The 72,089-nt window shown below is 36.0% G+C and overlaps 3 protein-coding genes across 3 annotated transcripts; 1 reads left to right on the top strand and 2 right to left on the bottom strand.

Annotated features, from left to right (window-relative positions):
• Positions 1-12,877: 12,877 nt before the first annotated feature.
• On the top strand, positions 12,878-14,295 carry LOC104248829 (DNA damage-repair/toleration protein DRT100-like). The gene has a single exon (XM_009805153.2). The coding sequence runs from the start codon at positions 13,009-13,011 to the stop codon at positions 14,107-14,109; it is 1,101 nt and encodes a 366-aa protein (XP_009803455.1). The 5' UTR covers positions 12,878-13,008; the 3' UTR covers positions 14,110-14,295.
• A 13,499-nt stretch (positions 14,296-27,794) lies between these two features.
• Positions 27,795-31,744, bottom strand: LOC104223506 (probable anion transporter 5). The gene is made up of 2 exons (XM_009774962.2): positions 31,505-31,744; positions 27,795-29,384 (listed from the first exon to the last, which is right to left on the bottom strand). Exon 2 carries the CDS (start codon positions 29,296-29,298, stop codon positions 27,970-27,972), a length of 1,329 nt encoding a protein of 442 aa, XP_009773264.1. The 5' UTR covers positions 29,299-29,384; positions 31,505-31,744; the 3' UTR covers positions 27,795-27,969.
• Positions 31,745-41,213: 9,469 nt separating this feature from the next.
• LOC104223507 (uncharacterized) lies at positions 41,214-47,393 on the bottom strand. Its single transcript, XM_070162630.1, has 12 exons — positions 46,532-47,393; positions 45,555-45,757; positions 45,266-45,463; positions 44,525-44,596; positions 43,958-44,053; positions 43,697-43,776; positions 43,460-43,535; positions 43,154-43,364; positions 42,758-42,879; positions 42,346-42,445; positions 42,184-42,273; positions 41,214-42,072 (listed from the first exon to the last, which is right to left on the bottom strand). Exons 1-12 carry the CDS (start codon positions 47,049-47,051, stop codon positions 41,327-41,329), a joined length of 2,514 nt encoding a protein of 837 aa, XP_070018731.1. The 5' UTR covers positions 47,052-47,393; the 3' UTR covers positions 41,214-41,326.
• Between the last annotated feature and the right edge of the window lie 24,696 nt (positions 47,394-72,089).

The following is a 72,089-nucleotide window of genomic DNA, read 5'->3' as shown; positions in this document are numbered from 1 at the left end:
GTAGTTGTTTTTTTGTAGTTTTGAATTTGCTCGCATGTTTGTTCGAATTGGTTATAGCTGAACATGATTTTGTCACAGCATAGAAACTGGGTGTTATTCATCAATTGAACTATGTCAATTAGATTAAAAGGGCTTGGGTGTACATTTCACGTGACCCTGCCATGATTTTATAATGAAATAAGCATGTTAAAAATCGGAGTATGCGTTCGCGCAACTTTGGCCAAACTTTTCTTAATAAAGCGTTATTAATTGTGGATACATACGCGTGACATGATTTTTGACGTGTCAAACAAATGGGTACACGTACGTGTGACCCGTTTCAAGATAATTTTCTTAATTAAAAAGCGGTAAATGGGGTACATGCACATAGGTTCTAAAATCAGTAATTAAACGATTTTAATAAGCCAAGTATGATCAAAGCGACCGTGCTAGAACCACGGAACTCGGGAATGCCTAACACCTTCTCCCGGGTTAACCGAATTCCTTACCCGGATTTCTGTGTTCGTAGACCGTAAATAGAGTCAGTTTTCCTCGATTCGGGATTTTGAACCGGTGACTTGGGACACCATAAATTATCCCAAGTGGCGACTCTGAATTGTAAATAATTAATCACGTTTTAATTGTCCTTTAATTGGAAAAAACTACCTTGTATTTATACCCTTTACAGGGTGTAGGTAAAAAGGAGGTGTGACCGGTGAAAATAGTTATTTCAAAATCAAGATGGAAAGTGAGGTGCATAAGATTTGACAAAATCGACTAAGTTTGCAGAAGGTTCGTATTCCAACAGATTTTAGTGAATATTAGTAAGGAATTTGGGAAAACTCAAAGCATGAAAGTTATAGGCCTTTGAAATAGATTTCCAACTATGTATTATGGAGCCCAAACGGATCTCTGTGCAAAATGTTATGTACATTTTACAAAACAGCATGTGATATGCGCGCCGGTAGCGCGGCCGCACTAATTTTGAGGAAGTGTTGCTGCCGTTTAGCATGGTCAGTAGTGTGGGCAGGCCTCCAAATGCGCGGGCGCGCTAGTAGGGGGTCGTTTTAAAGCTATATTTCGTCCCCCACAGCCCCAAAACATAAAAACTTGCTCTAGAAAGAGGAACTCTCAAAAACCTAATTCCTTAAGGGTCTTTCCACCATCCAAGGTAAGTTCTAATGGTGATTCTAAGTTAATTTCAATATCCCAACATTCTTATTAACATGGGTAAACCCTCCATATCATTAGATATTCATTTGGGGCATCATTGTTGAGAGAAGAAACCCTAGAACTCGAATTCAAGAAGATTGAACGTCAAAAAGGTAATGTCTTCACCCTCTAATTGATTCTAGCATTGGATTAATGTTTATTGACTCAAGTTCATGAGATATGAGTTGATGGTTTTGATAGCAAAGCATGAACAATTATAGGTTTGGCTTGTTGATTGTTGATTATTGGTTAAGGGTGTTGTTTACCTTATGGGTGATAAAGAATAATGTTGATTATAACCATTTGAGATTTTAGAATTTATCTAGGAGCAAGAGAATGGGTTATTGGGTGTAGAGACACCATTAGTAAGGACTATGAATCTTTATACCACCAAGTGTTTGAGAAAATGCCTAAGTGACCAAAACATGAGTATTATTGCTAATACGAAATCCATTTGACTTGTATTGATATAGATTGAAGTTGAAGGGGTTGGCGAATGTTGTATTAGGCTCAAGAGCAGGAAGTTAAAGTATGTGAGGCTAACCCTCTATGTTTGGAAATATTAATGATTCTCCCTACACTACGATCTTTTACGACGTATCAATTGCCTCAAAAATATAGTTAAGCCTAGTTCCTTGAATAGTTGTAGAGCTTCTATTCTCTAGCTTCATAACTCATTCATGACTTTCATTCTGAACGTTGTGAGCTCAGTGCGTATTCAATATAGACTTGGGTTTGATGCCCCCGAGTATTAGTATAGATTACTCAGTATGCCATAAACAGTTGCATTTTCAGTGTTCATAATCAGTTCAAGAATACATGTCTCAGTCTAGTTCTATTTAGTATTCCAGTATTATGTAACTCAGTGTGATCTAGTATTCCAGTATTATGTAACTCAATATGATTCAGTATTTCACTGTCATATATTGCAGTATGATTCTCAGTTCCTGATTTTAAATTCCTGAATGTTGAACACTTGTATTTGGGCCTGAGGCCGCAGTTTATGCTTTATGCATCTTTGGGCCTGAGGCCGCAGTTTATGCTCTATGCATTTTGGACCTGAGGTCGCAGTTATGTATACGTATACTTGGGCCCGAGGCTGCAGCTTATGCATATATATATATATATATATATATATATATATATATGTATATTGGACCTGAGGCCGCAGTTTAATATTCAGATAAACAGGTTATTCATCATTCAGAAGAGGGAATATTCATATCCTTACTTCCTTTCAGTTCAATTATTAGTTACCGTTCAGTTATCATATCAGTTACCAGTTATCAGTTACCAGTTATCAATTACCAGTTACCAGTTATCATTTCAATTTCAATTTCAATTTCAATAGTTATCATTTTAGTTATCAATTATCAATTCTCAATTATTAGCTTAGTTTCAGTTTCAGCATTTATAATTCTTTCTTTCAGTTGCCTTACATACCAGTACAATTCAAATGTACTGATGTCCCTTTTTTCCCGGGGCCTACATCTCACAATGCAGGTAATGATTTACAGGTCGATGACGCAGAGCACTAGGATTCCCGTACCAGCTATTTGGTGATCCCCAGTTCTTTCGGGGCATTATCATTACTTTACAGGCTTTCAGTATTTACAGATAGTCAGTGTTTTCAGTACTTCAATAGAGGCTTCATAGACTAGAGTAACAGTTGGACAGAGTCTCAGACTTTTTATGTTAAGCCATGTTGGCTGCAAATATGTTTCAGAATTGTATTAGCATTTTCGCACTTTGATTTATATCATCCAGACTTTCAGTATATCAGCATATGTTAGTTTATCTTCCGCATTTAGTATGTTATGATATCACATGTTGATTCAGCCAGCCAGTTGATTCGATCGGTCACATGTAGTCAGGCACCGAGTGCCGTGTTACGTCCAGGCCCAGGTCCGGGGCATGACATTATGCCACCAAGAAGACTACTGTTAACAGAATTCATGATACAAGATAGCACTGTAGCATTTACTCTTTCCCAGTGATTCCACAGAGTTTCAAAAAAACTTTCCTTCTTACAAGATCCATCTATCATCCCTAATTTGTTCTTTCCTAACACGACAACACACATAGATCAATACCAAATTGAATAATTCTCAATACCTGTTAGTTGGAAGGAAATGATCTGAATTCTGCTCACATCTGAAGGATGAAGAAACATCGGTTGATTGTAATATATGCTAGTAGGTTGAGTTAAAGTCCCAGTTGTCCGAGTCACATTGACAACATCTTGTTCATTGTTCGAACTCATTTTTCTAGAATTAGATGTAATCCGTACAACCAAGAAATTGTAGAAACAGAATTAAAAATGTGAAAGAAGAATTGGATCAACTCAAAGCTAGAATATCTTGCTTTGATTGCTCTGATACCATGCTCAAATTAGAATTATAGAAGAAGAAATCAAGACCCAGAAGATGAAGAAGAGAAGAGAAGCAATAGCAGATTGATATAGAGAAAATTGAGAGAGAAAATTATGATCTTCCTTATTCAAAGTTAGTCTTCATAAGGTGTACGCGTATGTACATATAGGTGAGTTTATTCTTCTAATTGAGCTCAACTAACTAACTTAAAAACTAATAACTAACATATTAACTAACTTAATGTAAAAAAAGTCTAGACTACCCTAATCGTTAAAGTAATATTTTTTTCAAAATGATGCAATTTCTGGTTTATCTCGTCCTCTTTTAACATTCATTGACTCAATATAATTTTACACCTATAAACCGGTGCATCGGCGTAGGATATATAACCAAACCATCTCAAGCGATCTTCTCTCATTCTATGTGTATTACTTGCACTTAATATGGTCATCTCTCACTTTATCTAATCTTTTATACATATCCATTTTAAGATACACATCTCAACATAGGTGAATGTAGCTCACGAGCAATGGGTTCAACTAAACTCATAATTTTAATATGTGACTTATATATATATATCAAAGATCACCAAATATCACTAAATATTACATTATGAGCCCTTAGTTTTTAACATGCAGTAGGTTTAGTGTTAAAAGCATAAAAATTAAACTCATCAAATTAAAATTCTGATCCTCAACGGCACTCATATGAATGCCAAAAATCTAATCGATTGCGTTATGACACGAAAGGAATCAGATTCTACATCATTCAACGGGAACGACAAATCTATCTAACTTTTTCGAAATATTAATTATACAGTATTTCCTAATAAGTAAGAAATGATAGCAGAAGAATATGATTCAGCACTGTAACTTAAGTACTGCATAAATTGATGTTATGTGCATGTTATTGTCTTCAGAGTCGGCTGCAGCACTAAGTGGGCGTTTGGACATAAGAATTGTAAAATTTCGGGGAAAAAAATTAAAGTGAAAATGATATTTAAAAATTAGAGTTGTATTTGGACATGAATATAATTTTGGGTTATTTTTGAATTTTTGTGAGTAATCTAAAAGAAAATTTTAAAAAACAATTTTTTGGAATTTTTCAAATTTTTCCGAAATTCATTTTCGAGTGAAAATTTGAAAAATTATGGTCAAATACTAATTTTGAAAAAAAAAAAGTAAAATTTTTTTTATGGCCAAACGGGCTCTAAATCTCTTCCCACGGAGATTTTGAAAATATCCAGTAAAACTCCATATAACATATAAAAGAATGAATATCATAAGTTTATAATTGCAGTACCCTGTCAATTTCAGAGACGCATTAATTTATTTATGGAAAACACGAACTTTGAACTGAGAAAACAAACCAAAACAGTAATCACCTGAATTTTCCGCAATTTCTTGAAGTGGTCTATTAAAAACTATTAAGAAATATCATCCCAAAATGAATGATCACATGATTCAGAATAACAAGGATAAATACGTCATTTTCATCATATAAAAATTTATCGGGCAAATCATGAGGTGGGGATAATTTATCGATTCGATATACTCTTAATTTTCCTTTTTCACATATAATCAGATTCGTGTTGCGATATGATTCCGAAGGATGAACTGTATACATGGACAATTCTTTTATGATTTTACTTCATAAACCATAACTGAAATTTTAATGATTGATCTTGATTCACTATTTTTAAATTTTTTTCTTGACTCTGAATGATTGCCTTTTTTTAAAAAAAAAATTATGACAAGTTTTAAATCTTAATGCAGGCAAGAAACGTCATTTTTTAATTATTACTTGTTGGCTCAGAGCGAGCAGAGCCAAGAAAAGCCCGACTAGCAGAACACGTCATGCTCAATTAAATAATGGACACCGACTATGATTTGGATCGTCTCCCCGGCTCCATGGAAAGATTGACACTTCATACCCTCCTTGGCATTTTTGCTAATTTGGCATGCCTATTTAATTTTCGGTGTCGATTGATAGTTTTGCAAGGATTTAAATTTTGATAAATAAAAGGAAAGTTCAGCTATTTTTAAGTGACAAGCATTAGTTCCATGACTATGGTAAAAATAACGTAAAATTTGATCACTATCCATGATTTTAAGTACGTATCACCAAATTTTCTTTCTTTTTTCCAGTTAATTTTCCTCACCCCAAACTTAGTAAAAGAAAACAACAACAGTGCCACTGTGAAAAAAGTTAGTTATATATTGAATAATAAGGTCTTGTTAGGTATGAGGGATAAAAAATAATTAATTTCGGGACTAAATTTAAGAAGAGTTTATCTCATGTTAGGTTGATAGCTAGAAAGCTGCGGTATAGTATTCCGAGATTGTAGCGTTTTTTCATCCCTATAGAAAGGTGGAATAATTAATTCCGGAATAATTAATCCTGGGATAACTACCAAACGACCCTTAAAAGGACTAAAAGATTGCGAATATATGTAGTATGGTAATTAGATCCATGTTTGATGGCATGTTTTTCTCCAAGAAGTAACACATGCAGTTATTTTGCAGTCTGTCTAAGTCTAAACCATGTGAGGATTTTCTGGAAATACTTTGAATATATACTTTCCTTTCTCTGTTGTCAACTAGAAAATCTTAGTCAAGAATCCCACAAATTAGGGGATAAGAACTTCACTAGATAATACCTAGGAACGGGAATCTATATTTCAAATTTCAATAACTTGTTTTATGCCGAAATTCATGCGATCTATATTTTTTTAATATAAGCTAACAAATAGCTTGTTTGGATGGTTGTTACATGTCGTTTCATAACGTATCGTATAATATAATATTGTATTGTATCGTTTTAATGTATACAAATATTTGGTTAGACTAGTTTTAGAATACGCACGTTGCGCGTGTACCTTGTCTCAATGAGTATTAATTTTTTAAAACTTACATAAATATTATATTAAAAATATATTTAAGTTAATTATAAATACAAGTTAAAAGAAACGGTATAAGTTCCTAAAAATGATGATTATTGATCTTATTTAGCTAACTCAATAAAGATATAAATGTCCTCAATCAATATATTCGACTTTAATTTTGCTCAAGTTTTATAATTTTATTACTTCAACTTCAAAAATTATCATGCTTTCTTTTTTGTCATGCTCTGATTTTAGTTTTAGCAAGAACGAGCAACTCTGGAAGATTTAAGAGTTTTCATGTTGAAAAACTGATGTCCGTAAGTTCATCGTAGAAAATACAAACATGATCAACTAACTGACATAGGGTTTAGAGCTTGACTACAAAAATTTCTACGAAAATGATAACATGTTAGAGTTTCATGCTTTTAATAATGATGTAGATAGGTACAATTTTGAAAATAAATTTTGCACATGTATTTCTTTTCACTCGTTACGTATCTTGTAGCTAATAAATAATTATTATAGCTTATTAATTAATTGCATACAAATTTAAAATGTTTTGAGGTTAAAAACAAAACTCGTAGTGTGCAAAATAAATTTGTGATTATCTTTTTATTATTATTTTAATAAATACATAAATGTTACTGGTTGAATCTCATGTAATTATTTTTATAAATATTATTACTAATGTATTTAAAATATAAAATCTAATCGCATTTACAATTAAAATATTAAATTAATATTTGTTGCAATTTGGAAGTATAAAATTATGGCCTTTCGTTTGTAAATGAACAAAAGGATTAGAAACAATTGAAAAGGTCTTAAACCTTAAAGAAAAAGTAGGTTGTCACTTTAAAAATTTTGGGACTTTTATGATTATTTTTGGTTGATATCAAGTCACCTTTTTCTTATTAAAACCCGTCTATGATTGCTAGATAGATTTTTAATCTTCTTGAATTAGCTATTTGTTCAAATGTATTTAATTAACTCTAAAATCCTAAATATTAGGACTTCCTACATAATAGTTCAAATAAAGAAAAATTTGATAAGCAAAATTTAGTTATAATTTAAAACGCCTAAATAATTAAATAACTATTTTATCTAGTATGAACTTTATTTTTAAAGGGTAAAAAAGGCGAACGACATTTCGCTAAGGGCCTTCGTACTTTTAATATAGTATAGAATAGATTGTATTGTTTGCCGTCATTTCATGATGTCATGTACCAATAATATGAACAATAAACTTGTAATGTTATAAAGAAAAAAGTAACGTACGAGGTAGAATTATTATATAAATAGGGTAAAAGATAAAATAAGATTACTTAATAATAAGAAAGAGCAAGATGAAAGAAAAAAATACGATAACGACGCCACCACACCGATTGGTCGTTCCATAAAATGCCACTGTTAATTCGTCGTTACGTAACAATGAGTTTAACGATACGATACAATTTAAATAATAATCAAAACAAATATTATATTTAAATTAATATCTAAACAAGTTGTAAAGTACAGCTCAGTGCATAAAGCATCCCGTATTTTTAATAGAAGCTAACGTAGAGTCCAGTGAAGGGCCGCACCTCAAATGGTGCAATGTGACAGTCTACCCTAATACAAGCAAGTGACTGCTTATATGGCTCAAACCCAAGATAACTTTATCGTTTTTCCAACATTCGCCTTCTTTAATAGAAGCTAACTAGGAAATAATATGATTTTTGTTGAAGAAAATGGAAATAATATGATTTTTGTATTGTGTCTGTCTATACATATACGCAACTGATCACAGAAATCATGGGTGATAATTGATCTGCTACTTCAGCCTTTAGATGAAACCAATTCTCAAGATGTGACGAGTGATGCATGCAGAACCCGAATACATATTTATCTTTAGGCGGAGCCCAGATTTAAAAGTTATTGTGTTCGGTATTTTAATTCTTTTAAATTACTAGATTCTAAATTAAAAATTTGTAAGTATTCAATAGATTTCTTAAGACAAGTTCATGATTTGGATTAAAGTTATTGAGTTCGGCTGAACCCGTAACATGTACACCAGCTCCGCTACTGTATTTATCACGGTATACGTATTAATTCAATATTAGTAGCAAATACTTATATTCTTTTAAGAGCATCAAAATTTTGGTCACAAAAGAAAAAGTTGGAATTGAATTAAGACCATGACTAATCAAGATGATATCAGTAAAATTGCACATGTTTATACTCATGTAATCTTGCTAATTGCATAATCATTACTTAGTTATGACAGACAAAATTGCTGGTGCTAATTAAATGATTGTCTTTCAATTATTCAAAGGCTTTTTCTATCTTTTCATTGCCTACCTAGGATAATACCGACTTCTAGAGGATAAAACACTACCCAACTTAGCTTTATTGTTTCTTTTTTTTTTTTTTCTTTAACGAGAAAATGCAAATCTATTAGATTGGTTTTTTTTAAGGTAATAATGGTGCTCGAATCAGCCTACGCACTTCAACTATTAGACGATCTATTTATTGTTATCCATCAATCGTAGTACCAGGTAATCACTTGTATCTCTATAGCTTTTGCATTCTATTTTATTAACCATTAGGCCAGATTTATGATTTTAGAACTCATAGAAATGTAACCTACACTAAATTTAGATTGGAACATGAAAAGGAAGATAAGTAACATATTAACAATTGAAGTATATTATTATAAATGTTTTATATATATAAATGTTATATTAAGCTTCTTCTTTTTTTTTTGAGTTAAATTTAACTTTTACTCTTGAATGAATAGTACAAATAGCAATACTATTTTTTTTTTCTTGGAAAATTTTCAGGGAAATCCACAGCCGTTACTTTTCAGGTGCGCACTGGATAACTTATTCTCTATGCAATAGTTCGCAAACCACACAGGAGAGCTACTATTTTATTCTTCACTAACATTATACCATTTGAGAAAAATTTATTACAATAAGATTTAATTCTCATTTATTAGTGGAGAGAATCCTTATTCCATGTTCTTTCATATCTTCCATGCATGGACAAATAATTCCTTTGTCCTTCACTTAGATTTTCACATCTTCAATAAATCTTTATAACATTATTGACCTTCTATTATTGTGGGCCAATAATAGTCAGAAGATAAGTAGGGTTCTTTCATAATTTCACCCTTGCCTTTTGGGACCCCTCCTGAATATTAGAGGACAGAAATTTTCTTACGTGTCCCTAGGAAAATAATTAAATTTTAAAAATTGGACTGCTTCCTAACTCTGCCAAATTTGTAAATTTTTCTTTTTTATGAGGCAATGGTTCAGACTCCAGATTACTGTCTGAAACAATATATTTGGTGGACCCAAAATTACAATATGTTTGACATCAGCTTATTTTGATAATTGTTTTTTCTTAAAAGAGTTTTTTTAAAAACTATTTTTGGTGAGAAGCAATTTGTGTTTGGCTAATTAATTTGAAAAACACTTTTGAGTAGTAATTAGTGTTTGGCCAAGTTTTTAAAAATTACTTCGTGTATTTTTCTCAAAAGTGATTTTCAAAAAAGTGTTTTTGGAGAGAAGTTATTTTTTCCTGCTTATCCTCAAAAACACTTTTTTTCTTCCAAAAAGCTCGGTCAAACACTTCAACTTTGAAAAAAAAGTATACTTTTTTTTTTGGAAAAAATATGCTTCTAGGATTGGAGAAGCTTGGCCAAACAGGCTAATATAGGGGTGTGCATTCGAATCGGTTTATCGATAAATCGAATCGATTATTTGCTATCGGTTTATCGATTTATCGATTTCGATTTCGAAATTTTCCTTATCGATTTCGATTTCGATTTTATCCTCTTCGGTTATCGGTTTATCGATAAACCGATAAGATATACTAAATTTTTTTTTTACCCTTATTCTATAATACTCTTTCCTTTACCCTAAATCCCTAACCCTATTATTTCATCTACCATATATAAGAAATGATCATATTTAAAGCTCAAGGGAATGAAGTTCAAATTAATGAAAAATAGAATTAGCCGTGATGATGTATTTTTATTTTTTTTATACCGTTGGAGTGTTGGTGGCATACATTTGATCCCTTACTTTAGTTTCGTTGCATGTGCTTGTTGACACAATTTTTATGTTATAAACGGTGTTTGTCTTATTTTAGCTTATTTTTGTCCATATTAGTTAGGCGTGTTTATAGCAATATACTTTCCGTGGAATCCCGCAAATTTTCTTATTGGTGTAATCGATAAGCCCCAAAAATCGATAAATCGAAATCGAAAAAATCGAAACCTTATTGAAACGATAACGATAAGCATATGTACAAATCGATAATCGATAAGTAATTATCGATAAGGGTCAAAATCGAATCGATAAATCAAATGTACATCCCTAAGCTAATATATGTCTTGGATATTAACAAGAACCGTGATGGATTTGCAAGTACTCCTTATCTTTAATTGAAGGTCTCGAATTTAAACGTCTAATATAAAGTTGTATTTGTTAAATAACGATATCTTCCCATAAGTAAAATTTTCCTGCGCAAATCAAAATTTATTCGGATCTCAATGCGAAACTCAAAAAAGAAAATGACCATGTCTTGGATTTGTCAACGCTTTCTTCCAAAATTCATTAAACTGGATATAGAAACCTTGCCTACCGAAAAAGACAAGTCATTATATCAACATTGGATATTTCATTCTTTTAAGTAGGCTAATTTTATCAATTTATAGGAGTTAAGAGAGGTTGAGATGCAATTTGTTGGACTTCTTTAAGGGTCGTTCGGTTTGAATACGACTTATGCTGGAATAAGTTATGCTGAGATTATTAGTTATGTTGGTATTAGTTATCCTGGTATTGGTTTTTATCCATTGTTTGATATGTTGTATTAAAAATGACAATTGCATAATTTCTGAGAAGAAGATATAAGTTATTCCGGCACTAATTACCCCACCTCCTACAAGGTATAAGTTATCCCGATACTAATTTTAATCCAGAAATAACTTATACCAGATTTACTAACCAAACAAAGTATTAAGGTAGTATTAAATTTTAATATTAGCACTATATCTACTTGTACCTCATACCAAGCGACCCCTAAAAGTTTTAGAAATTGTGTACTATAACTTTTATAAGTTTCAACATTACTATGTAATTTTTTCCCATATATATAATTCTTCGTGCGCAAAATTACTCGATACTTGCTTTGATGAGACTAACAAGTACCTAGTGAAATAATTAAGGTAGGAACAAGCAAACTCGAACACTATTATTATTAAAAATTTAAAAAAACTAATGAGTATGGTAAAAACGTTAATGAGTATGCAACTATATTTTGTGTGAGCAGCTTTATCTTTATTTCATTAATTATCGCTGACCGTCATCAAGGGTGATGAGATGCCCAAATACTTACTATTTCAAAAATATTTGTCATTCTTTATTTTACACCTCGATTAAATTTTGAACGAATAATTTGTTCAAGTCCACTTTCGCTCTCAAAAAGTACCATTAATTAAGGAGCTGTCTTTTTCATTTTCCAAGTAACTACAAGAAATTCGTTCAGAAATGCTTAAAGAAGTCCTATATGTAAAGTGGAATTTACTCTTTCTCCTTTTGTATACTTGTGAAAATCATTATATTTTTATGCCTACGCTCCTCCCATAACTCCCACCTCCAAAAATTAATGCAAGAAAATATTACAATTAGATCGTTCTATAATAACCATTTTTTATAATAACATTTCATTATAACTGTTAGTTTTTTTTAATACTATATTATAGTATATATTTTCTATAATAATAATTAGGAGTACCTCCGAAAATTAATACAAAATAAAATATTTTTTGTGTTCAAGGCTCTAATATTTTTGTTCATTAATTGGTTCATTTCAAGAACTTGGATGACTACTTGCCACGTGGTCCAACACCTAGCCATTTCTCATCACCTTCATTTAATTCTTTTTCCCTATTTCTTACTCCAGTCTCATGGCCTATTTGGTCAAGCTTTTTTTTTGCCAAAAGTATTTTTTTGGGCAAAAAATTAAGGTGTTTGGCCAAGTTTTAAGGAAAAAAAGTGTTTTTGAGGAGAAGCAGAAGCAGTTTTGGAGAAGCAGAAAAAAGCAGTTTCTCTCCAAAAATACTTTTTTGAAAAGCATTTTTGAGAAAAATACACTTAGAAGCAGTTTTTTAAAGCTTGGCCAAACACTAATTGTTACTCTGAAGCTTTTCAAACTAATTAGCCAAACACAAACTGCTTCTCACCAAATGTACTTTTGAGAAAAGCATTTTTGAAAAAACACTTCTCAAAATAAGCTGATTTTTGCAGATTGGCCAAACGGGCTATCATCTTATCCCTACGCATGTTAGACTTGTTAACTCAAATCGTTACACAACATGTGAAGGGCAAAATCGTCAAAACAGAAAACCCCCTCACAGTACTATATAAAACCCTACATGGTCTCACTCTTTTCAACGTGCATGAAGTTAAGAATCCACATGCAGAGTTGTACTCTTCAAGAGAAAGAGAGAGTGTAACTGAGTTCTAGAGAGAGAAACTAACTCACTGAGTTATAGAGAGAGAAACAAAAACCCTCATGATGGGCAGCTTCTTGTACGTCACCGTCCTACTTCTCGGCGTAATCTCGGCCGTTCATTCCTGCCCGCCGTCTGATCGGGCAGCATTGTTAGCTTTTCGAGCTGCCCTAAATGAGTCATCCTTGGGCATTTTCAACACGTGGCAAGGTTACGATTGTTGCCACGGATGGTACGGGGTGAGTTGTGACCAGTTAACTCACCGAGTCGCTGACATTAACCTTCGAGGCGAATCAGAGGATCCTGTCTTCCAAAAAGCTCACAAAACCGGTTACATGACCGGTACGATCTCTCCGGCGATATGTAAGCTAGAAAGGCTGTCTAGCCTTACTATCGCCGATTGGAAGGGCATTACCGGCCCTATTCCATCATGTGTTACGTCCTTACCATTCCTCCGAATCATTGACCTAATCGGAAACAAGCTCACCGGGCCAATCCCTTCCGAGATAGGTCGATTGAGTCGACTGACCGTGTTAAATGTAGCCGATAACAGTCTTTCTGGTAGGATTCCTCGTTCCTTAACCAACTTATCATCTTTAATGCATTTAGATCTCCGTAACAACCGAATTTTCGGAACCCTACCAACAAATTTCGGAAAATTAAGGATGTTAAGTCGAGCTTTATTGAGTGGAAACCGTTTAATTGGAAAAATTCCATATTCTATTTCCTATATTTATAGACTTTCCGATTTGGATCTTTCTTTAAATAAACTCTCTGGTACAATTCCACCATCTCTAGGTAAAATGCACGTTCTTGCTACATTAAATCTTGATGGTAACAATATTTCTGGTACTATACCACCAACGTTAATTAATTCTCGTATCAATATTTTGAACTTGAGCAAGAATTCAATTGAAGGATATATTCCTGATTCATTTGATGAAAGATCGTATTTTATGGTTATGGATTTATCGTACAATAAATTAAGAGGAAAAATTCCGAAATCGATTTCGTCGGCGACATTTGTCGGTCACTTTGACGTTAGTCACAACCACCTCTGCGGCCAGATTCCGGCAGGTTCTCCGTTCGACCACCTTGAAGCTTCGAGTTTTACTTATAATGATTGTCTTTGTGGGAAGCCTCTTAAACCTTGTCAAATGTAATTCCTAGTATTAGGTACATTTTTAAAAATAATTTTTTATTTTGTTTTTTGAGATTTTTAACACTTTATATATGGTGAATATGCTTGTATTGTGTAACAGTAAAGAGTAAAAGAGTGTTTGGTAGGTATGTAAGTTTAAATATATTATTATTGTGCTTTGGGATATGGAAATTTTATTTTAAGAGTACTATTTATTATTCAAAAGTCAATAAAGTGAACTTTTACATGAAAAAAAAGTAGCCTAGTGCATAAAGTATCTTGCATTCACACAAGGTTCGGGAAAGAGTTGCACCCCTAGGGATATGATGTAGACGGCTTATCATAATGTAAGTATTAGTGGCTACTTCTGTTTACCCTCAAAATCAGGTAACAATTGAATTTGTAAGTAATTTTAAGGATGCGTGGATTAAATTGACACAAAGTAATAAATTGAAGATACAATTAAAATAAGCAATGAAAAAGTGGATCCAAACCGCACAACTTGAGCCGTTATAGCCTTGGCAAGTCAGTCGCACTTGAACTAAATGCAATTCAAACGATATCAAGATACAGAGGAACGGTAGCTTACAGAAAGAAAATAACATTATATTGCTTAGGGATGCGTGTTACAATGATCTTTACAAGGAATCAGACCCCCTTTATATAGTAGAGAAATCCTAGATTAGGTACAACCCTATAAAAGGTAAAAGATCTCATGATTTGCTGATTTACCGGTTCCTTGTTGATACGTGCTAAGATTCCCGTTGTAATATCCGACCGGTCCCGGATACCTCGGCCTTCTGTTATTTCAGTCTTCTGTTGGTTATACTGACAATGTTTCCTCAAACTCGTTCGGGGTTAGGGTCGATTCATGGATCATGGACTCGATGTTCTCGAGGACGGACATTCTGACCTTGTGTTCTGGTTCGATGGGACTCGGGGTCGATATTCAATTCCTTACTTTCCGAGCTATATGTCATGTAGTGGATAAGTCCGATTTCGACGGTATATAACTTCTACGACTCAAACCCGTGATTTATAAATTACACGAAGATAATTAGCTAAATAAAAATTACAATTAATGATCCATAATATATAAGTGAAACTAGCTGAAAAAGAACGTACAAATATAATAGAGTGAAAAACTTTATGGGGAAAAGAGGAGGTTAAATCCCTACCGACATCAATTTAATTTGGATGTGAAAAATCCTCCTTACCAACCTTAGTGTTTTCGTTTGAAAATATTCTTTACATTTTGATTAATATCAATCAAAATATTTGGTTTTAGATTTTTGGATTGTCCATCAATTTGTGAAATCCTAAATTTACGTACGAACGATTTAGTAGCATGTACTCTACAAAATATGCTAACCATAAACTACTACTTTAGTTATGATTTTTCATTTCTTTAAAAAAAAAAAAACATAGATTCTATCCACTTGAAATTTAAAAGAAGGAAAAATAAAAGAAAAGATTATATATATCCACAATAAGGTAAAGATGGACAAACCAGATGAGAAGAATTTACCCAATTAAGTGGTTTGGTTCAATAATATTTAAGGTTTGGTTGTTTCATTTTAAATCATTATCTCAAATTTTATTGCTTAGTTTTATTTGGAAATCACATGTCGCACATTGAAGATCATGGGGTGATCTCTTCGTAAATAGAAACAATAAATTCTAACAGGTTGGTTTCAAATTCAATTCCTCTCATTAATTGTGTTCACGCATCAGCAGTTCCTCTCATTAATTCTTTCTTTTCAATAAATGGTGGTATCTTAGATCACTTTCCATGCTCTTGAGTTTTTAAGTTACTATTATTTAATATATTTTACTAATACATAAATTGATAATTCTGTGCATCAACACTTAGGCGAAAAAATATTATCGTCTATTTCCTCTCTATTGTGATTTGAACTGTTATTTTTAGTGTTTTATCTATAGTGTTCGAATCAGCTTGCGTTGACATTAACTATTTCACGGTGACTAGTATAAATACGGGATAACTAAGTCCATCAAGATTTAAACAATAATCTTGATAGAGCCCTAGTGTGCACAGGGTGCTCACCCGAAGGACAGAGGCTGTAACGGTTGCAGATTTTCTGGGTTCACAAAAAAAAAAAATTTAAACAATAAAAAGATATCACTATGTTTTTTTTATTCTATTGTGATTTAGACCCTTGTTATTCGTAATTTTTATCTCATTTTATTATCACAGTCAAGCCCCCTTCATTGATCGGTAGGTAGGGGCAAATGTTGTCTTCCCGCTATGGGTTCAACTGAATTCATAATTTTCGTTATGAAATATAGATTTATATGCAAAAACTTAACTAAAATCTCAACAAGGATTAAATTTGGACCCATAATCTTAACAGTACAATAAAATTAATACTAAAAGTTATAAAAGCTGAATTTATTAAATTTAAATTTTGAATCCGTCCTCATTGCGAGACACGTGCAATTCCTCCCATTAATTCTATTCACGTATTATCACTGCTTCAACAGCAATAGCTGCTGCTGCGGTAAGGTGCCGACGATGAATGCTTTTCAAGACAACACATGTGATGCCTCGTTAGTGGACCACAGTCCACAGTCTTTATTCAATTTAAAGAGAACAGTTTGGCATATATTCATATGAAAGATTTCTCTTTTATTTTTTAGTTTCTTTTCTGATATTCGTATTGGAATCCCGACTAATTTAGACTCACGTTATATATGGTTCATTAAAGGAAGAAATATTTTTATTAAGATTTTTCTCATACCCCAAATTAAAACCTGAAATCTTTAATTAAGCTTGAAAAAGTTCCTATTTATCCTAGGACAATCCTTGATAATGACTGCTTTATTTTTAAAAGTTAGTACTGTAGTTAGTTACTTCACCCACCCTCTCTAGCTCTCTTTTCTCTTCCCTTCACTTTTCTCACAATTATTGGGAATTTGGAAATGACTAGTTTCTCTAGACCTCATAGCTTTCACTTTTTAGCTATAGTTTTGGAGGAGATGTAAGAACACCGTCCAAGGACGTGGTGTAGTGAATGAGGCTATTCCTTTCTTAACCAGAAGTCTCAAGTTCGAGTCCTGGGTATGGAAAAATCTTTGGTAGGGAGCGCTACCCCTCAAATAGGGCTCTACCCGGTGCGAATCCGGATATAGTCGGGTTTCAATACAGGTACCGAATACCGAGCGAGAAACCAAAAAAAAGGAGATCTAACAACATATTGGCCTATATGTTATGGAGTATTTCTTTTTGGGTTATATGAGAATCATGTAAATTGTTTGTGGGACTTTTTAATGATATCTAACTGTCTGCTCATTGAGACAACATAAGGGCTTAGGCTGCATTATAATATCGTTGTAAGGAAATGTTTGAGTTAGAATCATCTCTGGGTGTGACTCCCTAGGAAGTTTTCGTATTGCATCCTCTTTTTCTTTCGCAAAAAAAAAAATAAAAAAACTAATCTTATAGAAAGACTATAGAAAATAATATATGTCGTCCCTAGGAAAAAATCATTTTTTTATAAGAAAAAAGAGACGAAAAAGTGAGTATTGAGAAAACAATAGGTAGACTACGCAAAAAATAGCCTAAAGATTCAACTTTCAACCCACCCTTTTTTTTTATAGACGAATAATCATAAATTTTTTTAATAAAGTTTATATTTTATAAATTCAGGTGACATGCTCTGAATCGCCAAAATTTTTATGGAGCCATCAGAAACTACCTAATGATAGTCATTGCTTCGTCACGTTCGTTCCTCATTTTTTTGTGATTTTAGGGCTGTAAATTAAAATAGGAATTCAGGATGATTTTATAATTTTTCGTTTGCTAATGTCCACCCCTTCTTCATGAATTCGAGCAATGGACTTCGAATTGCCTAAAATTTTATGGGCCCATAAGAAACGACCTAATGAACAATAGTCATCGCTTCGCCATGATCGTTCCTCATTTTTGGCTTTTTAGGGCCATAAAACAAGAATTTAAGACGATTCCTAGATTTTCGAGTGCTATAGTCCATGTCATCTGTATAAATTTGGGCGACCCATCACAAATCTCCTAAATTTTGTAGGCCTGCCTAAAATGACCTAATGAACAATAATCATCGCTTCGCCATGACCGTTCCTCATTTTTTGGCGTTTTAGGGGCATAAAACAGGAATTCAAAACGATTTCAAGATTTTCATGTGCTATAGTCCACGTCATATGCATAAATTCTGCTTATCGGCCCCGAATCTCCTAAAATTTTGTTCGCCCATAAAAAACAACCAAATGAATAATAATCATCACTTTGCCATGATCGTTCCTCGTTTTTTGGCTTTTTAGGGCCATAAAACAGGAATTCATGATGATTCCTAGATTTTTGTGTAATATAATCCACATCATCGATCGGATGATTCAGGTCACCCGGATGCATGCAAATGAGCGTGGTCTATAGTACACGAAAACTTGAGAATTGGGCAGAATTCTCGTTATTTATGGGCCGACAAAATTTTAAGTGATTTAGGTCGTTGTCTTGATAAATACAGATGGCATGGGCTATATCATATGAAAATCTTAGAATCAAGCAGATTTTCAGTTTTATTACCATAAAATGCCAAAAAATGAGAAACGATCACGGCGAGACGATGACTAATTATTCCTTAGGCTAGTTTTTATTGGCCGGCAAAATTTTAGGCGATTCGGGTCTGGTGTGGTGTGATGACCCAAAAGACCATCACTTGTTTTAAAAGAAAATTTTACGTTCTGAGGCTTTAAAAATTCCTTTCAGCATCACCTCGTTTTGCGTGCACAGTCCAGGCGCGAAGCCGAAAAGCCATTATGTGAAAATTTGTGAAAAATGATAAAATTTGACTATAAAATAAATTAATTTGACTTCGGTCAATATTTTGGGTAAACGGACCCAGACTCGTGATTTGACGGTCCCGGAGGGTCCGTAGAAAAATATAGGACTTGGGCGTATGCCCGGAATCAAATTCCGAAGGCCCAAGCCCGAGAAATGAATTTTTTAAAAAAAATGCTTTCTGAAATTGTTTATGAGTTTTGGAAATGAATTGTGATTAAAATTTGATGGTATCGGACCCGTATTTTAGTTTCGGCGCTCGGTACAGGTCTTATATGTGATTTAAGATAAGTATGTGGAATTTGGTAAGAAACGGACTTGAATCGGATTGTTTTTGAGAAAATTGGAAATTTGAAGTTCTTGAGAAAATTTCATGATTTTGATGCAAAATTTCTAGTTGTTGATGTTATTTTAGCGATTTGAATGCACGAACGAGTCTGTATGATGTTTTTAGGTTGATGTGCATGTTTGGTTTGGAGCCCCGAGGCTCGGGTAAATTTTGGATAGGCCACGGGGTGAATTTTTGGACTTGATGAATTGCAGGTTTTATAGCTGGTGTGTTCAGGCCTGCAGGCTTCGCATTTGCGAAGCCTAGCTCGAAAATGCGATATCGCAAATGCGAGGGCCTTGTCGCAATTGCGAAAGCAGCCAGGCCAGCTCCATCTCGCACATGCGAGATTTCCTTCGCAAATGTGATGCACCCCTTCTGGGCCTGCTATCGCAAATGCGATCCCTTGTTCGCATTTCCAAATCGCAAATGCGAACATAACATGGGTCGGGGTTCGCAACGCAATTCCTATACCTGCAACCTGCAATTTTTATACTTAGCCGAAATTCAACCATTTTTCACATCCTTTCAAAACATAAACTCCCTAGGGCAATTTTTCAGGAACAACTCTTCTTCCAAATTGATTTTGTCAATTTTAACTCGTTTTCTTCAATCATTAACATCTTTTCATATGATTTCGACTCAAAATCAATGATTTTCATGGGGGAAATTGGGTGTTTTGGGTAGAACCTAGTTTTTTCAAAAAATTGGGGATTTGGACCTTGATTTGAGGTCCGATTTCAAAACAAATTATATATTTGGGTTCGTGGGGGAATGGGTAATCGGGTTTTGGTTCGAACCTCGGGTTTTGACCATGTGGTCCCGGGGGCGATTTTTGACTTTTTGGGTAAAACTTTGGAAAACCCATTTTTATGCATTAGAATCGATTCATTTAGCGTTTATTGATGTAATTAAGTAACTTATGGCTAGATACGAGCGAATTGATGGTGGAATCAAGAGGTAAAGCGATAGTAGAGGCTTGAATTGTGTTCGTGGCATCGAGGTAAGTGTTTGGTCTAACATTAGCTTGAGGGATTAGGAGTCGTGTCTTATTTGCTACGTGTTAATTGAGGTGTACGATGTATAGGCATGGTGACGAGTATCTATACGTTGGTGTCAAGCATGCCCGTGAGTCTTGTATTGTAATTGTTATGGCTCCGTTGTGGTTTATTGCGCTTCACATGCTATATTGTTCCCTTGCCGCGATGTTATTATCATTATTGTACCCTTGCCGGGATATTATTATCATTATTGTTCCCTTACCGGGATATTATTATCATATTATTTTTCTCTTGCCGAGATGTTTGTTTTGATATTATTGTTCCCTTGTCGGGACCCTTTTGCGATTGGTGTTGATAAAAGAAATAGGAGAGGGTTGCACGCCTGCAACAAGATATGTGAAATGAGAGCGGGTTGCACGCCTGCAACGAGATATGTGAAATGAGAGCGGGTTGCACGCCTGAAACGAGATATGTGAAATGGGAGCTGGTTGCACGCCTGCAACAAGATATGTGAAATGGGAGCGGGTTGCACGCCTATAACGAGATATGTGAAATGGGAGCGGGTTGCACGCCTGCAACGAGATACAAGAAATGGGATCGGGTTGCACGCCTGCAATGAGATGTGAAATGAAAGTGAACTTTGCATTTATTTTCCATATCTGTGTTAGTAATTGGATTTTGGTTTCTTTATATCCTCTTGATATTCTGTTGTTATCTGTTATTCCCCGAAACATGTTTCCCCTGCCCAATTTTAATTGCAATTATCTGCTTCTATTTTCGTTGTTTATGATATAATTGCACAGGTTTATTTGGTAGTCTGGTCCTAGCCTAGTCACTACTTCGCCGAGGTTAGGCTAGACACTTACTAGCACATGGGGTCAGTTGTGCTGATACTATACTCTGCACTCTTTTGTGCAGATCCCAGTGTTATAGACTTCGGACCGTAGTGAGGTTGTTGCCTTCAGTCCAACAGGCGACCTGAGGTAGTCCTGCAGGCGTCCGCGGGCCTTGGTGTCACCTCCTATCTTTCCTTTATCCTGTTTCCTTTACTCATTTCAGAAACAATGTGTATTTTATCTTTCAGACTTTGTATGTAGTCTGTGAAACTGTGACACCAAATTCTGGGTAGAGTTGTATTTAGACTTCCGCAGTTGTATTACGATTAATTATCAGATTTTGTCCTCCGTTTAATTATTTTCGCTATTTGCATGATATCTATTCATCACTGACAATGGTTTAAAAGTGGAAAAGGTTAAGTAATTAGAATAATTTGGCTTGCCTAGCTTTCACCAGTAGGCGTCATCACGGCTCTCGAGGGTGGAAAATTCGGGCCGTGACATCTGGTCACCCTGATGAATGAAGATGGCGTGGGCTATAACATATGAAAATCTGAGAATCGGGCAGAATTCCAGTTTTATGGCCCTAAAACACAAAAAATGAGGAACAAACATGGCGAAGCAATGCAAATTGTTATGTCCATGACATCTCCATGAATTCAGACGACGAGCTCCGAATCATCTAAAATTTTGTGGGTCCATCATAAACAATCTAAAGAATAATAGTCATTATTTCGCCATGATCTTTTTCTGTTTTTTGGTATTTTAGGGTCATAAAACAGGAATTCAGGAAGATTTTCGATTTTTCGTGTGCTAATGTCCACGCCATCTTCATGAATTAGGGAGACGGGATCCGAATCACCTAAAATTTCATGGGCTTATCAAAAAGGACCCAATGACTTAATCACTCCTTCACCATGACCGTTCCTCGTTTTTTGGCGTTTTAGAACCATAAAATTAAAATTCATTATGATTTTTGATTTTTCGTGTGCTAATGTCCACGCCATATTCATAAATTCTTCTGACGGGCTCTGAATCGCCTAAAAAATTTTGGGGCCATCAAAAACACGAATCGAATGAACAATACCCATAGCTTCACCATGACTTTTTCTATTTTTTTAGTGTTTTAGGTCATAAAATATAAATTCAAGATGATTTCTAATTTTTCGAGCGATAATGTCCATGTCATCTTCATGAATTCGGGCGAAGGCTATGAATCACCTAAAATTTTGTAGTCATATAAAAAAAAGACCTAATGAATAATGGGCATAGCTTCACCATGACCGTTCCTTATTTATGGTGCTTTAGGATCGTAAAACAGGAATTCATGACGATTTCCAATTTTTCGTGTGCTAATGCCCACGTCATCTTCATGAATTCGGGCGACAGGCTCCGAATCGCCAAAAAACTTGTGGGCCCAAAAGAAATGTCCTAATGAACAGTAGTCACTGCTTTGCCATAAATGTTCCTTATTTTATAGAGGTTTAGGGCCATCAAACTGGAATTTAAAACGATTTTTAATTTTGTGTGTGCTAATGTTCGTATCATCTTCATGAATTCGGGCGACAGGCTCTGAATCGTCTAAATTTTTGTGGGCACATTAGAAATGACTTAATGAATAATAATCATTGTTTTGCCACGACTATTTCTCATTTTCTAGTGTTTTATGGCCATAAAACAGGAATTCAGGATGATTTCCAATTTTTCATGTGCATTAGTCCACGCTATCTTCACGAATTCAGGTGACAGGCTTCAAATCGCATAAAATTTTGTGGGCCCATCACAAATGACCTAATGAACAATAGTCAAAACTTCACCATGACATTTCCTTATTTTTTGATATTTTAGGACTATAAAACAACAATTCAGCACAATTTTTTGATTTTTCGTGTGCTAATGTCCACGACATCTTCATGAATTTGAGCGAGGGGCTCCGAATCGCCTAAAAAATTTTGGGCGCATCAGAAATAACCTAATGAATAATAGTCATTGCTTCGCCATGATTGCTCCTCGTTTTTTTTGCTTTATAGGGTCATAAAACTAGAATCAGGATAATTTCAAATTTTTCTTGTGCTAATGTTCACACCATCTTCATGAATTGGGGCGATAGGCTCCGAAACGCCTAAAATTTTGTTCGCCTATCAGAAATAATCTAATGAATAATAATCATTGTTTCACCATGACTGTACCTCGTTTTTTAGCGTTTTAGGGTCATAAAACGAGAATTCATGACGATTTTAAATTTTTCGTGTGCTAATGTCCATACCATCTTCATGAATTCAGGTGACGGGCTCAGAATCGTCTAAAATTTTATAGGCCCATCAGAAATGACCTAATGAACAATAAACATTGATCCACCATAATTATCCCTCGTTTTTTGACGTTTTAGGGCCATAAAATAGGAGTTCGGGACGATTTCCAATTTTTTGTGTGTTAATGTCCACACCATCTTCATGAATTCGAGTGACAAGTTCTGAAATCACCTAAAATATTGTGGGCACATTGAAAAGAGCTAATGAACAATAATTATTGTTTTGCCATGATTGTTCCTCATTTTTTGGCATTTTAGGGCTATAAAATTACAATTTCACTAAAATCACAGAAACCAAGATTTGGTACGACGTTTGGTTGAACGAGTGGAAAAGAAAAGCAAGAAAGAATAAGTTAGCGTTTGACCATAGATTTTCAAATTTGTTTTGAAAAATCTGATTTGGGTAAAGTTTGGTTTGAAGATAGAAAATATGTTTGGACATCAGTTTTCAAAACATATTTTACTTTTTTTTTTAGAAAAAAAAAACATGAAACATGATTTATTCCTACAAGTTCTAAAAAGTATCACAAATACCCAACAATAGATTCATCAATAACATTCATTATCATTATCACAAACTATAGTCCTGAATTTGGTACAAAATTATTATTTTTACAATGAACTACATAATACACTATCAGATGGCCGAGAAGATGAAGCAGCATTGTTACAAAATAACAAATGGTGGACTCTTTTACAAAATACAAAAGTTTGAGGTAATTTTTAAAAAATATAATAGTAATATTTTGGATCAAAACCAGCTCTTTAGCTGGTTTTGGGATTTGCATTTTGGGAATTTGCCAAAATATGAATAAAATTATGAACAAACATGTATTTGCCAAAAAAAAAATTAAAAAAAAATTGGCAAAATCTTTAGCCAATCGGGTCCTAAATTTATACTTTAGTTTCCAAAGGTAAAGCATTCTTCATAAGAATGAGCGTTGCACTGTACTGAAAGGAATTAATTTGATTTAATTTTTGGGAAAAGTATTACGAATGAGATAAAAGATATATGGACTTTGATTACAGAATTGGAGCAACGTACTATATTCCAAACTAGTAGTTAGGTTGACTGACCACACTAGTTCTTGCATATATAAATCCCTTTCCATGAAAAAGAATTATCAACCCCTCCTTCATTAGATTTTTTTCATATAGCAGGGTCGATTTGCCCGCATTTTGGCTATTCTACTGGTATGTACCCACCAGTACAGATATACAATATTGAGGCAAATGAAAAGAAACCACCTAATGTTTTGTATATCTATTGAAGCTTGAGTCTTGATCCGTTATGATTTTCATCCCACCACATAACATTTTCCCTATTGAAACTTAAATCCTGATATGTTATGATTTTCATCCCACTTCATCGACCATTAGACCACACTGGTATCATCCGTCCTTCGGTTCCAGCCTTATACTTGATAGCCCTTGCAGTCCCAACCATGTCCCACCCTATGCACCCCATACCACCCACCCCTAAACTTTCATTACATTCTTTCCTTTTTTGGTTTCTATAGCTTAAATTGCCATGCAATTTCCCCCTCCCCCACACCCCACCAACTACTTCAATAAATTCTCCATTACTTGATCTTGTGAACTCTTTAACTGTTGCTACACTGTAACAAGTCAAAACTGAACTAAGAAGACTTGCTCAATTGAAGACTTTAGCTTCACTTTCCCAAAAAATAAGAAGAATGTTTCAGCTATGTATTTCATAGTACATCATCTTAAATTCTTTCACATAAATGCACATAAATGCACCCTTTTCTTTTCTTCACTTTCCGCCAACCAAAGGTCTCAGCTAGACTTGACTATAATCCGGCGTCAACACTGTAAGGGGTCGTTTGGTATGAGGTATAAGAAGGTATAGAGGTGGTATAAAAATTTAATACCACCTTAATACTATGTTTGGTTAGGGAGTCGACTGAACATCTCAGCCATTGGCGGGAATTTCGCCCGCATCCGATCCCCAATTCTTGTTCACCCCGGATGATCGTGTTGGGTGAATTGTGAGTAATTAGCACCGATATAACTTATACCTTCTTAGAAATTATGCAATTGTCATTCTTAATACAACATACCAAACAGTAAATAAACAACAATCCCAGCATAACTTACCCCAACATAACTTATACTGGGATAATCCGTATTCCAACCAAACGACCCCTAAGTGAGAAAAATCTACATCTTTTTAAGCAATTTTTAAGATAATAATTCACTCTTGGTGTGGTTAGCAAACCATAACCACTGCATTAGTAGCCCAAATGACTATGGAGGAGGAGAACAAAACAACCTTACCTCCCTCATGTTCTAAATGAGTAATGGACAAACCATTTCATTCCAACATATAATGTATGTGACAAATTTGTAAAACTAGATGTCCTCTTAAATCTCACACTTATCCCTACACTAACTACCATACAAATTTCAAACCAAAATATAATATTCCTCGCAAGCACACAAGACCTGATAATGCAAGCGTGATGTTAAAGTAATAATTGCTTGACAAAAATTTAAAGAATTGTCAAGAAAATATTACTAAGTGATAATGGCCAAAAGATTGAAAGTACAACCTAATTAACAAACATTCATGTCTAGTCAAGCTGAATTAGAAAGAAAATCTTGTCGCAAACATTAATGGATGATCAAGTTAGTTACTTGATTTGGTGGGACCGTCATTCGTAGTATTGAAGTACAGATTAAGAAGAACACACTCAAGGATGGCTTAGAAAGCTAGGTTCTTATATTCATGAACTCTTCAAAAGGCTTTAATTTGGCTATAGAGGTTGAAAGATTGCATCTTTTTGTTTTAGGACAAAATGGCATTTCAAGATATTAAAAGTTATTTAAATAGTATATTCCAACTCCAGACAGAGTAATGGTCTGAAAAACATATGAATAGAAAATTCACATACTAGATGCATGGCTGAAGTTTCAAAAAGCAGTACAATATTTAGTGCTCAAAACCGTTTCACCCTTGAAAAGAATCCTTCTATAACAGAAACGACCATAAGAATGGGACTGACTTCTCATTTTTGGTGTATAAGGAACATATAGCATCTAAATACATTCAAAAGAAAGTATATGCTGACCTTTCTTAAGCTTGTTCTCTCTCCGTCCTAAACCATTAAAGGCTCGTATAATTTTAGCCAGTTCAAGTCTGCCCGTGATCTGGATGAATATTTCACTAATGCAGATAACTTAACTTTAACAACACACCTCGGAAGCTGATATTCTTTTAATCCAGCGGTTGAAGGCATCCATGCTGCAGGTGTGGAAAAATATGTACACTAATGAAATCATCATATATTCTCTAAACATGTTGGAACAGAGAGTATGTATATATCAATAAGAAAAACGATTTGCCGGTAACACCAAATCAATCTAGTACAGCTAATTAGTAGATCTATTGTCACAACGAAATGAACATTGAACACTGTTCACCACAGTCAGCAGTCAGCACAACTTTATGAGCTTTCAAGCCTAGCAGAAGTGGGGGTTTGAGCGTCTTTCTTCTTCTAAAGATTACACAAATGAAATCATCACAAGATCTTTTAGAACGACGAAAAGAGACTGCAGTAGCTTCAGAATTAAAAAAGACTTTCCAACAAGGAAATTTGAATCTTAGTTAGCTACCATACCTAATCAGTTAAAAGATGAACTAGACACAACTATATGCACATGTAACAATATCCACACATGGTGGTTGCTATCATTGTTTCCAGAACCAAATGCAGCAGATAAAGAATACCAGATAGATCGTCATTATGTAAAAGGAAAAACAAGAGTACCAGATAGAAATTGAACACTTGGGATGTGCACTTGCGCCTTAGACAGTACATTGCATCTTGACAGTGCTCCCTAATAATCTGTAAAACTTGAAACTGAACTAGCAAAACATAACTGTTCAACTAAGAATGAACATATTTCTGATTTTGGTGAAAGAAACTATAGTTTGAGAAGCAAAATTTGAATAATAGTGAGTAAAGAATTCTAGCTTTTTGTCTCAGAAGAAGAGCTCAGCTCATCAAGCACTGATACCAACTAAGATACAAGAGTTAACTAAAAGAACATTTATAGCTGACTATCAAGTTATGGAACCATGATACATGAAATATTTTCTACCATTTATTTCCTATATGCTTATGTTCAGATTAAACACCTTTTTTTTCCGAGGAAACGTCTGCTACCACCATGGAACACCTTGGTTGACAATTCAAAGTATAGATAATCAAAACCTAAGCTTGTTAAAGCTCCAAAAAGCAACCAGGATATTTAACGGAAACAGCTGGACCAAGAAGCAACATATCTCTGTCCTAGAAAAATCTGTCAATTAAGTCGCAATTGCTGATAGAACCTTTTGATCTTTGTATAAATATCTTTCTTAAGTAATGAGCAGGATAGAAAGAATTCAGATTGAAGAATGTATTAATGGCCCCAATGACCAGCAGCCATTTCCAGGAACTTTCCAATTTGAACTGTAGAGCCTAAACTATGCTATATTCTTCCTAGAAATGCTTCTCCAAAAATATAGTTACACAGATAAACCACTGTATATTAACAAACACTTTAGTCAAAAATTCTTTCCCCGGTGGACAACACTAGGAAAACAAAAGAACTAAATATGCAAAGCACCCCTGGGATGAGAAATACGACTCTCCAGCTATCTGGACTAGTAAGATCCAATTCAGCGGCTTTAGCAGCTTCTAGTAGTCGACCAGTGAGGTCAACCCCAACAATTCCAGCTAATGTACCAGCTGTATTTGAAACTCCCATAACAATTCCAGCATATCTAGGAGCAATGTCCATGTGGTTAACTGCAAACCCAGCTCTTCCTAATGCCAAGAAACCAAGGGCCACAGAGGAACAAAACAAAGCGCCTCCAGATGTTCTGAACAATGGAAGAGCCATCAATGCAACAGAAGCAACCATGAAACCCACTGTGTTCAAAACTTTTCTGGTTTTAGTAATAGACAGGATTTTCTTGGTGACAAGGTGATCCGCAATCACCCCACCAATATTTGAAAATATAAACATGTTAAAGTATGGCATCATTTTAGAAGAACCCATTTCTTGAAGGCTGAGCTGGAGACCCAATTCAAAGTATGTCGGAAGCCAGTTCATGAGCACATAAAGAGCATAATGAAAGGTGAAATTGTTCACGACAATGGCCCAAACCGGTAAGCTAACGAGGATACGCTTCCATGGAATTCCAGGGATTTTACTGGAATGTACTCCATTCTCCGCCTTCATCTTTGAACTCCCTTTGATGGGAAGTAAGGATTCTCCAAAGCCGGCAGCACTTGCTTTTCGATGGTCAGATCGAGGTGGGTCGGTTGCATAAGTGAACCAGATTAAAGACCACACTGCACCTAAAAATGCTTCAGCAAGAAATACAGATTGAGGACCCCTAAATTTCACCAGGCTAGGAAGCATAAGCATGCCCATAGCTGCACCTAAGTACATTCCAGAAGTTGTAAAAGAAACAGATCGTGATCTTTCATGTGGTGGCACCCACTGTGCAAGGACTGTGTGAATAGATGGAAAAATGAAACCTTGAGCCACTCCAACAAGCAAGCGGGCTATTACTAGGATCATTGGTCGAGTTGGGTCGAGGGGTACAAAAGCACAGGTTAGAGACCACAACACAAATGAAAAGAGGAGGACACGCCGTCCCCCTATTTTTTGAGCTACCCAGCCACCAGGTACTTGTGAACAGGCATAACCATAATAAAATGTTGAAAGAATTACACCTTTGCTAGTCTGATTTATTCCTACAGCATCAGCAGCAGCAGTATACGCAATTGAAAAGCCCACACGTTCTATGTAGCAGACTGAGGTGCAGATGAAGGTCAAAAATACAATTAAGTAACGCTTTGGAAATTTACTGCTTCCCATTGCTTCCAAGTTTCTAAATAAAAACCACACACCGGATCACTTCATAGGTGGTCCTTTGACAAAGACGTCCATAGAATGCACTTATCCTGAAATTGTGTTGAAGTGATCAAAGAAATAGAGACGGTGATTTAGAGCCTTCATAATGTTAGATTTAAAGGAGAAACGATTTAACCACTTAACCAATAATAGCGAACATACTGAAATAGCATGTGAGAGGTAGGAAATGCACCAGAAAGCAATGGTTCAACTTTTATCTAGGATTTGGGTTCACATTATTTTGATTTTTCACCTCCATGGTGTTTGGAAGGGACATTTATATAGCAGCCATAATCGAGAATAGAACAGATACTATTATCAGACCTAGCCTACTCAAGTTTATATAAACCAAATCTTCTTCAATCTGATAAGATATGACACTAAAACAAAGTCATGTGTTGTCAAAGGCTCATTTAAAGCGCGCTTAAGCCCTGAAGCTCAGAAAAGCTCATGGAGGGCGCTTCGCTTAGCTTAAGCTACGCTTTAGTGTAACGCAAGTCACTAAGACATGTGCCTCATTTCACATGAGTTTTATCGGGAATCAATTGGCACAAAAGAACAAATATAATCAGAAAATAAATGTACTAGAGGTAAAGGAAAACATTATAAATGAATTTGTTACTTTGTTCTTGAATTACATATGTATTTTATTTTTTCCCATAGTTGTGCTTTTTTTTATACTAAAGCCCACACTTTTAAGTGCGCTTTGCGCTTAAAGCCCTAATAGATCTACAACGCTTTTTAGAGCTTTTCGCCTTTGATAATACTATTCATTCGGTGTTAATTTTGTCTCATTTTTCTTGTGAATTCTGAGGATGAGCATGTCGATCCAAAGATCACTTATAAGGAGTCAGACGACCTAGGTGTCACGTGATTTAAGCCTCCTCTGACATTTCTCCAATGCTACTCTTCCAAGGGAAAAAAATTCTGTTGTAATTTTTTGACGACTTCGGGCAGAAGGGAGTTACTTAAACAATTTCTATCAAGCGAAAGCAGATATCGTACCCTCTGCTCCAACAGTCTGCTTATTGGCGAACACAAAAGGACCTAGGAAAACCAATAATGATTGTGGCTAGACTTCTCTATTGATTTAGCAAACTAGATAAAAATACTTGCTTCACACCCTTGATTTACTAGTAGTAGAACATCATCAAGCACCGTTAGGTCCGTTACTGTGCTTTTTCTTTTACTTACTTTTTTTATGTGAACATGAACGGTATTTTGAATGTGGTGAGACGTGGATATACTTTTTCCAAACTAATCGCAAATCAAACCTAAATCTAGAGGAACCACCATAAATGCATTTAGGAACAGATTCCACAACTCATACTATGTTTGGTTTCACTAAGGGGAGAGGAGAATGCAAAAGATCAGAAAATTCATAAATTTACTTGTCTACTTCTGTTTCTCCACCTCTTTCACTTCCTTATCGATAACGGAAAGCAATCCATAGTCCTCCTCTTTTACTGCCAGCCCTACTACCCTTCCTCTTTGCACCCAAATCAAACATTGTACTATCAATTTCAATTCGACCATATGTTTTGCATAGTTAGAAACCAGTTGAGTTTATGTCAAATTAGTCCCCTAATTTTCTTTAACTTCAAGTTTTAACGCTAAAACTTCAAATCATTCTTATTGCATTCCTACTTCACCACATTTTGTTTCTAATAATCACAACCGCCCGCTAAACCAGACATATGCTAAAAATTTGGATTTTAAAGAAAACAAATTGCTATAAGCAGGAAATAGTTTATTCTTTACAAATATTTATAACAAGAAAAAAAACATTGAGCAAAAGCACACTGGCATACTCCCCCCTCCCCCCCCCCACCCACCCACCCCGGCCCAAACCCAAAGACAAAAAATTAATCTTTACCACCCACCCCCAACAAAGGGTCAACGATAATCTCACTTCTCAATTTCCCCCCATTTATATAATCACTTCTAATTGAACAAACGAAAACATTCCACATTGTTAAAATTAACATAAATAAAACTAACTGCAAAGTACTCACAAACTCGAAACATAAAAACACTAATCATGTAGTAGCTTTAAGCTTAGGGATTATTACTACATTAATTAAATTAAAAAAAATGCAAAGTATGTAGAAGTTAAAAACATGAATTACTTCAAGAATTTAAAATTAGATTCAAGTTTAAAGATTATTACCACAGAATCAGCAGAACCTCAAAAGGGGTGTATTTGGTGGATTCTGTGCACTTCAACAAGATCAGGTAAAGAATGTGAGTTCCAAATCCAAAATCTTTATTTTGATAATTAGAGAAACATTGCGAGGGTAATGGAAGAAAAATTAAGAAAAGGGTTTGAAGTAAATAGTTGAAGAATTAGAGAAATGGGAGTAGCGTAGGTTGAAGGGACTGTAGACTGTAGAGGGAGTTACAGCCTGACAGTTTCCCAAATATATTTCTCTTTTCTTTATTTTTTCCTTTTCTTCTTATAGTATAGTATAGTATTCGTTGTATTTACTTTTTTCCATTTTTTATGGGTAAAGGGGGGTTGGAGTCCGCTAGTCCGGAACCTATTTGCGATCTTTTTGGACTCAAAAAATTAAAATAAGTGTAAAATAAACTTACTGACCAAACTATATGAACGCATTTTTAAAGCGCGTTTTACCTGAAGCTGATTAGACGTTTGATATAAAGCGTGGTTTAATAAAGCGCCTTAATAAATCACGTTTTCATCTTCAAATACTCGCCTCCTTCCCTTCCCCCACGTTCAAACAGAAGCTTCCCCCTCCCCTAATTTTTAATCTATCCAGCGGTCCCCCCCTCCCCACCCCCGTTAACGACCTAAAAACACACGAGTGGATTCCAACCGTCCTACAAAAAATAAAGAGTGTTGGTCCTACATCCTACTTAAGGCCTTCTCTCGTTGTGGTTGCTCGTTTCGTACTAAAATCTTCATTTCTTCAACTTTTCAAAAAATATAAATTGAGGTATTCCGATTTAGTTTTTGTCGAAACTCGTATAAAAAATGCATATTAGTTATTTTAAATGTGTTCTATGTTGTTTTGTGTGTTTTTGTGATTAAACTAGTATGTTATTTTTATCGGGACATAGATATTAGTGTGCTAAAAAAATATGTAAAAATTGAGAAATCATTATTATTTGTTAAAAAAATGTTAATAAGTTTTTTTTACTGTTGTTTATGTATTTTTGTGAATGTTTTTTGATTAAATGTATTTGTTATTCTTATCTGATTTATATTATTTATTTGCTTAAAGACTAGTAATATCGTGCCCTTTTAGGGTAGTAAAATGTATTGCCTTTTAGCATAGTAAAATGTAGTGCCTTTTGGCGTAGTAAAAAGTAGTGCCTTTTAGCATAGTAAAATATAGTGCCTTTTAGCGTAGTATCCATGTAGTTTAAGTATCTCTTATACTAAAAAATACGTCAAAATAAGTGATAGATCAAATACAAACTATATCCAATTATAGTCAACGATCGTAACAAAATAACATGAGAAAAGAACAATATTTTCCGGATATCTTGGTGCTACTGGGACGCAAATATCGAGCCTGGAACTCATATATGAATATTTAATAATTAAATATTGTATAATTATAAAAATTAATTATTTAATTTACAAACAAATATATAAAATTATAAAACTAATATGTAAAATCATAAAACTAACACGTACAAGAATTTAGGATATCTTGGTGCTACTGGGCCTCAAATATCAAGCTTGAAACCCTTATGTGAATACATAATAATTAAATATTGTATAATTATAAAAATTAATTATTTAATTTACAAACAAACATATACAATTATAAAACTAACATGTAAAATAATAAAACTAACACATACAAGAATTCAAGATATCTTGGTGCTACTGGGCCTCAAATATCCAGCCTGGAACCCTTATGTGAATACATAATAATTAAATATTGTATAATTATAAAAGTTAATTATTTAATTTACAAACAAACATATAAAATTATAAAACTAACATGTAAAATAAGAAAACTAACACATACAAGAATTCAGGATATCTTGGTGCTACTAGGCCTCAAATATCGAGCCTGGAACCCTTATGTGAATACATAATAATTAAATATTGTATAATTATAAAAATTAATTATTTAATTTACAAAAAAAAAATTTATAAAACTAACATGTAAAATAAGAAAACTAACACATACAAGAATTCATGATATCTTGGTGCTAGTGGGCCTCAAATATCGAGCCTGGAACTCTTATGTGAATACATAATAATTAAATATTGTATAATTATAAAAATTAATTATTTAATTTACAAACAAACATATAAAATTATAGAACTAACATGTAATTAATGTTGTTTAATTTACAGTAGACGACATGGAGGTGTCGCCTATTCATCCCGGGCCTTCCAGCGATGAGTTACTGTCGTTACAGGGCGATCATAGGTCCGCCCACATATGGGAGGGAGAGTTACTGGCCCAGACTCTCCGCCTCAGGAGAGTGGACGATATGTGGGACTTTCTGAAGGGCAAAGTTCTCCATCCCCATGTAGTCAAACGCCTGCTTGGATACGGGCTTCTATAGGATTTTGGAGATCGGGCGGCTCCAGCTCGATTGGTCTTTGGTCATGGCCCTGATAGAGCTGTGGCGACTGGAGACGCACACATTCCACTTGCCCATTAGCGAGGCCACCATCACACTGTAAGACGTGGAGGTTACATATGGGCTGCCCGTTAATGGACACCTCATTGCTCTACCGCATGCCATGAGAGAGATGACATGTGTGTAGTACCTAGACATGTTGTAGCAGCTCACTGGTTTCCGGCCACAGGATGAGAATGTACTGGCTGGGACCAGTCGTTTTCCGTTGACGACTATTCGAGAGTATTTGGAGATATTGCATCCTGACATCTCTCAAAATTGCAGGGCACATTATTGAGGACGATAATTGCAATAATTTCCGTTGTTGCCTCCAAACCTGTTTACACACATCCAGTATCTGCGCCCAACATAACCATCCTCCCAACAGTCCGACACCATACAACATTTGCCACAATAGTATATTGGTACATAAATGCGTTTTGACATTTGTTAATGAAGAAAAACCCTGCTTTATGGAAAGTGTTGTTATTTGTTTTGGTTAAGCGCAGATAATAACTAAAATTCGCTAGTTATTTATAGGCAAGGCAATACATATAACGTGGTATGTAACTGCGATATGCTTCACGTGCTAATGATTCTTTATGGTACAATACAGCTTTTTCAGAAGACAGCTTTTGCAGAATGACAGCTTTATCAGGTCGACGAGAGAGTACACGTAACGTGGTATGTAACCGCGCTATGCTTAGTGTGGTAATTATTATTTCGGGTATAATAAAGCTTCTTAAACTGAACCAAGTCATATGTATCTCACTGACCTTTTGAATAAATATTACAACATCCATTAAAAATATGCCACTAACATTTAACAAGTGATTTAAAAAGAGGCAAAAGGGTGAAGGTAGTTCAACAGATCCCCATGGATCATGTCTTAACACTATCGATCCCTACCTTGCAAAAAATATGCTAAGTTGCTACACTGACTTGAGTGATGACAAGTGGTATGGTGTTCTCTGTAACTTGGAAAATCAACCTATTAATATACACACTGATCTCAAAATCGGAGGGCACATTATTGAGGGAGAAGCGCATTCTACAAAGCTTGAAGGTATGCGAATTTGGGACGAAAAATTATAATGGGTTCCCCTTTACTCAAAACGGTGTGATTACGAAGTACTGTGTCGATGCATGGGCTTGTTATGCCACAAGCAATGTCTGCATCCTTCCAAACAAACACACACAAAGATGAACCAGAAGTGATTAGGCATCTGATGAAGGAGATTATAGAGATGGAAAAAGCACTTGTTGTTCATCGTGAGGGTAATGGAAGAAAATTAAGAAAAAGGTTTGAAGTAAATTGTTGAAGAATTAGAGAAACGGGAGTAGCGTAGGTTGAAGGGACTGTAGACTGAAGAGGGAGTTACAGCCTCTCAGTTTCCCAAATATATTTCTCTTTTGTTTTTTTAAATCTTTTCTTCTTATAGTATTCGTTTTATTTACTTTTTTTCCCCCTTTTTGTGGGTAGGGTTTGAGGTTGTTTGGTGGGTGGGTGGGGGGAGGTGCTTTTTCTTTGTGCAGAACTAAAATGTGATTCTTTTAAACTCAAAGAACCAAAATGTGTGGGAAAAAATATAGTGACATTTTTATATATAACGCCCTTTTAAAGGGTGTTATATCTTAACGGTCGTTTGGCCAGTTAAGTATAGCGCCCTTTAAAAGGGCGTTATATATATAACGTTCTTTATTAGCGCGCTATACATATTATGTGGGCCCACCGATAATTGATCTGGGCTTAACTAACATAACAATAATTCAGATGGGTATTGCGCCCTTATTTAAGGCGCTATACCTCAAAAAATTCGACCCCCCAGATTGGTTTTTACCTTATCTAAAGACGTCAACGATTTTGTAATAATCCATTTAGAAATATCTTCGAGTCTTGTGAAATATTTCCTCGTTAAGTTGTTTTACATTTCGTCAAAATGTCTGAAGAGCAAAGAATTAGGGTCTTATTATATTGGGGGAGGGGGGAGGTGAGGTTGGGGTGGCGAATAACTTAGTAAGTTATAGTTTATCTCCACAGTGTCATGTTAAGTTGCCACTTACAATGGAGTACGATTCGTTGTTATGTAAAAAAATGAGTGTGAACAAACGCTCGATGAATATTAAAGTAACCGGAACATATTCGTATTCTATCACTCCGCAAGGGGTTGCTTATTATGTTGAGTTTAACATCAAAGACGATAAAACTTTGAGAGATTTTTTCAGGATTCCGGATGAATACCGGAAATTTATTGTGATAAAATTGTTAAAAATGTATGTCAAGGCTGAAGATGTTCGCAATAATAAGGTTGCGCAAATTTGGGATATCCCTTAATCATCGGGTGGTTATTTTGGAGCAGTTTTAGCTGAACAGGTTCCGGTTGAAAGAGTTTGGCCTGATCTAAACTTATCTCCACGGGCGAATGAGGAGCGAGGAAATAATTTCTCCCCTACTTTACATAATCCACAAGCCGAGTGGTTAACTTCAACTTTCCTTTGTGTTACGATGTATATTTTTGTGTATTGATTTTGTATTAACACTCATATATTTCACAGGGAGTATCGACCAGATATGAATTTTACAAGTTATGAACCAACAGCCAGTTGGAATATTCCTAGTTTTGGTGTGTTGGATCATGGTGGTTCGTCTGGGAGTCATCATCAACAAGATAATGTACATCATGGGATATCAACACATTATGATTTATAAATGAATATATAAAGTTATATGTAAAGTTTGACCAATTTGAGTTACTCATTATTTTGTGGGTTGTGCAATAAATATGAGCAACTTGATGGTCCTGTCCTTACTCAATTGCCCGAAGATAATATATTTAATCGGGATCTGGTAGATGCGCAGAGTCAGGAAGAGAATAGTGATTATGACTACAATGCCGATGAGTCTGGAGATGACATACCCTTCCCTGACGAGGGTGATGATGAGGAGGAAGAGAATGCTGAACATGATTTGACAAGGGAGCATGCTCCACCTCCCGTTAGACCAAGAGTGTGTGAGTCCGACGTGCCATTTATTTCAAGGGAGATTCCCTAACTTGATCATTTGCCAAGTATGTCAAATGTGGATGCCCTAACAAGGGATATTGGCAAAATTCGGACAGCAATGTGGGATGAATCTAGACCAACAGTGTTGTCAAAAGGCATGCTTTTTCCTGATAAAGCGCGCCTAAGCAGGGCGGTAAAGATGTAAAGCATAAAACAATGTCGTGAGATGATGGTATGTGAGTCACCTACGGATGTATACAAGGTTATTTGTCGTAGATGGTTTACAGGTTGTAATTGGATGTTGTGTGCGAGGAAGAAGAAAAAAAATATGTGGGTTGTGGGTAAATACATTGGCACTCACAATTGTGAAATGGACACATTCAGTGGGAATCACTTTAACTTGGATGTTAACTTGATTTCTCTTGTCTTGATTCCACACATTGAAGCGTCCATAAGGTACAAGATTAAAGAGTGTATTACATCTGTCCACCAGGAATATGAGTGTACCGTTACCAAAAGAAAGGTATTTCTCAGGCGCAAACGTGCGTTTGAAATTGTTTATGGTAACTGTGATAAGTCATTTGCATCTCTACCCAGGTACGTGGCCGCATTGCAACACTTTAATCACTTTAACTCCGGGACTGTGTTGAATGGAAGCTTGAGCAGAGTCCGAGAATATCAGAACATATATTTAGATATGTGTTCTGGGCATTTAAACCAGCAATTGATGGTTTTTTGTATTACCGACCGGTAATATCCATAGACGACACTCATGTTTATGGAAAGTATGATATTAAATTGTTGATCGCAGTTGCAGTAGATGCTAATGGAAGTATATTTCCTCTAGCTATTGCTACTTGTGCCAATGAAATCCAAGAAACGTGGACGCTATTTTTGAACCACTTAAGGAGCATGTTGTTAGACAACGTGCAAGTATTTGTCTAATGTCTGATCGACATGGCGGTATTGTAAATTCTGTACAACATTTGTCTGCATGACAGGAACCATATGCATACCACCGTTTCTGTGTGAGGCACCCGAAGACCAATATTCAGAAGACATATCCCAACAAGGACTTGCATGATTTATACGTTAGTTTTATTATTTTATATGCTTGTTTGCTACTCACTTATTTTTTACTAATAAAATTAAATAATTAATTTTTATAACTATGTAGGATTTAATTATTAAATATTCATATAACAATACTTAGTTTGACAAATATTGTTGTTTCCTTATGTTATTTTCTTATGTTTGTTGACTAGAATTGGAGATAGTTTGTGTTTGAACTATCAACTTTTTGACGTATTTTTGGGTATAAGAGATACTTAAATGATTAATTTCTATAACTACTAGGATATTACGCTAAAGGGCACTACGTTTGACTTCGCTAAAAGGGCATTACATTACAAATACGAGCATTATATTAGGCCACAAGATACCATTATAGGGAATTAAGGTAATAATTTATCTAGTTTATTAGTCTTTTAGCAAATAAATAATCTAAACCGGATAAAAACAACAAATTAATTTAATCACAAAACAATCACGAAAATACATATACCACAGTAAAAAGTAACTAATTAATATTTTTTTAATAACTAATAACAATTTCTCTATTTTACTAATTTTTTAGCACACTAATACTATAGTCCGGATAAAAATAACAAAATAGTTAAATCACGAAACAATCATAAAATAACATAGAGCACATAAAAAATAACTAATATGCATTTTTTATACGAGTTTTAACAAAAACTAAGTCAGAATACCTCGATTTAAAGTATTTAGAAAATTAAAGATTTGGTTATTTGGAGCCGAAACAAGCAATTCACTCTGAGATAACGTCTTAGCTAGGATGTGGGACCTAGAATCTATACATTTTGTGGTATTGATGGGCTTCACTCGAGGTTTTTTTATTTAAAATGGGGTGGGGGATGGGGGGAGGACCGTTGTTCGATTTTTTGTTTTTTTTTTTTGGGGGGGGGGGGAGGGAGGGCTAGCGATTTTGTTTTGTGGGGAAGGGACGATCTTTATATATGTATGACACTCTATAGCGTCTTAATAAAGAGCGCTATACATTATATATCACCCCCTTTTAAAGGGCGCTATATTTAACTGGCCAAACGGCCGTTAAGGTATAGCGCTCTTTAAAAGGGCGTTATATATAAAAATGTCACTATGTTTTTTTCCCTATATATTTTGATTCTTTGAGTCCAAAAGAATCACATTTTTGTTCTGGACTCTTTTATATGCGATCGAATGCAAAAACTTTTTTCTTTCTTTAGTTTCCAACGCGCTATCCAGTTCATTGGAGCCCGACTATATTCAGATTAACGCCGCATAGTTTTATTTAGGAGGAGACGCCCCCTATCAAAGATTTTTCTATACCTAGAACTCAAACTCGAGACCTCTGGTTAAGAAAAGAGCAATCACATCCGTTATACCACAATGATAACTAATCTTAATTGTTTTGCTTGAGTGTTAAGTAAAAAACGAGAAAGAAAAATGTTCCCTTTTTACTCAATGATGTGGCTTAAGTGGTTCCTTCTCATCTGACTAAACAATGAGCGGATGAGTTATTTTTTTTTTTGATAATGAAGACATATATTAAAAACGCATACTAAGAGTCATTACATAATTTATTATATATGGGAATTGTTCTAGGACGCGTAGTTCCTAGCTTTTTCCTTTCCAAAATAGAAATAACAAAAGTAGGAGGAATTAGATAAGTCATTAAGCTTCCAAGGATTTGGTAAGCTACTTCCATTCTTCGCCATTGAGTCAGCCGCCTGATTAGCCTCTCTGTATACATGTTGTAGTGGCGGATCTCCTGCTCTACTCATTAGGCATCTGCAATCATCAATTAAATATAGGAACAATTCTTATTATCAATTAAATTAATGAGTTTCTTACAATCCGTTTCGATGGTGAGGGGGAGGTAGTAGTCTATGGCTAAATTCAGTCCATGCAGTAATGCTAGTGTTTCCATGTATATATTAGTTGCATGTGAAATACTCATGTTAAACCCCAAAACCCATTCTCCATTGCCCCTTGCCTCCTATGCCGCCTTTGCCTGGATTTCCTAAACATGAGTCATCCACGTTGAGTTTATAGGTGTTTGGTTCCGGCGGTTTCCATTTAATGAGAATGGTGTCTTTAATTATAGGGGTTATATGATATTTGTACTATTGGGAAAATTGCTTTTTTTTTTTTGCTTTTAGTTATGAATATTCATGTATTCTTATTTTATATGCTACATCACATAATATATGGGTTCATGCATAACTTATGTGGATATTAGTAAGCAGTGGAGTAAATTTTATGCGTGGTCATTCAACTTTGTGTTCAATATGCAAAAGTCACTTTTATTCATTTTGTTACGTAAAAATCATTCAACTTTGTGTTTATTACCCAAAAATCACTTTTCTTTCTTTTGTTACACAAACATTATTTTATTTTACTCTATTTATCACAAAAGTCATCTTGGCCAGATAAAAATCAATTATGTCCTTGACATTATAAATTCTCTCATTCATGTAATACCTTCTATATTATATACTATATAATATATTTTTATCTAAGTATTTTACTTATAATTAAATAATTTTAATTATTTTATTTATTATTTTTATAATATATCTATACATTTAATTTTTCCATGGCACTCAATTTGTTTAATCATATTCAAACATGAACATATTTTAAATATAAAAATGATAAAAAAAATTTATTTTTAATATTTATTTAAAATAGTAAAAACAAATTAGAAGTTTTAACGAACGTGGTATTCACGGTAATGTTACTGACAAATTTAATAATTCTACTCATATATCTTAAAAATAAAAAATAAAAAATATATAATGTACGAATATATTATAAAAATAATAAATAAAATAATATTAAGTTATTTCAATTATAAGTAAAATACCTAGGTAAAAGTATATTGTATATCATATAATATAGAAGGTATTATATAAATGAGAGGATTTATAATGCCAACGGCATAATAGACTTTTCAGGTGAAAGATTTGTAAAATCTGGTCAAAGTGATTATTATGATAACAAGAGCATAGTAAAATGATTTTTGTATAACAAAAGAAAGAAAAGTGACTTTTGGGTAATGAACACAAAGTTAAATAACTTTTACGTAACAAAGGAAAGAAAAACGACTTTTGAGTAATGAACACAAAGTTGTATGACCACTCATGAGATTTACTCGTAAGCGGCGATTATTTTTTCTTGTAATATAATCTACCAAACATTGAACAACTTATGCAAAATTTTATGCTGGGGTTGTATATGTTAAAACAGTAAACCAAACTGACAGCTTAGTGTTATTGTTATATGAAACAACTCTAGCCTCCCTTTACTAGAACTATGATTGAATGTTGAAATACACAGTATAAGATTCATCTCTAAAGCTAAGTAATGGTGCTAAAACAAAGTTTCTCATAGCCCCTTTTGCCACAAAACTAATAGGATGATACTGAGTAATCCCATTTCCCAACTTAAAACTTGCTGCTTGCTTGAATTCAGAATCTAAGGACTCTGAATTGCAGTTAAGTTTGACACTTGAAATGTCCTTGTAGTCCACACCACTATAGATGTAGCAACCATTTTGTGCATCAGATTCTAACGAAACTGTCCCGTCCTTCTCATCCAATCCAGCAACCAAACGGAACAAAGAACCATCGCCATCTGAGGATTGTGTGATATCGAGACTTTGTTCCTGCCCTTGATGATTTATGAACATTCCGGGAAAATCAAAGGGCTCTAACATGACTAGTTTCCCGACAAAATCTTGTGGTTCGGAAAGCTTGACAGATACTTTGTCATTTGCGATGAGTCTGAAGGTAGCACTGACAGCAGAGTCTGTTCCGGCTTCAGGGTACATCTCCATTTGAATCGAGTGATTCGTGCTTGTCAGAGCGAATGTTGCGTTATCAGATTCTTGTGCGAGAGATATTAAATGAGAATTATAGTCAGCTAGAACTGGAGTAATCAAATCTGAAAGAGAAGTGGCTGACTTTGTTTCGATGTCCCAATCACCACTAGAATGGCCAGCAAGAAGATATGGACCATAAAGAATTGCCTGTATCGATGCATACTCTGGCCGGTCATCTGAAGCACCATATACAAGAATTCATCAGCAGCTATACTATATGATCCCTTAGCTTTTGTGAATAGAACATATGTCATCGATGAGACAAAGAAACGTCTTAATTTTACTACCTTTAATGGCTTCTGTCCTAAGACTCATGGGCAGCTCGAGGGTGATTATGTCACCTGAGCCCCAACTCCGGGTTATCGTTAGGAAATTACCTGCGTCAAAAAGTCAGAAAATTATACAAAGGACATAATCTAGGTGAAAATTTGACGTGATAAAGTTCAGACCTGGAGAGGGTAGAGACAAATCCTCTCCGTTCAGTGATGCTTTTGCACTAGTTGAATCTGTCCAACTTGGTATTCTCAGATTCAATGTAGACGATGCACTCTGAAGGAAACAATTTCGAAAGAATGTAATAGTTTATGTTCCAATTGCAGTATTTTCAACAAAGGTAAAGGGTTAATGGGAACTTTGCAGAAAACACAACATTGTACCTAGTGCATACTATGGAAAAGTAATGAAGCTCCCAACGAAATGAGAGACGCAATTTGAGGTACTATTGCCAAATAAAGTTCACAACAAACGGAAAGATATCAAAGGGACAAAATAAGTTAGAACGCATACCCCCTTTGAGGAGACTGTAATTGTCACTCAAAGGCAATTATCCCACGAAACAACAGGTTCTACGCTCTGACTCACCAAAACTTGCCTGGACTTCCAATCAAGAGAGCTAGATATATACTGGATAATATAAAGGCCAGGAGAATTCCCTTTCTCTTCAAAATATACAGAATCTCCCAACTTGGAGAATGATTCAATTCCTACACAAGACAAAAAGGAAAACTACAAATTAAATCTGTTTACTTGTTTTATTAGTTATAGATCTACGAGGTAAAACTGGAATGTCAGAAATTTGACATTAGCATGTGAAGTAGCAGATATAAGGAATTTGTACTGCCACATTGTAAGAGATGCAAACGAAAAATGAGAGGAAGTTTTAACAAGGAATTTGAGATGTTTCTGAGAACTTAAAGAAGACATGTTCTTTGCCAGAGAAGAAGGGTGAAGGATCGGAGTGAATATTGATTTCAACACCTGTCCCATAGCAGCACCAAAAGTCATTAAACGGTGATCCCCATCCATGGTAGCTCCGAGCCTTGGAACCACCACGATGAAGTGGAAGCATATATATCATCACTCCAGGATCACTTCCTCTTTGGATGCTGAGTATGCCATTTGTTAACGCTCGCTCGTAATAATCAGCATATGCCATTTCTTTGGTCCATCTAAACAGGTGGCGCGAAACCTACAAATGTTTAGCATTTATGCATGAATAAACACATACGGCACTATATCCTCTCTTCCCCTAGGAGCGAAAATGAAACAACTTCATGCACACACCTTGAGCATATTATAGGTTGTACACGATTCCTCATTCTCCGTATTTAGTGTGCTCGCCAACCGCTTCGGATCGGACCTGCTCAGGTTGGTATAGAAGAGAAGGGGGGAAATAAAGAACTTTAAATGAAGCGAGCAAAAGAAAGGAGCACATTATATATTAACTTTGTGCATAATGTGCTTAATTGACAAATAATAGAACTGATTTATCAACAATTAGATTACATAGACTGTATTTACCAAAATTCATTGACTGATGTCCCTCCAGTTGCATAGCTGTGGGAAGAATTGACAATATCCATGAAAAATATCCCGATTTCCTAATTATGGATTTACGAACACAATGAAATGTTGTCAGAAACTCTTAATCAGGATTGACGTCAATAAATATATTCGCATCGTATTATGTTCTCAATGCCCTACATCACACCTTTTTGCGTAATTTATTCTCTAACAAGAATAACAAAAGGAAGATAGACTTCCAAAAGCAAAATAGTTTACCTTGTAAATTGGATCACCAGTAATCTCATAACGCAGTTGAGATCCAATAACAATTGGGATGTGCGTATTTGCATGAAAACCTGATATATCATCAGCCTAAAGGAAGAAAAAAAAAACATCAAATAATAAAGTTAATGTTGGTCACACGTGCAACTATAGTAATCATGGATCATATATAATCAACCTAAACCATGGGACAACGGATATAAAACTATTGAAAGCCATATTTAGTTACATAAGTAACTATGGCGATAAAGAAGTATAAATCTCAAGGCAAGCAGCCAAAAACCCATTTTGTACTGCCACCCAGACGTACTACCTTTATGTTTGATACTCAGCTATCAACATACAAAAGCATGACTGATTTTGAACTTCTACAACAAGACAAGTTAAATGACTTTCCTGGAAAAAGGAATTTGATTCGTACTATATCTTGTGCCGATGAGGTGTTCCAATTAAAGTTAAGACAGCAATTAGTTGAATCATTGAAAGTAATCGAAAGTAGATACTAGTCGATATTTAGTCTGTTACAATGAATGAGAATTTGGAGAGAATAGGGATTTATACCTTGACAGCTAAGCGCCCTAAAAAGCATGGTTTGTCAAAAAGGTGAGCCAACAATAAGTGCTTTGAATCTCCCTGCAATAGCATTTATAGGACAATAAAAAACAGGATTATTCAAATAATAGTCAAGAGACAAGGCAGATAATACAGAACAATAATATATGCATATCTGCTCGGAAAGGCTGCATTTTGCAAAAGATAGCTTATATGAAATTATGCAATTTTACCTGATTTACTAAAGCACAATATATAACGATGGAGGTTGGACGGAATCACGAAATAGCAATGCAAAGGCAGAAAATGCAGATTCAGGCACCTAAATGGTGAAATCTACCACAATTTTTAACCGTATTCTGAAACACGGAAAAAATCATTGGCTTATCAAATTATCTATCGAGCCGTGAAAAAGATTTAACAAAAGACAAACAAATCCACTATCCGTTTTACGTTTGGTACTGCCCAAGGGGCGGGAACTGCCATTCTAACTCTTCTTGGGGGATTCCATCCACAAGCGCAAAGTTTATGGCTGACTGACATTGCCCATCACCATTTAGCTATTGCATTTATTTTTCTCCTTGCTGGTCATATGTATAGAACCAATTTCGGGATTGGGCATAGTATGAAAGATCTATCAAAGTTCACTGCACTCAATAGGTATTTTATTTATCTGTTGACAATAAATTAGTGAACTGAAACTATTATGATAGGAAAGGTTAGACTGTGTACTGGAAAAATTATACACACCGTTACTCTGTACAGCCTATAAAGAACATCATTCATGCCGCCAGTTTCTTCATTTAATGAATCCCAATGCCTTTCAATGGTGTATTTCGAAATCACAGTTTGCACCCGATTGTAGAAGTAATCAACCATCCACGTAGTCATTCTCAAAGCTTGATCATTGCCCGCTAAAGTATACTGATCCAAAAGACCTGCCAATATCTGTCAAAAGACCAATTTGAGTAAAACCACTCATTTAAGAGCAAAAAATATGTAAATAAGCAACAGTAATCGAATTCAAAAGCACATCCACCTTGTGAATCGTATAATATGGTGCCCAAACTGGTTCTATAGCTTCAAAGCGGTCAAATAGCTCAGACGGAAAAGCAGAAAGGTAACCTGTACCCATGTTTTCTTGGCAAGCAGATAGTGCAGAAACAACAGCAGACATTTTCTCTTCAAGACTGTCGTTGTGGGTGCTAGCCCACATCTGTGCTGTGGCACTAAGGTAATGACCTAAAAGTTACAAAAGAAGCAAAATGATACGAGTTTGTATAAAAATGATCAAAAAGGAACATATTCTGAAACATAACAAATAGTTGTTTCTCAAAGTAACATTAGGATATCTATCGAGTTTGATTCTTGAATCATGTAACAAAGATTATAACAGATTATACATTCAGGAGATCAACAAAAAGCGGCGACAATAACAACTCATATTCATGAAGTATTTAATGCATACAACAGCACAGATATGCAGCTTTAAACAGTAGGCAGTAAAATCAAATTGTTTGGAAAATTCTGTCCTAAGAGGCCATCTCAATTACATGAAAAGATATTTCGACTCTTCTTCTAATTCAACACTCTTCTTCTAATTCAACACGAAAATCACAAGTACTGCGAACAAACAAAATCCCATGCGTAAATATGCACATCATCAATTACAACACAACAACCACTACTACTACCATGCCTCAATCTCAAGTAAGTTGGTGTCGGATATATGAATCCTGGCTGATCATGTCATTCCATTAATGATCAACGCAAACCAATATTATATAAAACGTAAATTTTGCCTAAGTGAGCACGTCCCAATGATACATTTAGTATTGTGGGGATTTCATCATAAATTGACTAGTTTTATGCTGACTATCAACCTACTGCAACTCTCGCTCCATTATCCGGGCTTGGGATAGGCAATGTGAACAAGCTCATAAAGGTGGAATTCACATCATCTATTACAACTAATAAAAATAAGTCAAATGCTAAAAGATATAAAACAAAACTAACCGACAAAATGACCGCGAAGCTCTCCGTTTGGAGCCTCCCAACCTCCATATGGCTCACCAACAGTCTCAAGACCAGCTGTTTTCCTAAAACTCCAAACCAATCTATCAACATCCAACATCAACAAATACTCCAAATTAGTTTGTTGAGCAATTCCATACATTGAATTAGGCTCTAATCCCACATCATGAAGTGAAACTTCACTCAGTAAACCCTCAATTTCTTTCAATTCACCAGAATTCTTTATCTTTCTATACATCATAATCCAATTAAATTCTTCCTCCTCCCTTAAAATCTTCCTAGGAAGTAAATTAGACCAAGCTGAATCATCAGTAGGAGTCAAATGATAATGGCTAAAAATCTCATTTTTCAAGGTTTCATTATTTGAGGACAATAAATCATATCTAAAAGTGTGAGATGATAACTGAGTAAAAGTGTTAGTACACTCCTTACTCAAAACACACACAAATAACATAGAAAAAATCAGCACTTTTAACAACTTGAAGAAGATTAAAGATTTCATCTTTTTCAATGATCCCTTACCAAGAATTCTAAAGAAATGGAAAAAATTGAACCCCACCAAAAAAATGTAAAATTTTCCAAGAAAGACTCAATCTTTCTTGAATAGAAGAGGAAAAAACCAACCCCACCAATTTAATTCAATAAAAAATGCTGACAATGGAGCTAACCAAATACCAGAGTCTTGTTGAAATCAAGAATGGTTTCTTTTATTTAAGAAAATTTATCTGCTAACAAATACAATTACTTTTGGTAGCTAATAAAAGCAAAAACAACAGAATAGTGCAGGAATTAAATAAAACAAGAAAATGAGAACTCAGTGATAAAAATGACTAAACAACAAGTCTTGAAAAAGGGTCTTCAAACTGAACTTTTCAAAGTTATTAAATACTACTACTAGAGAGTGCAACCAAAAGTCAAGTACTAGAAAAGTGCTTAACCCCATAATCAAGAATCTTATCTGTTAAATAAAGCTTAATATACTCCATGCGGTCCACAATAAATAAATTTTTTGTCGTTTTCAAATATTCACCTTTTAACATTAATTAATAATAAAATTGATCATATTAACCTTTAATATCTCTTCACATAAACAAGTCTAATACATACTCAAATACTATTTACTCCGAAGACAATTATAAAAAAAAAATTAATTCATTCTTGAAATCTGAAAAAATCATATATTTTGGACAATAAAAAAAAATTAGTTATTGTGGATCGGATGGAGTACTATTTTAGCAATTAAAACAAGAAGACAAAAGTTAATAGTAACAAACTTGAGTTTTAGCAAATGGTTTCACTTTTACTAAAAATCAAATGTTCACGTCTATGACTTATAGACTTGATTTTTGTAGGTAATCAACGAGAAGTTTTATTGTGTGCCTCGTACCACTTTTTTGTCTTACAAATTTGTGGACCTAATTTAATACTTCTGAATTCATAAAAATCTAGGTCCACAGAATTATGAGACAAAAAAAATGTCTTATACAACTAGTGTCACTGTATGAGGCACAAAATAAAAAATTTCGGTAATCAATAAACACATGTGTTTATATAGGGATATAAAGATTGGTGTTTATAGCAAACCATATAGTTTACTATAGTTAAGCATAAAGCGAGCTAAAAAATTCATTTATTAACCACGTTAAGTGATAAGTAATGTTTATGCAAAGAGACACATTTTGTACATTTATCTATCTATATCTATTTATACTATATTAAAAGCACAAAGTCCCTTAACAAAATGACGTTCGCCTTTTTTATCCTTTAAAATTTAATTTTGCACTAGACAAAATAGTCATTTAAATCATTTTCCTAATATTTAGGATTTGAAAATTAATTGTTATATTTTATGTATTAAATCCTTCCTTATTTAAATTTGGTAGAAAATCCTAATATTTAGAACTTTAAAATCAAGTAAACTTTTACCTTATATCAATCACTTCCAAAAAAAAAAAAACAACTTAACATACGTTTACTACGTTTTCTCCCTATCCCTTCATTAACAACAGATACATTTCTACAATGAATTAATATTTACTTATTGGAACTTAAACTAACGGCTTTTTGTGTGTCAAGTACCACAAGTAATAATTTATTGAATAATCAATTAATTGTTTTTTATATTTAACTGTTTAAATGAATTAAAATTTCACGCATTAAAATCTTTCTTATTTGACTTATGCAGAAAGTCCTGCCATTTAGAATTTTAAAACTGTTAAGAGTTTACTTTATACAGATCTACGTTTATGAGTTTAAAATTAATTAAAAATTTACTTATTAAATATTTACTTATTTAAATTATGTAAAAAGTCCAAAACCTTTAAAAATATTAAGAGTTTACAGTATGTAAATCTTACATGTAAAAATTTATACTATATTAAAAGCACGAAGGCCCTTAGCGAAATGTGTTCGTCTTTTTTACCCTTTTAAAATTAGAGATCACACTAGATAAAAAAAAAAATCATTTAATATCTCCCTAAGATTTAGGACCTTTAAATTAACTAAAAATTTTAAGAATTTAAAATCAACCATTATACGTTGATTTAATTGTCCAACGAGAATACATCCAAGTACCATATTCTATTTATCAATGCCATATAACCATATTTTGTTTACCAACGCCATATCTTTTAAGACAAGATAATTGCTTCTGTTGTCTTTTAATTTTGATACAAAGTTGGAAAGGTTCTAAGCCCGTATGAGCTAATATTATGTACCTTGGTTATAAAAAATAAATTTTATCACCATGTAAAAAATAGACATATAGATACCAAGGGGAAAAAAGACTCAAACCCGAGAAAAGAAAATCATAACATGTTTTAAAACTTTTAGTCTCTTTGTTATATAAAAAAATTTACTTAAATTTATTCCTACCTAAAATATTTATTTTAGAATCTTGACAAATTAAATTAGATTCTATTTATTATTCTTCATAAAAATGAAAAGCTGATTATACTTACTTATAATCTATATTCATAATAAATATTATTTATTAAACCTTCCTCTAAATTAAAAAAATTAATATTTAAATATATACTTCTCTATGATATACCACATATTTTTTTATGTTGAACAAGTTTTTAAATTTTTAATCTCTTTTGTTATAAAAAATAGCTTACCTTCATTTTTCTACATAAAGTATTTGTGTTACAATCTTGATGATACATTAATTATGAAAAAGTTACCATTAATTTAAAAGATTTATTATTTTTTGTATTCATTATTTGATAATTAATAAATAATATTATTATTTCCTTGTAGGGTGATCTTACGAATGCACTAGATCGCCTTTTCAAAAATTTAAGTTATTATTTAATTTTCAAGCTTTTAATATTTTAAGAAAAATAATAACTACTTAATTAATATCATTAGACGAAGATGCAAGAAAATTTGTTTAAAAAACAACTTTCTCAATACTGACCTAATTAGGCGACTGGAGTTTTATGAAAAATTGCATTGTTTAGTAAATTAGAATTTCAAGAAATATATATCTAGTAGTTAAGGTTTACAATATTTTGATGAAATAACCATTTTGACAATTCTAAAGTAATATAATATTGTTATTGGTCTAATTGATAGTCGAAATTTATATTACTGGTATTCTAAAGAGATGTTAGACGAAATACAACAATATGGCATATTTATACCTTATTTCGCAAGATATTATAATTACAAATATTATATAACTAATTCAACTAAATTCATCATCTTTGTATGTTAAGAAGATATTGTTTCAATGTATATAATAATTTATTTTTTTTGTATATATTTTATACTGATTGACGCGAAACACATGTGCAACGCACGTACACTAAAGCTAGTTAGATTGAAATATATATCATGTGCATATATACTTGTTTTTAACAATAAGTATATACAAAACACAGGAGTAAGGATGATATGGACCTAAATCCCCCCACCCCCACCCTCAGAACTTTTTTTCTTCTCAACTTTGAATACCATGGACACTGTTTTTAAAAACTTTGATAATTCACACATTCCTCCAAAGCCTCCGGACCTTTTAATGCCTTCCAATCAACTTAGGGATCAATCAAGCTCGGTCAACCCAAAGGACCCTATACAATTAAATGTCAAAGACAAGCTTGTTGGAAATGGAGATCATTTAATTTTTTTCTTTAGACCATCTTGATCCCAACTCCTCTCCAATGGAAATTCATGAAGATGAATTGGTTTTTTAATCCGAAGAGGTGCCCGCTAAACAAACACTTTCAGTACCCATCACAAAGGAAGATGTCACACCTCCTTTTTGCGCGCCCGGTCCCGAAGGGTTAAATACGCGAGGGTGTTTTCCCAATTTAAGTGACAATATTCGAAATGAGATTATTTATTTAATTCAGAGTCGCCACTTGGGAAAGGTTTGGTTTTTGGTGTCCCAAGTCACCGGTTTATCTTGAATCCCGAATCGAGGAAATTTTCGACTTTTCCAAATGAAGTCTGCGAACCAGAAATTCTAAGTAAGGAATTCTGTTGACCCGAGGGAAGGTGTTAGGCACCCTCGAATCCCGTGGTTCTAGCACGGTCGCTTAAATTGTTATAATGGCTAAATATCTGATTTAAATACATGTTATGACTTACGTGCTTTTATTAAGTTTAAACCGCTTTTATTATTATCATTTATTTTTATAGAATTGCAACGTCATGAAAATGCATCTCGAAACACGTTACAATCAATGCACCCGTGATCGTCAATACATTTTGACTCCGTTGAGATTTGAATTTGGGTCACATCAATGTGCACCTGTGTTTAAGAAGGTTAAGTTATTAAAGGTGCGCCTAAAGCAACTAGCGTATTGTTATTTTGGGAAGGCCGTAAAATTCGCTAAACGGCTTGTCCCGAATTCTAATTATTTTAATATATACATTTACAGGGCCCCGCAGCTTGTGATTTATTTGGCGAGGCTCGTCTCATTTTTATTTTAAAGGATAAACCTATAGTGACTATATTTTCTATTAAGTTCGTCTCTAAAATAAAAGAAAATCTCTTAATTATTTACATGCTGAAAACGTAACTTATTAGTTATTAGTTTACGGCTAATGCGATTGGAAAATTGCGATCGAGTTTGTACAAAGAAAAACTGCTTTCATTTTTATATTCTATTATTTACTAATGCTGGAACATGAGAGGGATACACAATAATATCAAAGCCGATTAACTATTCTTCAAGTAATTTAAACTAGCATTATTAGATGAAGACATCATACATATGCAGCCTCATTACTAATTAATTAATCGACTACATTTTTATACAAAGAGAGGAAAATTAATATTCAAACACAGATCCAAACAAAAGAATTCAACAGGAACAGGAGCCTGATTAATATTTCATTTTTCGCTTCAAGCCAAGAGTGTACAAATGTGTACCTGGAAACAGCAGTACAAGAACAAAAGAAGTAGGAGTCAGCGACAGTAATAACGCGGCAACAGCAGGTTCAGCAACACCGCAAAACCAGTAAAAACCAGTAGAATAACCCAGTAACAGATTGAAAACTCAGCAGTGCAAAAGTACAATCGCAGTCAAAGCAGAAGAGAGAAAAGATACGAGATGCAGTAGTTTCTGACTTTTGAATAACACTCGAAGAAAAACAAACAGAATTGTTCGAGTGAAAGTTCAAATTGTCTTTCTCTTTTACTATCACAAACTCTCTCCAAGTATAAAAGTATGTCGACTCTCAAGTGTAAAAAGAATCTGTCAACTCTCTCTAAAAATCCTCTCAATAATATTCAACTCTTTTTCTCTCCCCCCAAAAATCTCTTTTTAAAAACTCTCAAGTCTCCTCCCCAATGTCAAGAAATGACTCTATATTTATAGCAAGACTTTGCCTTGAATTCCTAAACCCAAATTATTCCCCCAATGGCATATTTTGTCTCACTATCAAATGTCTTCTTTATTTTAAACTTTGTTCCCCATGCCTACATTAAATAAATGTCACATTACCAACCCATTACAATATGTCCCCCATGCCTACATTAAACAAGTGCAAGATTCCTCCCCATTATGTTTTGTCTTGTCCCCCATTATATTAAACAAGTACATCAAAAACCCCACCCCATTATATTTGTCCCCCATGCTTAACATAAGAATCAAAATAATGTTCAATTACCAAACTACCCCTCCGACCTTATTGCAATTACAAATCTACCCCCGAATGCAATGCAATTTACCAAATTATCCCCATCAGCTCTAAACACTCAATTAATCATAACTTGACCGAAATATGATCAAGATGACCAATTTCTCAACAATCTTCAACAACAATTATATGAACACGATGAACAACACAACTCAAAATTAATGGAATGAATTAACCATATCGGGAACCAATCCTGGTTAATTTAGACCATGAATGTATGAGCAAAACACAACAATACAAACAACAAAATACTAAATTAAACAAATCAAAGACAACATAAACTCACATTAAATCACTGGATTTAATCATGAACTTCAAACAAAGATGAACATGAATTAAATCTATTTTTAGCAACAAACATGACGGGTTCACATGACTCAAACAACATAAATAATTTCTGGAAAATACATAACAACATGAAACAAATTGAAGAAATAATAAATTAAATTTCAATTTGAATCTAACAAACATTAAACTAGCAAACATTCACTTAAACAACAATACAAACATGGAATAAACATGAAAAACAATTAATTAATCTTTCATTTGAAATCTGAAAAATTAATTTAACAAACAACACATGAACATGAACTAAAAATTAATTCAAACGATAAACAAAACAAACATTTGCCGATTTTAGATTCGAAAATATCAAAACAAAATACGGACAAAATAAAACTAAAAAAAAACTACTAACCGGATCGAAACGATGAACAACGACCAAACAAACAACGAACTTGACGAGCCTCGACCAAAGCTCAAACCAACGATGGCGAACACGAGCAGACGACGAACAAACATGAACCTACGAAGCAATATCGGCGGTTGACAACTGAAAACCACGCCGAAGCTAAACCGGCAGTTGGCGGGGCAGAAGTGAAGCAGTAAAAGCATCCGTGGATGACGAGGTTTCAGTACAAACCCATATGAGAGGTCGACGGACAGCGGAGACGCGACAGCTGGGGACGGGGCTTCGAACTGGACGATGAGCTTGGCCAATGGAAACAGCGGAGACGCGTTCTTGTTCGTTTTCTGGGTTTTTGCCGGAGAAGAACGTGATGCAGCAGCAGCATCAGCATCAACAGCTGCTACTCGACAGGGGGGGTCCGATGGTTCGAGCATTGGGGGTGCGAGGGTTCGTCTGGGCAGTGGCGTTTGGTGGTTGTTTGGTCGTCGACTCGACAGTGACGACGAGGGGGAAGCTGGTGGTTGACGGGGACTGTTTGGTCGAAGGTGTTTGGACGTGAGAGAGTCCGGGCTGCGTCCATGGTGGTGGTGTTCGCGGTGGGAAGGTGCTGGGTGGTGGACGCAGAAGAAGGGAGCATGGTTTGGGCAGCCATGGTTGTGAGCTTGGAGTTTGAGAGGATGAAGAGAGGAGGCGGATGAGTTAGTCTTTAGGGTTTTTGGTTTTTTGTTATTTTTGTTTTGTTTTTGTGTTTAGACCAAAAAATGAAGAAAGGGGTTGGGTATTGGGTTAATGGGGCGGACCGGGTCGACCCGTGTGAAGTGGACTGGGTCGTGGACAATTGTTTGGGCCTGGGGTTGAAAATTGAAGAAGTGGCCCAATCCGATTTTTATTTGTATTTTTGTTATCTTTTCTTCTTTTATTTTCTAAAACTAAATTATAAAAATACTTAAATTATTATTAAGAACTAAATTAAGTTATAAAAGCGCAAATTAACTCCCAATAACAATTAACGCACAATTAAGTAATAATTAAGCATAAAATTGTTCATTTGGACATTAAATGCTAAAAATGCAAAAGATGCCTATTTTTGTAATTTTTAATTTTTTTGTAAAACTAATTTAATTACTAACAATTGTAGAATGAAATCCTACATGCAAAATGCGACATATTTTTATATTTTTTATTAATTTAACAAATAAGCAAACACAGACAAATACAAATAATTATCCAAAAATATCACAAAAATACTCAAAATTGCACACCAAGGAAAATCATTTTATTTTGCATTTTCTGGGAGTATTTCTCATATAGGGCAAAAATCACGTGCTTACAGAAGATAAACAATGAATTTATCTCCCCTGGAAATACTCGTTAATCATCAAGCTCCATGGCAAAAGAATTCTACACCAAATACTAAAACAGAAAATTCAGGCGCTATGGAAAATCAAAGAAAATTTTCTCCTTATCGACTTGGGGAATGACTATTACATAGTAAAGCTTCAAAATGAGGATAGCATGAACCATATCCTCCAAGATGGTCCATGGTTTGTTTTTGGCTTCTTTTTATCAATCCAACACTGGCAACCTAATTTTGTTGCAAAAAATGCAAAGCAAAGCCATACAACAGTTTGGGTGAGACTACCCCAATTACCCACAGAGTTCTACGATGGACAAATTCTACAAAGGGTAGGGAAATGAATTGGTAAACTTCTAAGGATAGATGCCTGCACTTCTTCATCTCTTAGAGGAAGATATGTAAGATTATGCATAGAAGTTCCGATGAATGAGCCGGTTAAAAAATTAATCTTTATTGGTAACCATAAGCAAGAAATTTAATACGAAGCAGATAATTATCTTTAAACACTTGGCTACTTAGGACATAGAGATATGGATTGTCAGAAGAAGGATTCTACTAAGAGGAACATAACCCAAACGCAACTGGTAGGAGACAAATCCACAACTTCAAGCATACCAGATGAAGGTTGGCAAACAGTCCTCTTTCCATGATGTAAAAATGCTCAACAAATCAAAGAAAAAGAGGTATCAACATCAAAATTCCATATGTCAGGTAATAATTTTAGAGTTCCAATCCACAACTCAGGTAAGGTACCTTCTACCAAAAATTTTAAATTTGTTCAAAAAGTTAATAATTTTGTTTATGAAAAAAATAATCTCAACAGCACTCAACTCCCTCCTACCCAATCTCCTTATACAACCAATAAATCTAACGATAATGTTATTAGCCATAAAAATGGACCTCAACAAATGGTATTAGATAATACCACCCTGTCAGCAAACAAAAACCACCCAACTCTAGGTTCATTGAACCGGGTTCAATCCCAAAATCCTGACAAAAATTTTACTAAACCACTACAAGACAAAATTATTAATAAAAATGATTACTCCCTAAATGATACTAATACCTAATCGAAGGAGGTTCAGACTAGCCATAATCATCACCACAGAACCTCCTCATCTTCTAATAACGAATTAACCCTGCAAACTACTACCATGCAAATGCATGTGGACAGCCACCCGCCCAACCATGCTCACCCTTCCATCCAACTGGCAAAAACCCAAATACACGTGCCATTAAAATCTCATGCAGAATCCCCTATATGTTCAAACACGCTAAACCATATGGGCTGCATGCAAATAGATTTAATCATACCCTCAAACCCTACCCCTCAAACCTTATATCACCAAGATCCACCCTCAGACAATGCCAAGAAATCCTCTAGGCAATTGGAGAAGATTCCGACTCATCTAAATCTTGAGAAACCAATGATTACTTCCAATGGACAACCTTCCCCCTTTACCCCAACAAATGGCTCCCTTTCCAGTAGTGTATGCCCAGCCCCCACTTCCACAGAACCACCACCCCACCAGTTGGATAGAACTAGGTCTAATGGGGAGGGGATTTCATTACAAGTGAACGTCAATGGGCAAGAGAGCATCATACTCATCAACAACCCTCAGTTTCTAGCACAAGTAATATCGGAGGGTCTTCACATATCGACGAGCAACTACCTAAATCATATTTGGGTAAACAACATAATGCAACCCTTAGCTCCGGGGATGAACAACAACCTAGTTCAAGCAATGCGAGCACAATGGAACCTTCCCCTCCCCCCCCCACTTTGCCCAGAACCCTTATCTCCCTCAAAACATGGGCCTAGAGCTACCATTATTCCCTCCCCAAGAGCTGATGGCTCTAAATCCAATCCTAATGCCCTGGGAACTACCTCTGAACCCCATGCAACAGGAGGTGCAATTGAACCCAGCCCAAATGGACCAACAGTTTCCGGAACCCCTTATTCCAAAAGACTTAGGAAACCTAGGAGGGGAAGAAATGGAGGGGAAGATAGACCTTATAGGGGAGCACACAGTAGAAACTTCAAACCGGGACGAAGTAAAGGTCTATCTATTCGAGGAGAGGCAAGAGAAGAGGCTTATTCTAGCTTGTCCACCTTCACTATACAAATGTACGATAGATATGAGGCCACCCCAAGACCCAACTGTAAGGAAACTAGCCATGATCCTAGTCCCTTCACTAATGAGGAACCCAATATTACCTCAAGCATCCCAGGCCAATGGCCCTCTCCACACAAATCACCCCCTAATGAATCGTGCTAAGAACATAATTATCTGGAATATTAGAGGTGGGAATAATGTAGAATTTAGGAGGAACTTCCACGACCTAGTTGCTACTCACCAGCCTTGCATGGTCTCCCTACTAGAATGTCACGACCCCGGTTTTCCCTCTATGAACCATCATAACGGCACCTAGTCTTTACGTCTAGGTAAACCTAAATTACGGAAGAAAACCAAAATTTGCGGAAGTAAGCAATTGAAAAGCGGAAATAAGATAATAACAATGTTTAAATGTGCCGCTCGGCATACACCATATATATAAATCTCAAAACCAATATCCAAATCCAAGACCCGGAAACCCACGAATCACAAGCTAAAAAAAAGAAATACTACATGGCTCTAACTCTAGAATTTGTCTAATAAGAACAGAAAGTACAGAAGGGCCTAACAATAAAAAGCAGGAATAGAAAGGGACTCATCGGTTTGTGGACGTGGCAGATGTACCTCGAAGTCTCTAAGTAGCCGCATGCCTCAAGGATAGTAGGCCTGAGTAGAAGTACCTGGATTTGCACATGAAAAACATGCGAAGAAGGAGCATGAGTACACCACAACGGTACTCAGTAAGTGCCAAGCCTAACCTCGGTCGGGTAGTGACGAGAAAGGTCAGGGCCCTACTGAGGTTAAATACAATATAAGAGTTAACAGTGTGGAATAAAACAGTATAAATAAGTGCAATAGTAAGGAATAACATAGAATTGAAAGAAACAACAACAACTAAAACATAGATAAACAAACCACGGAAGGAAATATAGCTCAACATAGAGATAACAACTGGGGCACCTTCCAGGATACCGTCCTGTGGTCCCAATTACAACTATCCAGTGAATCTCCCGGGATACTGTCCCGTAGTCCATCATATATATGTCCAAAGGATATCCTGGGATCCCGTCCCGTAGTCCAACTATCAATGCGCGGGGGATCTACCGGAAATCTCGATCCGTACTCCCCAAATATAAATACTCAGTACTGGGGGAATCTACCGGGTGCATTCCCGTAGTTCCATATAACTGTGCAAGGGGATCTATCGAGAATCTAACCCGCAGTCCCAAAGTAAATGTGTAGGGGGATCTATCGGGAATCTAACCTACAGTCCCAAAGTAAATGTGCAGGGGGATCTGTCGGGAATATAACCCGCAGTCCCAAAGTAAACAGATAAGGTGGAGCTACCGGAATCCCACATCCATAGTCCCAATGTAAATACACATCAGTAACAAAAAAATATTCAGAGAAGGGAAATTTCATGTTAAGGTAACAAATAATTCTAGTCTAGCATGCTGCACAGAGTTCAGGTAAATAGATTGAACAATTAAAGCAATTAAATCACTTAGACATGCTTTCCTAAGCTAACAACGGGCTTAATAGTACAAGTAATAAAAGCAGAAGAAGGAACATACTAATAAGTACTTAAAGAAACCCGGATTTCCAACAATTTGCACAAATACGCACTCGTCACCTCACGTACAAGGCATTTCAATTACCAAATATATCGATCCTAAGGGGAAGGTCCCCCACACAAGGTTAGACAAGCCACTTACCTCAAACCGGCTCAAAATCAACCCAACACCACGTCTTTGCCACGAGTACTCGACTCCAAACCCAAATCTATTCAATTCAATTGCATAATGTAAATAACACTTCAAGTAACTGATTCTACAATTAAATTCTAAGCTAATACGCGAATGTCACGACCCGGATTTCCATCCTCGGGAGTCGTAATGGCGCCTACTAATGTGAGCTAGGCAAGCCAATTATGTGAACAATTTACTTTTTTTACCCATTTTATATTCATTAACAATTGCGAAGTAATAACATTTAAACAGCGAAATTTAACATGAAGAAAAAGCAATAAGCTAGCTGAACATGAATCTAATACAACTGTTTGAGTCTCGACTACACAAAACTGGTGTCACAGTTTCACAAACGGTCTAAGAATACTACAATTAAAGGTTTGAAAGAAATAAATACAACATTGTCTCTGGAAATGCATGAAAGAAATAAGAATAGTAGATAGAAGGAGACGCCAAGGCCTGCAGACGCCTACAAGACTACCTCGGGTCGTCTGATGAGCAAGAATCAATAATCCCACTGTGGTCCGAAGTCTACAACACTAGGGTCTGCACAAAAAAGTGATAAATGTAGTATCAACACAACCGACCCCATGTGCTGGTAAGTGCCTAGCCTAACCTCAGCGAAGTAGTAACGAGGCTAGGACCATACTACCAAATAAATCTGTGCAATTTAACTATATATAGTAGAAAAGAAGTACAGAAAGAAACAGTCATATACAGTCAAGTATGGGAGGGGAAAAACATGTTGCGGGGAAACATCGAATAGTAACAGAAGAGCAACAAATAAATATGAGGATCACCACAGTTCAATTAAAAATAGTAAGGGGAAATCATGCTGCGGGGTACAACAAATATCAACAGGAAACCAACAATTTAGTGTAGAGAAACCGTAACACAATTATCAATAAAAATTAGGAAATCAAAGACAAGTGCACGGCATTACCCTTCGTGCTTTTACTCTCTCTCACCAAAACAATACACGACATCACCCTTCATTCTTTAACACTCTCTCACCAAAATAATGCACGACATCACCCTTCGTGCTTTACGCTCTTCCTCACCCAAACAACAATCACAAGGCAAATAGGGTAAAGGAATCTATAACCTCAAAATAAAATCAAATAACAACAGAAAATCAGTAAATAAATGGAAAGGACAACATAACTCAATTATCAGCAAGAATCAAGGAAATCAAGGACAAGTGCACGGCACCACCCTTCGTGATTTTACTCTCGTCCTCACCATAAGAATCAATACAATAGGCACGGAATGGTACATCGTGCAGCACGACATCACCCTTCGTGGTTTACACTCTTTCCTTACCATGAAATCAATATAATAGGCACGGAATGGTACATCGTGCAGCACGGTATCACCCTTCGTGCTTTACACTCTTTCCTCACCAAACAAACAATGCACAACATCACCTTTCGTGCTTTAACTTTCTTCCTCACTCAAACAACAATCACAAATAATAGGGCAAGTAAATAAAGGAAATTTGCAATAAGAATCCCGGCAAGGGAGAAACAAGTCAATAATTAAATTCCGGCAAGGGAACAACATCAATAACATCCACATCCCGACAAGGGATATAACAAATAAATCAACAATAGCCCGGCAAGGGTGACAACATAATAATCTATTCTCTTACTCACTTTTACTTCACAATTCACTTCACAACTCGAGCCAGTGCTCTAGAGGTTCAATTATCACTTATACCTTCACAACTCATTTCACAACTCGAGCCAATGCTCTAAAAGTTCAATTGTCACTTATACTTTCACAATTCGTTATACAACTTGAGCCAATGCTCCTCAATGTTCATAGGTCACAATTCTTTCCACAAACTTTATACAACAATTAGAAACCATCACCAAGGCATGAAAGATACAATGAAGTCATGATAATCACAATATAAAGACTCACGGACATGCTAGATACCAACGTATAGATACTCGTCACCATGCCTATACGTCATACTCAACAATTACCACATAGCAAATAAGACTCAACTCCTAATCCCTCAAGCTAAGGTTAGATCAAACACTTACCTCGATTCCACGAACATAATTTAAAATTCAATTATAGCTTTACCCCTTAATTCCACAACCAATTCGCTCGTATCTAGTCACAAGTTACTTAATTACATCAATAAACACTAAATGAATCAACCCCAATGCATGAAAATAAGTTTTCTAAAGTTTTACCCAAAAGTCAAAAATTGCCCCAGGGCCTACATGGTCAAAACCCAAGGTTCGAACCAAAATCCGATTACCTATTCCCCCACAAACACAAATATATAATTTGTTTTGAAATCGGACCTCAAATCGAGGTCCAAATCCCCAATTTTTGAAAAACCTAGGTTCTACCCAAAACACCCAATTTACCCCATGAAAATCATTGATTTGAAGTTGAAATCATGTTAAAAGATGTTAATGATTGAAGAAAACTAGTTAAAAACGACTTACAATTGATTTGGAGAAGAAGAAGCCTTTGAAAAGTTGCCATAATGTGTTTATGTTTTGAGAGGATATGAAAAATGGGTTTAAAATCGGCTAAGTATAAAAGTTGCAGGTCGCAAGTATGAGAATTGCGAACAGGGGTTTGCAATTGTGAACCCCGACCTCTGTCAAGTTGAGAAATGTGAAACAGGGCTCGCATTTGCGAACCCTTCAGAAATGCTGGACTTTCGCATTTGCAAAAACAATGTCGCATTTGCGACTTTGCATTTCCAACACATAGGTCGCATTTGCGATCATTGGCCAGATGGGAAACTTCACATTTGCGAGAGGGAGCTGGCCTGGGCTTCATTCGCAATTGCAACAAGCCGCTTGCATTTGCGATATCGCATTTGCGAGCCAGGCTTCACAAATGCAAAGCCTGCAGGCCTGCTATGCAAAGCTGAAAAACCTTCTAAGTTCAAAATGCACCCCGTGGCCTATCCAAAACTCACTCGAGCCCTCGGGGCTCCAAACCAAATATACACACAACCTCAAAAACATCCCACAGACTTACTCGTGTACTCATATCACCAAAATAACATCAAAAACATCGAATTAAACCTCAATATCAATGAAATTTCTCAAAACTTCTTTGAACATCAAATTTGCATTTAAGGTCCGAATCACGTCAACCGGATTCCGTTTCTTATCAAACTTCACAGAATCATCTTAAATCATATATAAGACCTGTACCAGGCGCCGGAACCAAAATACGGGCCCGATACCAACATGTTATAATCAAAATTCATTTTCAAACTTTATAAACATTTTCAGAAAATAATTTCTTTCAAAAATTCTTTTCTCGGGCTTGGGACCTCAGAATTCGATTCCAGGCATACGCCCAAGTCCCATATTTTCCTACGGACCCTCTAGAACCGTCAAATAATGGGCCCAGGTCTGTTGACCCAGAACGTTGACCGAAGTCAAATTAACTCATTTTATAGTAAAAAATTATCATTTTCACAGATTTTCATATTTAGGCTTTTCGGCTACGTGCTCGAACTGCACACGCAAATCGAGGTAATTCTAAAAGAGGTTCTTAAGGCCTCAGAATAAAGAATTTCATTTTAAAACAAGTGATGACCTTTTGGATCATCATATTCTCCACCTCTAAAACAATTGTTCGTCCTCGAACAGACAGAAGAAGGAAGTACTTGAGTCGGGGAAAAGTTAGGGATAATGGCTCTGCATATCAGACTCGGACTCCCAAGTCGATGCCTCAGGAGGCTGACCTCTCCACTGAACACGAACAAAAGGAAAACTCTTCGACCTCAACTAACGAACCTGTCGATCTATAATAGCTACCAGCTCTTCCTCATAAGACAAGTCCTTGTCTAACTGGACAGTGCTGAAATCTAACACGTGGGATGGATCGTCGTGATACTTCTGAAACATGGACACATGAAACACTGGATACACGATTGATAAGCTCGGCGACAATGTAAGTCTATAAGCAACCTCTCCCACTCGATCAAGAATCTCAAACGGGCTAATGAACCTAGGGCTAGCTTGCCCTTCTTCCCGAATCGCATCACGCCCTTCATAGGCGACACTCGAAGCAATACTCGCTCACCGACCATGAATGCCAAATCACGAACCTTGCGGTCGACATAACTCTTTTGCCTGGACTGAGTTGTACGAAGCCTATCCTGAATAATCCTAACCTTGTCCAAAGCCTCCTGAACCAGATCCGTACCAAACAACCTAGCCTCTCCCGGCTCAAACCATCCAATTGGAGACCGACACCGCCTACCATATAAAGCCTCATAAGGAACCATCTGGATACTCGACTGGTAGCTGTTGTTGTAGGAAAACTATGATAAAGGTAAAAACTGATCCCACGAGCCTCCAAAGTCAATGACACAAGCTTGGAGCATATCCTACAAAATCTGAATAGTCCGCTCGGACTGCTCGTCCGTCTGAGGATGAAATGCTATGCTCAACTCAACCCGTGTGCCCAACTCTTGCTGAATTGCCCTCCAAAAATGCGAGGTATACTGCGTACCTCGGTCCAAAATAATAGACTCGGGCACACTATGAAGATGAATAATCTCGGATATAGATCTCAGCTAACCTCTCGGAAGAATAAGAGACTGCCACAAGAATGAAATGCGCTGACTTAGTCAGTCTATCAACAATAACCACACTGCATCAAACTTTCTCTGAGTCCGTAGGAGACCAACAATGAAGTCCATAGTGATCCGCTCCCACTTCCACTCGGGAATCTCAATCCTCTGAAATGAACCACTGGGCCTCTGATGCTCGTACTTAACGTGCTGACAATTCAAATATCGAGCCACATACGTAACGATATCCTTCTTCATTCTCCTCCACCAATAATGCTACTGCAAATCCTGATACATCTTAGCGACGCCCGGACGAATAGAGTACCGAGAACTATGGGCCTCCTCTAAAATCAACTCTCGGAGTCCATCCACATTAGGCACACAAACTCGACCCTGCAATCTCAAAACTCCATCATCACCCAAGGTAACCTGCTGGGCACCTTCGTGCTGCACCGTGTCTTTAAGGACACACAAATGGGGATCATCATACTGCCGATCTCGGATCCGCTCCAATAATGAAGAACGAGCGACTGTGCAAGCTAACACATGGCTGGGCTTAGAAACATCCAACCTCATGAACTGATTGGCCAAAGCCTAAACATCCAAAGCAAGTGGCCTCTCATCTACCAGAATATAAGCAAGATTGCCCATATTGGCTGACTTCCTACTCAAAGCATCGGCCACCACATTGGCCTTTTCCGGATGATACAAGATGGTGATATCATAATCTTTCAACAACTCCAACCACCTTCTCTGCCTCAAATTAAACTCCTTTTGCTTGAAAAAATACTAAAGACTCTTGTGATCCGTGAACACCTGACATGCCACGCCATATAGATAATGCCTCCAAATCTTCAATGCGTGAACAATGGCTGCTAACTCCAAATCATGAATCGGATAGTTCTTCTCATGAATCTTCAAATGCCGCGAAACATAGGCAATGACCTTGCCATCCTGCATCAACACTGCACCAAGTCCAATATGAGATGCATCACAATAAACTATATAAGGCCCTGAACCCATGGGCAAAACCAACACCGGTGCCGTAGTCAAAGCTGTCTTGAGCTTCTGGAAACTCGCCTCACACTCATCCGTCCATCTGAACTGGGAACCCTTTTGGGTCAACCTGGTCACCGGGGCTGCGATAGATGAGAACCCCTCCACAAACCGACGGTAGTAGCCTGCCAATCCCAAGAAACTCCAAATCTCTGTAGCTAATGCTGGTCTAGACCAATTCTTGACCGCCTCAATCTTTTTCGGATCAACCTGAATACCCTCTGCTGATACAACATGACCTAGAAATGTATTTGAACTTAACCAAAAACTCACACTTCGAGAACTTAACATATAACTGACTATCCCTCAAGGTCTGAAAAACCACTCTAAGATGCTGCTCGTGCTCCTCCCGGCTGCGGGAATAGATCAAAATATAATCAATGAAGACTATCACGAATGAATCCAAATAAGGCCTGAACACTTGGTTCATCAAATCCATAAAAGCTTCTGGGGCATTTGTCAACCTGAATGACATAACCAAGAATCATAATGCCTGTACCGAGTGCGGAAGGCTATCTTAGGGACATCAGATGCCCTAATCCTCAACTGATGGTAGCCAGATCTCAAGTTAATCTTCGAAAATACCTTGGAACCCTGAAGTTGATCAAGCAAATCATCAATCCTTGGCAATGGATACTTATTCTTGATTGTAACCTTGTTCAACTACCGGTAATCAATACACATTCTCATCGACCCATCCTTCTTTTTAACAAACAACATCGGCGCACCCCAAGGCGAAACACTAGGTCTAATGAAACTCTTCTCAAGCAAGTCTTGCAACTGCCCCTTCAACTCTTTCAACTTAGGCGGGGCCATACGATACCGCGGGATAGAAATGGGCTGAGTGCCCGGAGCCAAATCAATGCAAAAGTCAATATCCCTGTCGGGTGGTATACCCAGCAGGTCTGAAGGGAAAACCTCAGGAAACTCCCGAGCAACGGGCACATAATCAATAAAAGGAACCTCAACACTAGAATCACGAACATATGCCAAATAGGCCAACCACCCCTTCTTGACCATACGCCGAGCCTTCATATATGAGATAACACTGTGGGTAGAATGACCAGGAGTCCCTCTCCACTCTAAACGAGGCAAACCCGGCAAGGCTAAGGTCACAGTCTTGGCATGACAGTCCAAGATAGCATGGTAAGGTGATAACCAGTCCATCCCCAATATGACATTGAAATCAACCATGTCCAGAAGAAGCAAATCTAAATGAGTCTCAAGACCTCTAATCACAACTATACATGATCAATGAATACGATCTACCACAATAGAATCATCCACCGGTGTAGACACATAAACAGGGGCACTCAAAGAACCAGTAGGCATGACCAGATGTGGCGCAAAATAAACCAAAGCTTCTCTGCTACAAACCAGAACAGTACCTGCACCTCCACCTCTAATACCTCTACCTCCACCTCTAGAATCTCTACCTCCACCTCTAATACCACTACCTCTACCTCTAACTAACTGAGCGGGCTGGATGAGTCCCTCAATGAACCTTCTCTCTCTCTCTCTCAGTGGGAAGCAAGATAAGAGCATGACGAGCCAAGTCGATGAATCTGATCTCGTACTGAGTAACAGTTATAGAACCCTGCTGGAGATGCTTAAACTGCCTCCGATAGGCCTCTCTCTGAGTGATGGGGAGAAACTTCTCCAGAAATAGCTGCGTGAACTATTCTCAAGTCAAATCTGATGACCTAACTGGTATAGCCAATCAATAATCTCTCCAACAGGTCTTGGCGGATCCAGACAAGCGAAAGCTAGCAAAATTGACCTCATTGGTCTCTACAATCCCCATGTTCCTGAGAACCTCATGACAGCTGTCTAGATAATCCTGGGGATCCTCAGTAGATGCACTGTTGAATGTAGTAGTGAAGAGTTTGGTGAAACTTATCCAACCTCCACAAAGCCTCCGAAGACGTAGCTGATCTACCACTGTTCTGTGCTATTGCTCGGCTGAAGAAGCGGTACATGATCTCGCCATTTGCGAAAGGACAAGAGTAGAGGTTCAATTTAGCATTGAGAGAACAAAATCGCACGACAAGGAATAATAGAAGTGAAACTTTTCCTAATTCGGTGGCCTCTGGGGATAAATACCGACGTCTCTGTACCGATCCCTCAGACTCTACTAAGCTTGTTTGTAAACTGTGAGACCCATGTAACCTAGAGCTCTGATACCAACTTGTCATGATCATACTACCAAATAAACCTGTGCAATTTAACTATATACAACAGAAAAGAAATACAGAAAGAAACAGTCATATACAGTCAAGTATGGGAGGGGAAAAACATGCTGCGGGGAAACATCGAATCGTAACAGAAGAGCAACAAATAAATATGAGGATCACCACAGTTCAATTGAAAATAAGAAGGGGAAATCATGCTGCGGGGTAAAATAAGTATCAACATGAAACCAGCAATTTAGTGTAGAGAAACTGTTGTCACACCTCCTTTTTCCGCACCCGAGAGGGCGCAAGGGAGTTTCTTCTAATTAAAGGACAATCGAAACGGGATTGGTTTATTTATTTCAGAGTCGCCACTTGGGAGATTTAGGGTGTCCCAAGTCACCAATTTTAATCCCGAATCGAGGAAATGAATGACTCCATATTACAGTCTGCGTACCAGAAATCCGGATAAGGAATTATGTTAACCCGGGAGAAGGTGTTAGGCATTCCCGAGTTCCGTGGTTCTAGCACGGTCGCTCAACTGTTATATTTGGCTTGATTATCTGATTTTATACGAATATGAACTTATGTGCAAATTTTAACTTTTTAACCGCTTTATTATTATTATTTTTACAAGAATGTGAACATCGCTTAAAACACGTCTTTGGACTGCGTCACATGAAATGCACCCACAATCCGGAACGCATTTTATTTGATGTTTTGAGATTTGGATTTGGGTCGCATGAAATGCACACCCGAGCTTAAGAAAGTAAATTATTAAACACGCGCCTAAAGAGACTATCGCGTTATTATTTTGCGGAGGCCGTGAAATTCGCTAAACGACCCTCCTGAATTCTAAGTAATTTTAAACAAGTATTTACTGAGGGCCCCGCAATTTGTGTTTTTATTCGGCGAGGCTCATCTCATTCTTATTTTTTAAAAGGAATTTGCAACGTCATGGACATGCATCTCGGGCCACGTCACAATCAATGTGCCCGTGACTATAACAGAATTCTGAGTACTTGCGCAAAATCAGAAGCACGACCGCGTACACAATCAGCCAAACGAATATTAAGGGCCCAAATCCCAAACCAAGCAGTAGCGGTTGGGCCTAGGCCACTATTTTTCGCTGGGAGCCTGCTTGATTTGCTCGACTTGGGCTCAACCTTTGTGAGGTGGAGATTGCAAGCTCTGTGTTCTATGTCTTAAAGTATGGTTTAAACAGTTATATGGGCCAATTTATCGGAAGGGGAAGAACTATACTAGTAGTAGATAGTTTACATGCTTGGCCTACATTAAAGAGTATGTTACACAATTTAAACCTAAGTCTGGGATACAACCTACTGCATTAGGAATATTTATCTAACAGCATACATATACAACTAACATTCAATCCTCATACATTGATATTTACTAGGCGTGCAAGTTACCTTCAGTATCCAAACAAAATGTAAACTATCATGCATTACATGATATTCAATATAACAGTCTATGCTTAAAGTAAACAATCTTCAATTCTTCTCTCTTTGCATTCATACTCAACTTCAAGTTACATTGACAGTATTAGTCGTGTACCTGGATGTTTGCACAATAAGAAAAGGAAGAGAAAGAGTATCAGCAGCAAGTAACCAACGACAACAACAGATAGCAACAACACAGCAACACAACCAGTAGCAACTATGTAGCCCACAGGTGCTTGAGCATCAGACAGACAAATCCCAGAAAAAGAGCAATGAACCAACCGAAAACCCAAGATACCAAATGTAACAGCAACAGAAGACCCAATAACCACAAAGCTCAGCAAATACCCAGTACAGTTCCCACAATCAAGAAGGCTAAAACTCAATCCACAGCACACAGAAACTCAGTGTAGTAACAATCACAGCAGAAAACACACAGCCTTCTCTTAACGGAACAGTAATGACCCTAGTTAGAATAACTGACTTGACCAGAACAGCTCAACCAACTTAGTTCCTTGTGCAGTTTTGGGCAGTGTTTAGTTAAAGTATTCTGAAAATTTTCACTTTGTTTTCTCTTTTCTGAAGACTAAAAAGTCCAGCCCTTTTTAAGTTCTGAAATGGCCTATTTATAAGCCAAACGACCCAGTGCAGCTAAGCTGCCTGGATCCTCCCACTTGCAGACTGCCCATACTCTTTAAACCCATGCTTAAGCATCTTTTGGTGCCAGCCATTTGTTCCCCACGCCTGGCTTATTCTTTAATCAAGAGTTATGGGCTCATTTTATTATTCATTTTAAACCCCATACTCTTGTATCTTGTTCCCCTTTGGTATTAGTTTAATCCCAAATTAGTACCCTACTTGTCAGCTCATTTAAACTAAGCCTTTTTTGTTCTTTTCAAACCCCAGACTACCCCTGTTAAGCCTTTATTATTACTGCCCTGCCTATTGCAGCATCAGGGCATTTTGAACTCATGAAAGTTCAAATTCAGGACTGCCCTGGACTGAACCTTTTCAGTCATTTTGCAATGCAAACAAACTCATTTCAGACGATGCCGGGCATTCAGTCAGTGACAAGGTTCAATTAGTCACGTGAAACTATTAGCTCATTTGATCCATTAGTTATAGAAAACTAATCGACGAGGTTTATCGAGTCGACTATACTAAATACAACAGGTAATAATCAGTCGCTCATATAAACAACACGTACAGGGTCCCGAATGACTTAAAACATTTTTGTTCAATTACTGGGAACCTATATGAGTTAACTTATTTGACGATTAATCTAATTGACGAGCATGTATATCACAGAGTACATTCAGAACACACATAGAAAATCAACCGACCAAAAAAAAAGGTCTTTGCTAGAGATGGAAGAAATCAGGAAAAATAACAGATAATAACAAACAACAAATCATGCTGACAACTCAATCAAAACTAAAAGGGAGAGAAGACACTTACTGGGGAAGTTTAAACCGAAATGACCCAAGTCCGACTTAGCTTTGACCATTTGAGGCCAAACAAACTTTAATCAGGGTGTTCTCACATGAGAACACCTTGATTAAGGTCTGTTAGACCTCGAACCTTTGTTAAGGTCGGCTGGATTTCAAGGCTATCCGTGTTCTAGGTTTTGGATTTTCAGATCTGGTTTTTCAGGAGTTGTGGGTAGATTCTGACCAAACCGAGTTTGGTTTGGTCACGAGGAGGGTCAGGGGAGTGTCTGGTATGAAGATGGGGTGGTTTGGTATAGATCAGAGTTCGACTCAAATCTTCAAATGAAGATTCGAGACGAAGGAAGGTGATTCGAGGCAAATGGATAGCAGATCCATGTTTAGGACAGTGAGGTGGTCCTAGGGTGTTCAGGAGGTGGCCACCGGCGTCCATGCCGCCGGCTTTAATGGCGAGGGAGATGGGGCGGCTAGGGTTTCTAATGGGAGGTCTGGGTTTGAGCTTTGGGGACGACGGGATGGGGTGTTCGTATAGGGGCGTGGGGTGTAAGGGAAGGCTTATATATGGTCTAGGGGTTTAGATCTGAGCCGTTGGATCAGATGATCTCAACGGTCAGGATCCATTCACTTAGGGGAAACGGTGCCGTTTGGGTTTTGGTAGTGGGTAAGACCGGGTAAGGCTGGATCGGGTCAAAAATTGGACGGGTTTAGGGGGAAAACCTGGGTCCGTTGGATCAAGGGGTTGGACGGCTCAGATTAATTGCCTAAGATGGCGTCGTTTGGGGTTAAATGAGTGGCCTGATCAGGACCGTTTGTTTGAGTCAGATCAACGGCTCAGCACAGGGACGCTGATACGGCGTCGTTTTGGGACGTACCCGGGCAGCTTGTTTGGACTTGACCTGTGTCCTGGTTTTGGGCCTGATTTTAATTCATTTTTGGCCCAAATCAACTCTTTCTTTGTTTTAAAAAATGAAAATAACAAAAATAAATAATGAAACAAAAATGAAATGAAAACAAACAACCATGTGACGCTTCAACACAATTATCACACCAAATAAAAATATTTAAGTAAGTTAAATCGCAACCTAGGACGAACGACGCCTATATATTTTGAATTTTCGTTCTTTTTTAACGACCGAATTATGATTTTGACTACCCTGACAGACATGTTTTTGTATTTTGATTGGTAAGATTAAATGCAAAATGGGCAGACCCACACATGACTAATAACACATGTCACGGAAAAATGACAAATTGTACAGTGAGGCCATTTATCACTATTTTTGTTTTCCTTTTGGAGTGATTGCTCGTGAAGCAAAAATCACGTGCTTACAACTGTAACACAATTATCATTAAAAATTAGGAAATCAAAGACAAGGTGCACGACATTACCCTTCGTGCTTTTAATCTCTCTCACCAAAACAATACACGACATCACCTTTCGTGCTTTAACACTCTCTCACCAAAACACGACATCACCGTTTGTGCTTTACGCTCTTCCTCACCCAAACAACAATCACAAGGCAAATAGGGTAAGGGAATCTATAACCTCGAAATAAAATCAAATAACAACAGAAAATCAGTAAATAAACGTAAAGGACAACATAACTCAATTATCAGCAAGAATCAGGGAAATCAAGGACAAGTGCACGGCACCACCCTTCGTGTTTTTACTCTCGTCCTCACCATAAAAATCAATACAATAGGCACAGAATGGTACATCGTGCGGCACGGCATCACCCTTCGTGCTTTACACTCTTTCCTCACCATGAAATCAATGAAATAGGCACAGAATGGTACATCGTGCGGCACGGCATCACCCTTCGTGCTTTACACTCTTTCCTCACCAAAAAAATAATGCACGGCATCACCCTTCGTGATTTAACTCTCTTCCTCTCCCAAACAACAATCAAAAACAATAGGGCAAGTAAATAAAGGAAATTTGCAATAAGAATCCCGACAAGGGAGCAACAAGTCAACAATTAAATCCCGGCAAGGGAACAACATCAATAACATCCACATCCTGGCAAGGGAGATAACAAATAAATAAATAATAGCCCGGCAAGGGTGACAACATAATAATATCTTCTCTTACTCACTTTTACTTCACAATTCACTTCACAACTCGAGTCAATGCTCTAGAGGTTCAATTATCACTTATACCTTCACAACTCATTTCACAACTCGAGCCAATGCTCTAAAAGTTCAATTGTCACTTATACTTTCACAATTCGTTATACAACTTGAGCCAACGCTCCTCAATGTTCATAGGTCACAATTCTTTCCACAAACTTTATACAACAATTAGAAACCATCACCAAGGCATGAAAGATACAACGAAGTCATGATAATCACAATATAACGACTCACCGACATGCTAGACACCAACGTATAGATACTCGTCACCATGCCTATACATCGTACTCAACAATTACCATATAGCAAATAAGACTCAACTCCTAATCCCTTAAGCTAAGGTTAGACCAAACACTTACCTCGATGCCACGAACTCAATTCACGATTTAATTATAGCTTTACCCCTTGATTTCACCACCAATTCGCTCGTATCTAGTCACAAGTTACTTAATTACATCAATAAACGCTAAATGAATCAACCCCAATGCATGAAAATGAGTTTTCTAAAGTTTTACCCAAAATTCAAAAATCGCCCCGAGGCACACATGGTCAAAACCCAAGGTTCGAACCAAAACCTGATTACCTATTCCCCCATAAACCCAAATATATAATTTGTGTTGAAATCAGACCTCAAATCGAGGT

Source organism: Nicotiana sylvestris, chromosome 11 (genome assembly GCF_000393655.2).
Source record: "Nicotiana sylvestris chromosome 11, ASM39365v2, whole genome shotgun sequence".
Taxonomy (NCBI): Eukaryota; Viridiplantae; Streptophyta; class Magnoliopsida; order Solanales; family Solanaceae; genus Nicotiana; species Nicotiana sylvestris.
Note: the sequence above shows the minus strand (reverse complement) of the source record. Positions and strands in the feature narration are given on the sequence as shown.

What these genes read in the sequence shown, in the direction of transcription:
- LOC104248829 (XM_009805153.2), top strand. Translation starts at nt 13,009, where the DNA reads ATGATGGGCAGCTTCTTGTACGTCACCGTCCTACTTCTCGGCGTAATC.
- LOC104223507 (XM_070162630.1), bottom strand. Translation starts at nt 47,051, where the DNA reads ATGAAATCTTTAATCTTCTTCAAGTTGTTAAAAGTGCTGATTTTTTCT. An exon ending in GCTTCGCGGTCATTTTGTCG is followed by an intron (nt 45,758 to 46,531) that starts GTTAGTTTTGTT and finishes TGTAACTTTTAG; the next exon opens with GTCATTACCTTAGTGCCACA. An exon ending in CAACCTATAATATGCTCAAG is followed by an intron (nt 43,365 to 43,459) that starts GTGTGTGCATGA and finishes AAACATTTGTAG; the next exon opens with GTTTCGCGCCACCTGTTTAG.
- LOC104223506 (XM_009774962.2), bottom strand. Translation starts at nt 29,298, where the DNA reads ATGGGAAGCAGTAAATTTCCAAAGCGTTACTTAATTGTATTTTTGACC.